The sequence below is a fragment of the Limanda limanda genome, chromosome 15 (assembly GCF_963576545.1).
Source record: "Limanda limanda chromosome 15, fLimLim1.1, whole genome shotgun sequence".
Lineage (NCBI taxonomy): Eukaryota > Metazoa > Chordata > Actinopteri > Pleuronectiformes > Pleuronectidae > Limanda > Limanda limanda.
In genome coordinates, this window is record NC_083650.1 from 12,413,760 (window position 1) to 12,483,920 (window position 70,161).

The following is a 70,161-nucleotide window of genomic DNA, read 5'->3' on the forward strand; positions in this document are numbered from 1 at the left end:
AAGACTTGGGAACATCTTCCTCCATTTCATCTCTCCTCCTTTTCTTTCTCTCTGGCTTCTTCCGTTCTTTCCTCTACTTCTTTTCATTCTTCTCTCAGTTGCCCTTCAAGGTCTTCAAGGTCTGCAAGAGTTCCTGAAAAGAAAGAGACAACTTAAGTGTCAGCATTTTCTTTATAAAAGTCTAAACATTAAACAAACCTACAATCCATATTATTCAAACTCAAATTTCTCAAATTTCCTTCTACTTTACTTTCGTCATCATTTTCGAATCTTCGAGCTCCCTCTCCATCTGTCAACAAATACACGTGATTTCCACTGCAAAATGTACATGTAATTTCCTGCATGCTCTACCCAGGTCCCCCCCCCCCCCCTCCCCTGAATGCTCCAATAATTTTCCTGATGTCGTGAGCATGTCTGACTCTGACAATCTCCTGCTGTGGTTTTCATAAAGACAAACTTGTTTCAAGTTTTCAGACATGAACTCAGAAAAATGTCTGGAATTTATGTCTGAAAGTGACTTTTAAGTCAGGGTACATCCACACTATTAAGTTTTAGTTACAAAATACACTTCCAGCAGAGAGAAAGACATAATTAAACATTTGTGTAACTGCTTCAATAAATGTTTGTTTAAATACATCATTTAAAAACATATTAGGATGAATGTAGCCTTTGTCAGACTTAAGTGTTTAGCTAGCTGAGTTTAACATGTAACATGTGTTGCTTACACAAAGCAACACGCCTGACGACACACATAAGGATCAGTGTTGTGTTCATATAGGCAGGTGTTGGCAAACACTGTGATGTAGTGCAGCAGAAAACCATTCAACTTTCAACGAGAGCTCATTTGTTTCTGTCGCTGCAGGAATAGCTGCAGGATTAAGTGCACACTTTGAGGAGCCACACCACTCTTGAATGAAAGCAATGAATGGTGAGTGGTGGTGAAATAAGATCAGTTCATCCTGTGCTTCAGAGGGACAGAGTGACACATGAAAAATAGTCAGATTTTCACTTGTGACTCGCCAAACCCACAGTGGAGCCTTTCCAACAGCTCGAGCGTCTTTTATGTTTCACTCTCTCTCGTTGCCAAAGCACAGTGATGGATTTTTTTTCATGGGGGCAAGAAACAAGACCAGCATATGGAGGCTTTGGCACCTCATTTACTTTGGCTTCTATCTACAACTCTCTTGACAAAAATTCTCATCTTTAAAACAGCTTGATGAGGACCATGTGAGTATGAAGCTTATAATTGTTTGTTCTAATATATGTCAGAGTAATTATTTGTGTTTAGAGTTAAGGTTTAAATTAAAAGTTGCTTCAGACCAAGCAATATATTAATATGAAAAACAATTCCACATTGGCCCCAAGAGTCTCAATATGCTGTTACAAAAGTTACCATTAGCTTTGAGGTGCATATGTACAATTTAATTAATCAGAACAGAGCTTTTCCCAGGCTGAGTTTGTATCTGTTCATGTTTGTCAAATCCAGCCAAATGTGGTCTTCACCATTTGTTAGTGGCAGTGCTTCATTGCAACATTTTCCAACCACAAATGAACTAAAAGAAGAGGAGGAATACATAGACACCATCATTTTTCACAACATCTGACAGGGCTGAGAAACCTTCACCGCATTACTGGCCCAGAATTCAACAGTTTAAGGGACAAGCATTTTTGTGGGGCAAAGCTGAGCTTGGGGAGTCCATTTAACATTTATACATTAGAGTTAATTGGAACACAATAATGTTTCAATGAGACCCATTTTTGCTGGAGTATTTGTGTCAGTGTGTGTGTGAGAAGGAACGGAGGCTCCCGGTGGCCTTACCTCTGGACGCTAACAGGACTCCCTTAACCCCAGACTCCTCGGACAAAAGCAGCTTTGTGTCTGAGAGCTGTTTGCGCAGTGAAAAGGTTTCGGGAGGTGAATGTGAAATAAGGTCCTCCCTTTTCTTCTTTTGCAACCATGTCTTTCACTTCCTCGCTTTACAAATGTATGGAGGCCATTAAGAGAGAATCAAGACCATTCAAAAGGTGTATAATGGTCAAGAAGCTGCGATAATCCGCTGTTCAGATGTTGGCTGGCCGTTGAAATCTGAGCTGGAAGTGTATGTCAGTCTGTCTGTGTGGCAGCTTTTCAGATAGTGGTTTCCCAGAGAGCACAGAGAATAATACAGAGACCAATCATTGTTTTTCCTCCACCTCTCCCTTTTTCAGACAACTCACCCTCTTTGTCTTTGGTCATAACGTCCGACACCAGCCAAACAGGCAACAACCATTTCGGCATTTACTATGTGTAGAGAAATGGAGGGCAGCATATATTCTGGATTTACACATGATTCACACACACTCAGGTACAGGATGTCAGGCGCTGAGCTATATGGACATGATGCTAATAAGGGTTTTTGTGCAAAGCTTAACTGGGCTGTTAAAAGTGTAGGTTGGTGATGATGATGAGGGTTTACTGCAACGGACCCCATCATGAAAACTTTCTGGCTTCCAGACCTCTACAGTAATCACAGCAGGCCTCCTTATGTCTCATTCAATGTGGTTGAAGAATAAGAGCACCATTTTTTCTTGCACTGGAAGGGATCTTGTAGAAAGTCTGTATTTGCATCAAGACACTTTAACACCGACCTTCTTTGGTTTGGACATCTGGTGCTTTCGGTCGTTTTTTAGCAAGATCCGCATCGACGGACAGACCAACATTTAATCCGACCAAAAGAGGTTTTGGTTTGGATCAAACTGGAACCACGGTTCGGACTATTTGCAGTGTGAAAACTGTTTTTGGGATTGTTCAATTGCAGGAAGTTGAGGTGGATAGAAACATTAAAAGTGGCTCACAGGATTGCTTGTAATCAATGACGAGGACGTTCATGTTGCTGGTAGAAAAACCAAAGTGATGTTATAGTGGCAACGAAATTAAAGAAGTGAAGCGGTTCTTTCATTTTCTCCATTCAAACACAAGGACTAGTTTATTTTCTATGCACTTGATTAAAAAAAGTCAGAGAACATAACAGTTGAACTGATAACACGTCCATGACAGAGGCAAGATGTCTACAAACCAATCAATGTAAATTTTAGGTACACGCAGCCCATGTAGGTGATGATGATAGGATGTACGTAATACAGTCTTTAGTCCGCTCTCTAAATTGCGATTTGAAACCGTTACTAGCCAGATCAAATGTTTAACAGTGTAACAAACACATGAATCTTGGTTTGTACCACAGTTCGATCTCTGCAGTGTGAAATCTCTTCCCAGATAAAGCCGTCTGTGTTAATCTCCCTCTTTGATGTAACTCTTCCTTTCCATATTTTACTGTAGCCTTCAAACTCCTTTTTATAGTCCCTTCCTCTTCCTCTGCTCGTTGGGTATCCCTGTTATCAGGTGAGGCTGGTTAGCAGGTCTGTGTCACGCTGCAGGTTTGATAAGAGACGTCTTGTTCCCAGGCCTGCGTACAGGCAGGGCCAGGTGACCCTGTGTTGGCTGCCTGCTGTCAATTTGCCTGACCAGACCTTGGGGACCTACAGGGGGCTTTTGGGAAGCGTCTGGGCTTTAATGCACTATCTCAAAGCTTATAAAGCCTGATAACGGGGGGGAAAGGGCAGAGGAAGAGGGGGCAAGAAAAGCACTTTCATTCTGTCACATTTTAACACATATAGTGGCTATAAAAGGGTTAAGAGGAGATAAGGGGAATTGATTTCAGGGTTGACGGAGTGACCTTCTGTGTGACTGGTAATGAGGGGATACAGAGGACCCATGGCTGTATGGCTGAACGGTCTGGTGGCTTTACTAACTGCTGTGGCTTGTTGGAACAGACAGGATGTGGATCTCTGCTGTTTGCAAGTCTGTCATTGTTATATTTGTTAAGAAGACCTGAGTAACATTTGTTTCAGGGGTTAAAGTTACAAAATAAAAAAAAATGTATTTGAGAAAAATGCTTATTCTCATTCTTTGAGATGGACTGCTTTCAAACCTGCTCTAACCTCGGGTTAACGCCCTAATATTTCCTGCTGCATTCTTCTTATGTGAAAGACAAAGTTCATGTCTGAAAATGGCTAGAGAAGTTTCATACCACCCTAATACATGCATCACGAAGCTCTGCCCAAAGGTTAAATGAACATCTAGCACACAACAAAAAACTAAGTGTAAGGTGTGACCCTATTTGTTCTCTTAAAAGCAACTGGTAGCTTTTTTCATATGTTGTGGGGGTGTTCCCCTGTGTTCGGAATCTGGAAGACGGTCGCCTCGAACCTCCCCAATCTGTTAGGAATCAAGCTGCCTTGTTTACCCATTAAACCCATTCAGAATTAATTTTATTCTGAAAAAAACGAACAGTATTATTTGGGCTTACAGCAGGAAAAACAATTGGTTGCTCTGCCTTTGGAGGACTCTGAACTCCCTCTCTTGTCGTGCGTGGGCTGTGACGAATTGGACATTATGTACTTGGAGTTGTCAAATACTCAAAGTTTTGGTATTCACTTCTAATGAACGTCAAGGACCTTTTGCAGTTCCATCGGTTTTTATTTGTATTCTTTTCTATTAAAGTGTATTATTATGATTGTGATTAGTAGTAGTATAAGTAATAGTTGTATTAATACTGTATGTGTAATTGTTGAAATGTTTGTGTTTCTTTGGATACGTTTTAAAAAATTAAAAAATAGGGTTAATATGACCATTTGATCTTTTACATCATGCGCCAGACCATGATACTTTTTTAGGGTCTTTATATTAATTCATCCGCAAGCACGTGGCTTTGTTTCTGACAGAAATCGATGTGAACTATATCAATCATCTCTTCTAACTCCCTGGAAAATATGAACTTATTCCTTTAAGGATTTTCAATGAAGCATCAAAAAGTGACATATTGTCATCATATCTTTCATTTCCGTAAATACGATTCAAAATCTTGAAGAAATAAAAGTCTCACCACCATCTTTACTTTTCACTTATCTCCCTCCAAAAAAAGTGAAAAAGTAAATCTTATGTGTATATGGAATAAATTACAAAGATTCCCTCCCCCTGGTTCCATATCTGTGGTTGGCAGTTTCTATTGTCCTGATAAATTGGGTGTCCCCTCCACGTATTTTATTTCTAAGGTCTGAACTCTAGCTGCATTGGCTTGTCTGTCACTGGGCTCTTGTATAAAAGGAAAGTTATACTCCCTGTGGGTAAATCATTTATATTTGCACAGCTGGCCAAGGCTGCGTGGAAAGACTCAGAAGTATTTTGACAACTAAGCAATGTTAATTTGAAACCTATTAACATTCTGCTTTGGTTCAGGTTGAGGAAGATATCCAAGCACAGAGAGCAGCGTTCCTTTTCTGTTGCCTTAGATTGTCATCCATGAAATCCCAATCACCCTTCTGGATCCTGCTGCATGGTTTTCGAGAAGTGATGTGGAATGAAAAACAGTTATTGAACTGCAGTACGTTCTCTTGTGCTACTCATAAATATTTGTCCACATTTCAAGCTGTGACTGGTAAGGCGTCTGAGTGAGTCTTGAGTCTTTTTGCTGCGTTATGTTATTGTGGCAGAGATAATTATTTTTTCCTTTAATTGAATCTGTCTGTGGCTTAATGGTCTGATCCAGATGGATTAGCTGGTTTCCTGCCACCCCCCAAAACGCACACACTGGTGAGCGCTCCACTCAAGCAGTTATGACTTGTAAAGACAGCTGGAGGCCACTTTATCCAGCCCTAATCCAACTTGTCCTGTAGGACAAACACCATCAGGAGCAGCTTTCACACACGTGCAGCAGTGCGGAGCTTCTGGGAACACACTCCGGCCTCACGTCCACAGCTCCAGGCTGGAGGAAGATTAAATGGGCTTTTTTTCCAGCGAGGCTGAAGCTCTGTCTCCTCACAAATGATTTATGATGATCCTCCTGAAAGAAACTGACGATCCTCCTCATGTAACTATACTGTCTGTGTTAGTTTATACGACCGTGTCACCTTGATCCTTTGGAGGCAGCGCTTCTGGAAGTGAAACCAGGAAATACAGTTAAATTATCCAAACAGTCTGAAAATGCAGATAAACAAATGTAAACTGTTTGTATAGAGAGAAAAAGTAGGACTTAAAAAAAACTTGGAGATTTTATGATACTATTATCATCAGTTTTATTTGTTATTTGTTTATTTATTATGCACATACATTTCGGGGCAGCTGTGGCACAGGAGATAGAGCGGGTTGTCCACTAAACAGAGGGTCAGATGTTTGATCCTGGGTGTTCCAGTTTACATGGGCTGCTTTGGGAAAGACATAGAACTTCCAAATTATGCCTGATGGCTCTATTGGCAGGATAAGAATGACTGTGTGAATGTTAAGCACTTTGTGTTCAATAAAAATAGAAAAACACATACGTAACCTGCTTAATAGATAATTTAAAACAAATGGAATATTGTCAAAAGTTTAATAGGTGAAGCTAAAGTTAGTGTTGTGAAGGACAGAAGTAGGATTTAATGACTCTTCACAGGGAAATTTAAGAATCTTATAAAACTTTGTAACTTTCTAAAAATAAAAATGTGATCATATTTGATTTATTATAGAAAGCTAATTCTTCTTCTAAATAAGTGTTCCCTTTGATTTGTATTAATTCCCTATATATCTGTTCATGTTGTGTGCGCTTGTCTTCATGTGTGTGCTTGTGTATATATGTGTGTTTGTGTGTGTGTGTGTGTGTCTTCGTGCCAGTGTGAGATGTTCACTGCGGGTTCACTGTATCTGTCTGGCATTTGTTTAGACTGTGGTCCGGCTTGTTTCATGTCATCCTCTGGAAACATCTCAAGCACAGATTCAATTTGTGGAGCAGATCTGAACTTTCTTCGCCTCTGTGGGCGTGTGATGTTTGTCGAGCTTGGGTGAAGGTCCACGTGAAGCATGCAGCCTTATAAAGACAAGATGGGGGCAGACAGTTGCATGAATCAACGAAGACTTGTATTAAATGTAGATCACTATCAGTCAACAATTACCTTCCAATGGACCAGTTACCCTTGTGCCAGCTGCAATGAGAGACTCAACTGTGACGTATATTCGTGAGAAAACAAACATCCACTTTGCCAAAACCAGTTACACCAATTATAACTCGTTTTGTAATCACTCATACAGTAGCATGAACAAAGCAAACCACTGATTTAAAACACTGAGCCTGCTTTCTGTCGAGCTTGCATCATTTGTTTGTGTTGCGATGCAGATAACCCAAGAGTTTGAGTCAGAAACATTAACCTAAACATAAAACCCTCATTCACAAACATTTCTTTTTCCTCATGTGTGACGAATGGAACGACCAGTCAGCGTGCGTGTGTTTTCACAAGCGAAACCATCAGTTAGCGCAGGCCAAGCACATGTCGGCGTGCGTGAGCATGTAGATGTTAGAAAAAATATATAATAAAAATGAGTAAAACCTGTTTTGTTTTACTCTGTTTGCTTTCTTTCCCCCCCTCCTCCAATTATGATGAAGTGTAATGTCGGTGTTACTGTGCTTACGTGACTGTGCACACATATTGTGATGTTTGTGTTGTATCGGGTATGGCACAGAATCTATTACCTTGAATCAAAGTCAGACCTCCTGCCGTGACACGCTGAGGAGTGACAGTGGTGAGTCAAGACGTGAAGGCTCAGGGCTGTCGACGGCGAACCTCCCGCAGTAATCCCCCCCATCATGTTCGGATCAGCCATTCACAGAATGTGTGCGGCTGCCGGAGGCCACGGAGTCAAAGGTCAGAACTGTAAGGATATATCATAGCGCGACCTCCATCAAATAAAGTGGCCGTGAAATTTGGACAAGGTGCAGTGTCAGGCATCGCTGGCAAGCTAATTGACAAATTTCTTTGTTTCTCAGAATGTGGTATGTGGGGATTTGAATGAAGTGTGCTGGATTTCCCTGAGGTTATGGGAAGGATCTTGTGAGCACAGCGAGGGAATGTTTGTTCTAAGTCAAGAGTTACATCATATTTATGCTGCAAACCCAAGAGCATGATTTGATTATGTTTATGTAGTTTGCAGGATGAAATGCCAGTTCATGTTTTTGTCACATCCTGAAAGCAGCTGTATGCAGCGCTCAAGGAGATGATTAACCAAAGTTAAAGTAGCAATCAACACCATTAAAATACTCCATCATGTTTTAAGTAAAGGTATGTAAGCATTAGCAACAACATTCACTGAAGTAGCAAAAGTAGAACTATCCATTGTAAAGAAAAATCTTAGAAGTACTTGAATGTTACCTCTGCCAAGGAGCTTATGATTTCACTCTTTGTTGATTAGATCATTTGCAGGATTTCACAAAAACCGCAGAACCAATTTCATTGAAACTTTGGGGGAAGGATGTGATATAAATCTGACAAGAACCCAACAAATTCTGATGGGCTTTCTTCTGGATCAAGTTGTTTACCCAGGATTTTTCGTTTCTCTTTCCTTAACATTGCGAAATAAGGCATATTTCAACATTTTGTTTGATTTCTCAGAGGCTGATTCACTGATCTTGAAAAAAGTCTGGCATGTTTGAGGGGAGTGTGTGGGATTTGGTGCAGCTTGATTAAATTTAAGTGGACTGCTGGGCCTTAGCTCTACCGAGGGCCATTCTGGTTATTAGTAAGGATTGTCTTAAAACTTTATTTGTTTCTTTTGCACAGCTCTTGACAGAATGTGTAAGGGTCAGACCTATGTGTAGCTCAATGGAGAGAAACTTATTCCAAAGTCAGTCTGTTAAGTTCCTTCACTGCACAGTAACAATAAAGTAAAATCTAAATGGTGGTGGTAATCTGAAGGTCGGAGGTTAAATCCTCAGTCTTCCCCATCTTCATGCCCGAAGTATCCATTGGCAAGATACTGAACCCCTAAAATGGCCACTCAGATGTTGAGTGCACAAATTCTAAGTTGCTTTGTATAAAAGTGTCTGCCAAATATCATGTAATGTGATGTTTTTTTGCTTGAGGTGGTAAGATTACGAGCTACCTTTGTTCATGAGGGAATGCTGAGACACAGTAAAGGATTTTCTATGTTTCAGTTCAGCTCTGGGGGAGCCTCAGGGCACATGTCTCCTGGAGGCGGCTGAAATATGGGCCTGTAGGCGTGTTTATTTCTCTTGGCTCATAGTCTGGTTCTAATGTACTGGAGCAGTTCAAGTGACAACAGTTCTGCTGCTCATCCCAAGGTCCGGATGAGCATGATGGGAGGAGGACAAAGGATAATGACATCAGGTGTTGATTCTGCTCGAAATCTGTCTTTTGTTTCAGAGTGATTTCTTTTTTAATCAGAGGTGGATTCCAGAGGTGGTGACATCTGTAATTGCAGCAATGCTTTGCAAAAGTGAAGAAAAAAGTTTCTGGATCCAACCCAGAGCTGCTCGAATCACTAACTAACATGTTGGACCTGAAGATATTGGGGGAATTGGAGTTATGGTTCATATTATAGCAGAACGATAATTATAATTTGACTTTTCCCTCCAGCTGAAACCACTTTAGCTTTAAGGTAAGGTCATCGGCCCCCACTGAATAACACCTAGAACGTTTCAGTTCCAATAAAGATAAACTAGACCAATTATAGTCGTTACTTCCAATGTTTTTACTGTAGAAGAGTATATTTATGTAACCACTTGTATGGAGGGTATGTTACATTTCCCTTTTTTGTTCCTGTGTTTTGTACATGCCTGAGTTATTACTGTGCAAAGTTCCTCCGTTTGAACAAATGACCCTGACGGAAAAGGGGCTCGAGGAAACTCACACCTCAGAGTCACCACTTCCCCTTGATCTGAGAAATAAGAGCTTTGCATTTTCACACTTTGCAACCACTCTGCTTTTTGAAATGCTTCTGACCTCACCTTTACCCTTCCACCAATCACTAAAATTGATCCTTTCCTCTTCCACTTTTCCATCTTCGATTTTTTAGTTTCCCATCACGTCGTTTGCATTTTTTGTTCCCAATATTTTAATTTACTGACTGTTTAAATCATCGCCCCAACCCCACAACCATGAACTCGTAATGCCAATACTCAAGATGAAGGGGTCACAGGGAGACCGCTGAGTCTTACAAGGACGAGCGTAAGGGGTTAAAGTGCGGCCATGACCCTGCTGATGGAAAGCTTCTGTGTGGTCAAACAGGGTCGCGGGTTCACGGAGGAGCAGCGAAGGGTCAGGTGGGAGTGACAGGAAACTAACGCAACACAATCCAAACCGAGAGCAAAACACGTCATGCTCACGGTGATCGAACCTTCCTTCATTTCACGAAACACAAAAACATTTCTGCATTTTCATTTGGTCTTTTGATATCAAAAAACATTAATTTATTTTAACTATTATTTCCTTTTCTTCTCTGTTATTTAGACCAGAAATCATAATGTTTCTTTACTGTCACAGTCCGTCTGTTGTCACTCAGAGCTCGTCAGTGTGTGCAGCTATGGACGTGCTCATTAGAGAGCGTTCTTCCTGTGTGTCCTCTCTTTAGTTTGATGTGATTTATGTGCTTGACAGGTGCTCCAACAAATATACACATGCTACAGCCATTATTACCACAGAGTCCAAGTTGTATTCTGACCAGGGAGAACCTTTGCTCCGCTCTCATTAGACCAACGAGTACGTGGAGGCCAAAATAAACTGTTTCTGAATTTCACTCATCAGATCTGTCTATTCCCATTACACTGCAAATAACACATTTTCAAATCATTTATATTCACGTTTTGGGAATTAAAATATTGGCGGACATTCAGGGCGCCCTGAGAGAATTTAGTTCAACTGCAGCTCCTTAGCTCCATGATGTATATATATAGTTTTTATTTGAGCTATTACTCAATTACCGATAAAGTTAAAACCACCATTTTATGATGTTTGACTCCACTCTTCCTGCCTCAGAAATTGAATATAAACTTTTATTTTGCTTGCTGGACACTAATGACCTTCTTGAAATAACCCAACCTGCAGTGTTCTCCCAACATTTACACCCATGTGCGCCTGTATATGCATCCATTTGCACGTACCCATGAGGCACGTGAAGGCAACCTTGCAAGTACGCCGGAGCAATCTTCTTCTTTGGCTGGCCGTCCTTGATCGAGGCCTCCCCTCATTTGGGCAAACAACTGCGGTTAGCATGGAAACATTTAACCATGCTGAAGGAAGGCCCTCAGCCGGACCAAAACAACCACACACTCATAAAACACAGCCATATGTGAGGGATCGCCGGGATGTTGACTCCTCTTTTGAAATTTAGTACGAGGGCAGTAAGTATTACTAATGACGTGGTATTTATAATGTGGCAGATAATAAGACATGATTCCACTCTCTTAACCGGGATCGTGAACTCAATCATCCAATTTATTAGCCTTCTTTGCACAGACACAGGATTAGAGATTGTGTTTTTGGAGGGGATTGTACACAGGCTCTTGGGTTGTGCGTTTCACCTGCCTGAAGGACAAAGACTACAACTAGACAGGAGTTCAATTTCCACCAATCACACTCATTTTTTATTTTCTGGAATCCCTCACCTTCATTCGTCCATGCCTCAGTCAAACAGGAGCTGCGCTTTCTCTTGTCTGGTTTCCAGTGGCCCAGAAATGTAGAAACACAAAACTGATCACATCTGCTTTGGCGTCTGAGGCTGTTGAGTTCACTCCTGGTTCGGGGCCTTGATACACACTCGTTGGGAAGACAAACCAACATAAATATTTCATTATGAAGTATCAGTGAGTATTTGAGGCCAGCTGGAGGTAGTTGTACTGTATAATGAATGTCTGTTGTTTCCCAGTTGCTTGAGTTGAAGTAATGATTCTCTCCTGCGCAAATGGTTGTTGACATGATTTCCAAGACTTTCTTGACATTTTACATTTGTTTTTAGTCTGCCATCCTTTTATCTTATTCTATATATTTAAAATTTTCCATCAAGTATCTATACTGCTTACTTGTCTTTATTTTACTTTACTTTACTTTTTGAGCAGTGCAACTATTGTCTTTATGTTGCACCCAGAAGATGATAGATCTAAGAAATATTATAGAGAGAATTTCTGAATAAATCAGTGGAGCACAGTAATAAATTGCAACCTGATGAGACCAATAATTTGTTATTTGCAAATGTGATTTAGTTTTTCTAAACGTCCAGTAACAAATTCAATCCCTACACCTCAAAAATCCCTATTTTTATGTCCAACATTTACTATAAATCTTGAAGCATCTGAACTCAAAACAGACCTTTTAGAAAGGAGAAAGGAAAGCGTTGTGTGTGTCTGTGTGTGTGTGTGTGTGTGTGTGTGTGTGTCTGTGTGTGTAGTATTTCACTGTCATGCATATACAGTTACATGTAAGATATTCAAGATGTTTTTTATAGTGCGTCTATGTAACCTTTGCCTCTAAATTTACCTTATTCGGTAACGATATATAGTATGTGACCCATTACTGTATTTTACCGCTCCCATAAGGACAATACAGTAACAAGATTTTTCACTTAATTCCAAACAGACCCTCGGTGCACCGTGTTACAGGAGAACATCCAGAGCCGGCAGGTGAGCTCTGTCCGCTACCTTAGATACAAACATTAACAGCATTTCCTCATACCCGCTGTCATGCTCTTACTAGTGTATTTGACTTATTGTCTTCAGACTCAACGTTATTTAAAGTCGGACTTGTGTCTCAGAGGACCTCCTCAGAAAATCTTTACAGCCGGGCCTTATACCCTGCAAGCTCCTTCTCTACTTCTGAGTTGAAAGAGGGAAGAAATGAAGAGCACATTTTTATGATGAAGGGTTTGATGTTATTAAAAGAATGCTGAGCTATGTTATGAAGCAGTCTGTCCGTTTACAATGAACCATCGCAGATATTAGCATGGGGAGACGATGCTGCACAGCCAAGGTTGTATGCTTTGAGGGAAGAATACTGCGGGTTGGGTTGAATCTTTTATTCATATTTATAAATCATTTTAGATCCACTTCCTACTTTCACATTGGAATCGCTGCAGAAGGCATGTGTAGCAAAGCCAAACAAGCCACCCAGGCCAAATGGGAGGCCGCCATCTCTCCGGAGGCCTGGGTTTGTGCTGCAAACTCTTAGTGGCAGGGCAGATATTCCGTCTTTGAGAACTTTGCACTCTAACCACAGCTGTTTCATTTCATACAGAAATAAAAATTGAGGAAGAAATATTATAACCTACGCCAAGCTCTGATTGCTTGCAGTTCTCTCCTCTGTTCGCTATCAGTGTGTGTGAGTGTTTGGAAGAGTCATTGGCCTTTCACTTTGTGCCGCATTCCTTCACCGTGCCAAATGTTGACATACCATAAAAACGTGTTCAGCTAAAATAAACAAACAATAAACAACAAAAAGTATAAATAAAATATAGATTTTTTTATATAGCCAATTGGACAGGTAAAATTAAATACAATTGAGAATGTAGATTAAATACAATTATGTCTATGAAGCCCTGCTGGCTAAAGAGAGGGGTTTTAATCTTGTGTTTAAATATTCTGGCTTCTCTCTTGACCCAAAGTGAACCGAGTGCTAGTTCTTGTTCAGAGCTGGTTCAACATAAATATGTTAAGAGCCAGTTTGCTAAAGTGGCCTTTAAGCCATTTCATCTGTCTATGTCTCTGATTTTCAAGAAACACCTACACCGACTCCATCACAACATCAACAATGACAGACTACAGCATCTTCAGGTAGTGGTAGAGTGTTCCAGTGGCTTGGAGCATAAAAGCTAAAGGAAGCCTCACCAGAGGTTTTTATTTTGCACAGGAGCTAAGTTGTGTCTGTTCATCGTGTCTGTTGGCTGTAGAGAAGACAAGGAGGAAAGACTGCAAAGCTAAAGAGGAGATAGGCAAAATGAGGGGAAACGATGTCTCAACGCTGTCGTTCAAAGTGAAATGACAGAGAGCGATCTGCGAGCACAATCACCACTAAAGCGTTGGGTGACCTCAGGGCTGATATCATATTGTCTTATTGCAGAAGATGTAAACTTCCTGTCACAGCTGAAATCAAAACCTCAAACTGAAAAGATTTGATAGTTCAACATTAGTTCTGGAAGAGAAACTGGGCATGATTATTTATTTGTCTGTACATTAGTTAAGCTGGCCTCAGGAGCACACACAGTAGAGTACATGCACACACACACATCAGACTCTGGCTTTGACGGATACATCCTGGACATTTCCATGTTGTCCTAAGCCAACTCATTTGCATCTTGTGTGAACGAGAATCAAGACTTCTCACAGCTCGTCAAAATTGGGATATACTGTATGAGCACATGGTAAAACTGTTGTCCTTCTCTTTATAATTTGGAAAACCAGTACATTCGTATTGTTTAGAGTTACACCGTTTACATTATCCAAAATATTTCCAACAATTTTCACACCCACGGAAATCCACAACGTTATCGAACTTAACAGGACGTTTCATTTTGGTCACCTAGGGAAACAACGTATGACAAAGGAAAAAGCCTTTCAATGTTGTATCCAGATCCATGTCAAAACAGGTTCTTTCTTGGCCCGTTTTATCCCTTCACCAAGTTTTGTTGAAATCAGTTCAGTAGTTTTTACCGAATCCTGCAAACCAACAAACGAACAGACAGACAAGGGTGAGAATATAAAGATCCCACATATCTTAAGATGCTGAACAGACAACAAAAGTTAGCAACTACACCGAATTAAACATAATGCAGCAGACAAAGAGACATATGTTTTAGTAATGATATATTTAATCTGCACTGACAGTTCGACACTAAACAGGCGGACATTACACATTGTCTCTGTCATCCCAAATCCCATCTCCATGATTCATATCTATTTCACAACCGCATATTTTTCCTGCTCCTTCTGATGTCTGTGTTTCATCTCTGAGGATAATGCCCCTGACATTATTCTCATAAATGGCAGCAGAGCAACGAAACAAAAAAAACCAAACACGACACTTAGCTTCTGGTCAGTGTCAACATGTAAGCATCTCATTCGATTCTTAAATCAAGTAATTTAGGACTATGATGTTGCCTACTATTTCAATGTTGCCTGTGTTTTACCAATTGTTCACAACTAATTGATCATGTTTCAAGAATGTTGCTGTCTTTTACTATTGAATTTCCACAACAAATGTCAAATCATTTTAAAATTAAGGCAAAAGAGTAAATACATTTTTAGCACCCTCAACTGATTTGGGTACGTTTAAGACCTGAATAGTAATGTGAAGTTAGACCAACTTAAGATAGCACTTTGGTCGAAATTACTTTTGACTTTAGGGTGACACAACATGTAAGCCCTAAAATTGAGTAGCTCCTAAAAGCCTTGCAGCTGGTCGCTTTACTTTTTCAAGTACTCAACCTTTCATTCATTTTTTACAGTGAACTGTGCTGAAATGTACGAGCACCTCTCAACCACCAGGTTGTACTCTAGCAATTAAGCCTCGCCATGATGTGAGATCAGGTGACAAAGACTGTACATAATCTACTGTACAAGTGCTAAATAAGCCTTTTATCAACTTACATACATATCAATGCATTCTGTTGAAAATAGTGAAGATTGTTGGGTATCTTTAATAGGCCTCCTTCTGCTTTTAGATAAAATAGCCTGTAGAAGGTGATCAGCAGGGATCATCTGAATAAAGCGATGGAGCAGGGTAATAAAGCTGCTGCTGTGATTACAATAAGAGCTGTATTTACTGGTTCTGACAGGCACCAGACACCCACCGCGGACTGGGGGGTTAAACGGTCGAGGAAGGGAGGGAGAAAGTTGGAGAGAGAGCGAGAGAGAAGGGGAGGAGGCATCACTAATCTCTGGTCCACAGCCCACGGGCACAGTGGGGTGAAAGAAGGAGGGTGTGTGAGCGAATGGTGTGAAGCCGCGAGGATGAGAAAGGTGAGGAGGCATAAACGAGCAGCGCCGATAACAAGGCGAGAGAACGTGGGAGCCGGCATGTGAACGTTTTGGGAGGAAGGAGCGAGGTCAGGTGGTCAGGCCTGGTGAAGCTGAGGCACCGAGAGGAGACGTGGACGTGTGCTGGGATACACGTCATGTGTAGCTGCCACAGACTGAAGGAAAACATGAGGCTGTATTTATACTGTAACATTAGATTTACAGTCTCACTGGATGGCAATCAGTTACAATTATTTAAACCCCTCCACCCTCTGGCACACGCTGACAATCGCCATCAAGCTCAAAAACTCAGCGAATGTCAGCACTTATCCCCTCGCAACAAACAGTGGCTTATTAGCATGTATTATGTTCTTAATGTGGCTTATTTTCATGTCATCATAGGGGTTAAGAATGTCAAATATACATGTAGACGCAGCCCCCTGTGGCCACGGGGGTATAGTTCAGTCAGCATGCACACAACTCATTCCTAGCACATGCATGTATGGTTCCTGTGTAACAATGCGCTGCAGTGTAAACAAGCATTTAATTAAGATTTATTTTATCAATCAAATCACACAGTGGGTGGTCAAGTAGTTTGTTAATGTTGTTTTTTTACAGCATGTTACTCTGACATACAGCAGCAGCCCAGTCTCATCTCAAAATGTAGTAACATGTAGTGACAGAGCTCTCAAATTGTAAGCATCTCATAATTAGTTTGATCCCAAACTGCTGACATTGACATACGTACCAGAGTGTACAGTTAGTGAGTGAAAATCCGTCCAACTGTTATCTATACCACTTATCCTTTGAGGGTCACGAAGGGACGCTCTGGACACATATATTTCTTTGAGGCAACATTGCTAACTATTGTTATTCAGAGCTATGGCTGCTAGTTTACCACCTCTCAGTAAGGCCTTTTCACATGAAAGTGTAACAAACACAATTATATTGTTAAAAAAATGTTTTTATAATTTGACCATTTGTATGATTTCATTATAATGATTGCAACAATAATTTAAACTGACCTCAAATGAAAAGGGGTTATAACTGTCAACAGCAGCTGGTTCCATGAATATATTTCAGGTAGGGTCCCGTAAATGTATCCTGCTTTGAGCCCCCAGATGTACACGGGCCACACTGTAAAACACTTAGGATTAAACCACTATTCAAATGCGGTCGGTTTGATGAAATAAGTGTTTAAAATAACTGATCCAGCAAATAAATAAACAACCATGTCTGCGTTGGTAAACTATCATCTGAAGCCTGTGCTTCTCATTTCTAGAAGGCATGTGGTCAATGGAAATGTTTTCTCATTGAATCATAGAGTTAGATGATGAGACAAAGCATTGCAGAGGACAGAGGACAAAGCATTGTTTATTAAGTTAAGCAAATAGTTACAACTTACAGATGCTTCAAAAAGAATGCATTATTAACAAGAATACATGTGTGCAAATCTGGGCCATTCCTATAAATGTAGTAGTGTCATGTGTCCTCACACATCTGGTATCAGTGGATATTCCAGCACCGTGTGTTCACGCTCACGTACATTCTCTATACCATAAATACTTCAAATAATCTGGAATCTAAGCCGGAAACAAGTGGAACCAGTTCAAAAATACAAAAGTGTCTTTGTTAGGGATTTAAGGAGATTTGTTTGGCTTACTTTGGCCCCTACCAGGAGTCAGTGTGTGTGTGTTTTTGTGTGTGTGTGTGGGTGTGTGTGGGTGTGTGTGTGTGTGTGTGTGTGTGTGTGTGTGTGTGTGTGTGTGTGTGTGTGTGTGTGTGTGTGTGTGTGTGTGTCTGGCTGTTTGTTCCTTTTGGCTTCTGCTCTGCCCGAACAAGATTACACGTCAGCCAAACCTGTGTCAACCTATTATGTGGGTTTGCATCTACGCATGTGTAACAATGTCAATGAGTCTCTGTCTGCTCTTGTGGCATTGTATCCCGCCGCATTGTTTCACCGATCACAGCACACACAGAGACTCAGTGTTACATTAAAGTTAACTGCATACTAGGGTGGAAACTTTTTAAGCATAAAAACATTGCCTTTTGTTTACTAATGCAAAAAGCTGAAGCTCATTTTGTCGGCGCTTACTTTTCCTGAATCAGTCTTTCAGTTAAATTATGTCAAACTGGAAGCAACACGTGTGACTATGACCTTAAAATGTTTCTGACACAATTTTATTACACTGCATCACCAAAACCCACACAACAAAGAGAAATTACACAGAGGAAAACAAGAGCCGGGAGAAAAGGGTTGGTTTCGGCAGCAAGGTGAATGATCTCAGTTAAAGCGTTCAAGGCTGCATTCAAATTACCACTAATTCTAAAAACGTACACATGCGTGTGTGTTTATGAGTTAGTTTTATGGATAATTTTTAACCAGCGTGAATGACTAATGTCATATGATGCAAGAGTGACCCTGAGCTGAGTAATTTCACCTTGACATGCCCAGTGGAATGCTAAAGAGGCTGAAAGTCGTATTGTGCGCGTGCGTGCATGTGTGTGTGTGAGGCTAATTAGCAGTTTATTGGAGCAACAGGGGCATTGAGTCACAAACCTTTCTGAGGTAAACGCGTCCAGTGCATCAGGCTGCGCACTATGGCACTCAAGGATAACCTGACTTTATTGCCACCAACCAACCAGACAGTCAACTATGTGTCTAGAATGCTACTTTAGTGGCTACTAGGTCGCAGCTATTTCAAAAGTGTTAAGTGTTGAATTCTTAAACACTGAGGAGGGAAAGTGTTTTCGAGGTCATGGGGAACTCGGAGAGCGTGTGGTGGATTGTAGTGGAGATCGCCTGCAGGATCCTCGGTGTTTCAACTGCAACAGGTAAGAAAAAAAAAAAAACAATCACAGGAATTATAACAAGACTAAACTTAATTACTGTTTCTGCATGGGAATCCTCTAATTCTCACACTGGCAGATGCACCATAGATTCAAAGTGGGCTCTACAATGAGGTGATCGCACAGAGATTTTGTAAAAATATAAAATAGGTCTTAAAATCCAATTAAGATGTGATATCTTAGCTGCTGTATCCGCTATTAGTGTTGCCACATGTTGTTGAAAACCTGATATCTGACTCACTAAAGTAGTTTTTCCCCTCAGCCTCCAACTTGTCCCCTTTTTCAGGGACATTTCTAAGCTCTCCTGTGGGGGGGGGGTGCTTGTGTTACATGGACCTAAAAGAAATGTTTCTGACCTCCAAGACCCCCCCACCCCCCCTCCCCCACCTCCCCAACCCATCTCGGAACATATAAAAGCACTCACAACCTTATTGCGATTATTGCCCGTCCTCCGCTGCCTTCCTCGTGCACACTGGGACAGATTGCACGCCAATTCTTAGCCACATTAAATTATCATGGGGGGGAATAGCTCTCTGGTTAGCTTCCCCCTTCACCTAAATTCAAACAGCTGCAGACATCGAATATTGGCAGAGAGACCTGTGCCTCACATCTTACCAAAAATCAAGCTGGGTTATATGTTCACAAGCTGTTATACATTCACACATACGTGGGCATTCTGTATATGAGCATGTATGTTTATGGCATGTCTGCCCGTCTGCCTCTGTGTGTGTTCTAAACACGCATAGGGAGCACATATATGTTCATATCAAGGCGCTGTATAGGCAGCTAATTATGCCGTTAATATATGCAGCTAATTCCTCTCACACTCTATAAACTACCAGAAGCCATTCAGCCACATTCCCTTGATTTCCCTCTGGTGCAGATTCTATCTCTGAGTTTCTGGTAAGCGGACCAGAGAAATTGCTTCCATGTGTTTTAGTGGCGATCACCACTTAAACCACGCTCACCTCTTTTAAATCTCACAGGGAAAAGACTGGTTAATAAAAGAGAGTCTTCTTTGTAGTTTCTAAAGCTTTGTTTTTTTTAAGTCTCATTTTCTATCATTCCATTTATGTTATACTGTCAACGCTCCGGATTTTAACATTAAAGATTGGAATAATATTTTGAGTTTCTTGCTGGAGAGCGTTGTTAGCACTTGCATATCTGTCTGCTGAAGCAACATCTGTATCTGGTTATCTTAGCTTAGCATTAAGACTGGAAACAGTTCGCCTGGATCTCTCCAAAGGTGACTGAGTTAGTAGGTTACTGAGATATAGTCAAATAAACACCTGTAATAATAAAAAGTCGCTGTCCAGATATAAGATGTAAATGACTGAGTTTTAGAGCTGCTGGTTGGGATTAGGTAACTTTTGAACAGAGCCAGGCCGGTGGTTTGTCTTCTTTATACTAAGCTATGTTAACTGGGTGGTGGTGGTGGTTTTATATTTCCCACACACACATAAGTGAGCATATTTCCCACGCTGGCATGTATGTCGCCGCTTCTGAATCGGAAAAAACGTTGCTTTCCTAACTTTATAAAGCCGCATAGGTTTGTTGAATAGCACCAAATAAAACCAAATTATTATTATTATTATCATTATTATTACTATTATTATGATTATTATAATTGTCATTATTATTATTTATCGTATTATTGTTGTTGTTGTTTTGTTGTTGTTGTTATCATTTTCTTTAAAATACTAATCATGTGGCAGCAGAAGAAGTACAGATAGATTCAATTAAACCTATTACTTTATCCCTCCATAGAAATTCAACTTAGTTTCCCCAACAGCAGTCTGTCCCAAGTTAAAGACATTAAATCTGCTTTCAGACGTGCGCGGAACTCCAGACATTTTCCTGATATTAACCAGGGTGGTTGTATGTGAGAAAGTAAATGTCCGAGTTGGTTGCTCTGGAAATTTTGTGGAATCTTTCCTGACAGCTGCTTGGTAAAATGCCTGAAAATGTCCAAGTGAACACACGAGAAAATACAGCGGGAAAATGTCTGGAATATTCACAGCGGGTAATTTGCCGTTATTGATGTCCAAGAAGTCTGCTTAGAGAGACAATGAGATTCCCGAGCTGTTGACGATAATGGCAGATGCTGTTGTTGTGATGGGTTGTAAAGAAAAACATGTGATTTCAGCTGGATTTATTCATCCTGTCCTGCTTCCTGCATGTTGAACACAAGCCCCAACACTCCACTGAATGTCCGGATATTTTTCTATTCTACTGCTGCGTTCTTCATGATGACAGCAATTTAAATTCAAAAAATGTCCCAACCCAATTTTTGAGTGTCAAAGTTTATCTTGGTGCAGCTGAACACCCCTTTTTGTGTTCACTTACCTACAATGAATTTAGGTAGGAGAATAAAAGGAATGCTTCTCTGTATCATTGTTCATCACCCCAATATATCTGGCGGGAGGTTATCAACACACTGTGACATCCAGTGACCACTTCACAAACAAGTGGTTTGTGGTTTTTTACATCACGTTGAGATTCTGGTTCGGTGGCGGAAAATCTGTGATGTGTAATGTGTCCACTCAAAGAAAGGTTCCTCTCCTGCATGCAGAGATATCATAATTGCAAGCATGAGTGAGCTATTAGCTGAAAATTCTGTGACCATGACAGAAACGATTGTAGCAATTTACGAGAGAAACGTGGTTTATCTTAAAGCTACACTTTAAGTTAGGTCACATCAGGTCAACTCAAGTCTCAATTGCTCGGTGAGGGGTAACCCAGGCCTTTGAAATACTCACTCTCAATTATTGCCTCAAACATAACAGCAACAATATGGTTGCAAGAATACAATAGAGACTACTATGACAAAGACACCTAAACCAAATTAGAAACAATAAAAGCAACACAGAGTTGCATCACAGGGGGAAATGTTAACAGTATTCCCAAAAGTTTGGGGTTACATCAACCCTGCATGTCGCTGAGGAGGAAATCATGAAGTAAGTCTGACATCTGCTGGACATAATCTGTTCTCCACGTCACTGTCAGGAAAAAGGAAAATCATACTTGTTTCTTTTTCAGTGTTGTGTGCTGTGGGAGTGGAGACTCTACATCAAGGAGAATTCAATAGCCTCGGCATATACCTACTGTAAGTGCTCACAACAATGTAGTTGTAATATACTACACAAGTTTAAACCTAACAAAGCATTCCTGGGTCTGACCCACTTGAGACTAAAAACTGGTTGAACAAACAGGCCGTCTGGGTCTTAATATGGAAAAGAATGCGTAGCTCAAGGGCTTTTGGAAAACAGCTACAACACTGTATTTGCCTTCATAATCACTCATACAGTACAGTGGGTTGCGAGGAGATGCTGGTAAGGAGTCAGAGGGATGGAGCAAGGTGCAGAGTGCAGAGAGGAGAGCGCTCCGTCACTGCTGCTTCTTATTATCTCTGTGGCTCCAAGCCAGACTCCCACAGAGCCCCAGGAAAGCAAATCCCATGAGGAGAGACAGGAATGCCCAACTGTTTGTTCTTCCAGTGCATATGCAGATAGATGCTGCACACACACACACACACCCACACACACACCCACACACACACACACACACACACAGAAACACGACAACTCAGCGAGGGCATGATAATGGGTAGTTTGGGGGCATTTTTCTGGTTCACTGGATTAGATGGTTATCCGATTATTTCAACATGAAACAGAGAAGGAGTCATGTATTTTTAGAAAGAAAAAAACAAAGACACAACTAAATGCTTAGTCTTCTGCGTCATATAAATATTATATCTCCTCGTGTTTTTCATCGGGTATTTGCAACAAACAGTTTGCCCCTTTTGTAAATCAATTAAATGGAATCTTCACCCACAGCCCTATGATAACATACACAGAATACATATTGAGATGTTGTTTACATAGTTCAGAGACAGTTTACTGATTTTTATCACAGAGACTGAATCAGTATTATCTCTTATTTCTCCTCCCAGAGTGTCATCGGTGGCCATCATGGTTTTTGAGATGGCCTATTTCCTGGATGCGCTCCTGATCATGTGCCTGCCGTGAGTACACGACACTCGCCTGCAATGTCTGTGTTTTGCATGGATACTGTAGCATTTAAATACACTGAGGGAAAAACACATGTGGACAGGTGTGGCTCAGGAGATGGAGCGGGTCGTCCACTGACCAGAAGGTCAACGGTTCGATCCCAGTCTCTCCAAATACACATGCCCATGTGTCCTTGGGCAAGATACTGAACCCCAAATTTGGTCCTTGAGGGTTGTGCCGACTGTGTGAGTGATCCGTGATGGAGAATAGGTTAAACTGTTCTCTAAAGCACTTTGAGTGTCCATGAAAACTAGAAAAGAGCGATATAAATACAGGCTATTTACATATAATTATAAATGTAATTTATATGTGCAAACCAGGATTTAGATATCTAATTCTAATCATGGATTATGTATTCTTCTTCATGCTTTTCTTTTGTTCTGAAAAAAAACACCAAGATTTTTGTCTTGACATGCAGATATTTTTGCTGTGTGCATGACCAACAGTCTGTCTGCTTCCTCCTCTTCTTCCTCTTTATCTCTGTATAGCTGTCCTCCAGACTGGCAGCTGTTTGTGTTGTGGGGGAAGATGGCGCGCATAGGAGGTTTCCATAAGTTCCTCTATTACTCCATTATGTCAGTGGTCTGCTTCTTGCACCCTGTGTTGGTGTGGCACGCAATCATTCCAGGTAAAATGGAAACACTGTTATTATTATATTATGCTTATCACTAAGAGCCTTTCAGTCATTCAGATTAGAAAAAAATATATAATGGTCACGATCTCAAATGCATGATACTAGGACCCTGTAACTGAAACAGAGAAATGGAATTCATTGAGCATTCATTTTCTTATTTTCAACTGTGCTTTTACTCTGACATACCTTAATTAAGAGTCAACAGAAATATTGAGTCAACAAAAAATAGAAAGATATCTTCTGATTCCAGGGACCATGCTTCTGGTGACAGCTTTTTTCAACTTCATACTCAGCAAGAAAACAAAAACCAAGTCCTACAAAAGGCCACAAGACCAGGGCCTGACCTCTGTCTGCGCCAGTGAGAGAGCAGGCTCGGACAGCACCGTCTCTTTCTTCCAAGTAGTGACAGGAAGGAGAGGTGGGGGGCTGGCCATCGCAAGCAGGGACCACGGCCTCGGCGTGGAGGAGAGAGGAGAGAGCGTGCACGCCATGCTGGAGCCGGAGCAGACGGCAGCGACCGGAGACCCAGACAGGGAGAGGAGGAGGAGGAAGGAGAGGAGGCTGATAAGCTTCAGGGGCAGGGAGGAGCCTGTGGAGAGGGAGATGGAGGAGATGGACGGCGGCTGTGAGCCAGAGCCAGACACCACCTCAGACACTGCACCTATGATTACTGACTGAACGTCCCTCTGTGCTCACAATAAGATCCTTACTGATATCACATGATGGGAAGCCTGTGCATTGGGCCCATTCTGACTGGTGCTACACTATGGCCGACTTTTATGTAGCTGAAAGTATATTAATAAATAGTGTGATCAGCCAAAATAAGACATTTGAGCATTTAAATGTATCAAAATATGAAGATAAGATTAGAGGTTTTTGCCAAAAAATCTTCTTATATGTATGTTTTTTACTAAACAAAACATCTCTTTGTACAAAATAAAATTTGTATGTGTTTCAGATTCAAATGTATAAAATGAAAAGAAATTAAACAATTTGTACCTACGTGTGCTCGCGGGTGGCTTGGAGTCGGACGATCTGTTGTGCAAATCCAGCATTGATTTAACAGCGAGACATTTACGGCCGGCAATCCAATCCAGTTAGTGCAGCATCCATTATTCATGAGGCAATAAATTAGATCAACTGTTTCATTTCATTCATTCGGGCATCAGAGAAAATCTGTGCAAATGTGACTGAGGCATTGGTGCTCGTGCAGGTGCAAGTGTCAGTCACGTTCAAGTCTCCTCATTGTGTGTTTTTGTCATGTGTGAGTGGTGACCATGGAGACGGAGCTCTGGGGAGGAGCGCCGGCGTGATTATGGTGATGAGAGAGGCGCATCAGATCACCCACGGGAGCTCTAACCATGGGCCACCAAAACACATGTAATGTGCCAGCACACCAGTATCATTCGAGCATTAATAACCGAGTGCATTGATGATATTAATCGGGTGAGTGAGTCAGACACAAGCTCCGTATATCACACAAAGGTGAGTAGGATGGTAAATATGTTTTTCTTTTGTTCTATCACAATCCTCCTTTGTACAGGTCACAAATCAATAGTTATGTGATGTCATAACACACACACAGACACACACACACACACACACATCCACACACTCTGTATTCCTGTGTCCTTTGTTTTGCAGACCTGTAAGTACACTACATAACTGTTCGCTGTATCTCTGCAGAATCAAAGCTAAAGAAAGAATCAATAACTGCAGAGAGCCTCATTCTTAACAAAGCACCTCACTGAGAGCTGAGAGCTGGGGCCCAGACACCAGACTTGTGAAACACACAAACAGCCTGTGGGTGAAACAACTGGGTTCATATTCATGTTCATACACATATACACATCCCCAGCAGCTACATGGTGTCCTTCATTCTTTCAAACTCTTGTTTTCATATAAAAAGCCATGACATGTGAGCGCGGTCAGGAGGCCAAGAGACGTTCTGGTGTTTGATGGAGAGAACAGAGAGTCTTTGAGTTTGCAGAGGCCGCTCACTGGGCGGAAATCAGGGCGGCTTTGTCCTCCCAACAAGAATATCTGGTCAATTAGTAGAATGGCCCAGTAATAAACCAGAAGAGAGGGAGAACAACGTCAGTATTTCCACTTCACCCATATCCTTCAGAATGAGCTGTTCTCCATGAGGGAAGTTGTTCAGCTGGTGGAGCAACTTCCTCTGTACGTGTTGAATCATAAATCCTATTCAAGACCGACTGAGTGAGAGAGAGAGAGAGAGAGAGAGAGAGAGAGAGAGAGAGAGAGAGAGAGAGAGAGAGAGAGAGAGAGAGAGAGAGAGAGAGAGAGAGAGAGAGAGAGAGAGAGAGAGAGGGACTTCCTACAGTTTGTGCTTCCACCATACAATAGTTTCCTAGATGGCACATCCAGGCCGAAAAACAGGATGGGAGAAATAAATCTTCACAGGACACAGGGACTTTTCCTTCACTGCTAAGGTGGGAAAGATAAACTGACTGTTGCTCCTTTCTTGGTGGCTGTGCTGGAAGAATTCAACTTCATTAATCCGGCATTTGTGAACATAAATTGTTGGGGTCAAAAATATATATCCAGTCACAAAAAACAGGGGGGTAAACACTAAGATTTAAGTCTAATTCAACCACGTATATTATTGATCCAAAATCTAACAAAATTATGTTAACATAACAAATGAATTTTAAAAAATAGGGTAAATTCGGATCATCTGCGTGGGACATTAGGAAATGTGGGACGCTGAAGCTCCATCTGTTTTTTGTGAACATGACTTTTACGAAAGGTTTCATGATGGACATCATGTGACTGATATCACATGTCTTTGTGGGGGTGATGTCACAGAAAGGGGTTTGGTTTCCATTGGTTTCAGGAAACATGTAGAGAAGACAACGATGGTGACGGGTCTCTCACCTGCAAGGACTGCTGGTTCCCTGAATTGCCACAATAGAATGTCCAATTACCGAATTAATAATCTGTTATTGAGGCTGATTGAAATTTAATAAGATTTTTGAAAAATGGGATACACCTTTAAAATGCTGTTTTAAATTAATATATATTGTTATTTAAGATAAGGTTCTTTATAAAATATGTCATATTAAGCATGGCATGCATAATGTGATTTTTTTTCCCAGATTACAAAGAAGCCTGTCCCAGATTATCAATCTTTTTCGGCACAAAGAAAACTAAAAGCTGTGCCATGTCTCCTCTGATAGCTCCACTATTTCTTCTGGTGTGGTTAGAACAGATCTAAAGCATTACAGAAGTGTAATATGTTGATCTAATGTGTAAAACAGATATCAGAAGAAGTAGCAGCAGTCAAAATTCACGAGTTCAACCTATGAATTTTGGGAACTTTCATTGTAGACGAATTTAACTCATTGCTGTGACTGATGACACTGAAGCAAAGCTCTCACAAACCTTGATCTGGAGGAGAGAGAGGTATGCGACCCTGACTCTGCCGTCCCACTCTCACTGCTGATTGGTTTAGGCGTGCCACTGCGCGTTTTCTATTGGATCACCCATCTGTCGGTCGTGTCCTCCCGGCTCCGAATACCGCTCAGCCAGGGAGCCATGAAGATTACAAGCGATAAACGGGATACATCGCTGGAATAAGGAAGAGGACGGAGGACGCACAGTGTTATGGTAAGAACTGATTTCAGATTTATTGCAGAATCATTTTGCTGAAGGATAAATCAGGAGGGAGGGAAGGTAACATATAAACAGCCATGTGGTGGCAAGAGGAGCGCTGAAGTTGGATACAAACGGCCACAGTTGTTTGGGATTTTGGATTATTAATACTAAAATGCCTGGTGTTAAATATCCTTTTACTCAGCTTTCGTTTGTTTACATTCATTGCAGTAATAGCTGCAATATAAATAGTTCATTCTTCCACCGAGTGCATTTGGCGAAAGATGGGTATTGTGTGCGTTATTTGGAGCTTTTTACGCATTTTTACGCACTGGCATCGATCGTCTACGGGCGCAGCTGCCGGTGAAAGGTGCGATAATTGGGTATGAATCTCGCGAGGATCAAACCAATTAGAAGACTTGCAATCAAGGTTTCTTTGTCCACCGGGGGAGCGGACACACAAGAGAAGAGAAGAGAAAGGAAGAGAAGAGAAGAGAAGAGAAGAGAAGAGAAGAGAAGAGAAGAGAAGAGAAGAGAAGAGAAGAGAAGAGAAGAGAAGAGAGGAGAAGACATTATTTAAATCCACCAAAATCTCAGCATCACCCAAAAAAACAGTGACCCCTGTTTTCTTGCATTTGTGCTCATGCATTTGATCCAACTCTCCATCTCCTGTGCAGTCATGTGCAATGGCTGAATAATTCATAATAATGGTCACAGACTGGAATCTTTTAAGATATGGAATATTTATCCACCCGTTATCATGTATAAATATGTATGAGCAACAGACTGACCATCCCATCATGCACCTACTCTGTCAGCAGTTTCCTCGGATGAGAGCGGAGGGGGTCAGAGGTCATCACAGAGAGGGTGGAGGGCTGATGGGTCCAGATACTGACTCAGTAATTAACATGATGATGAACAATCCTATTAGTTGAGTTTTGATTCAGGAGGTATGGAGCATTATAGCAGACGGGTGTGGGCCACTTCAGGCAAAGATGTGGCCCTTCTGGGCTTCTTGTGACCCGAACAAAAGTTGCCCACTTATAAAATATCAAATGTGGCCCTTTTTAGGCAAACATGCGGTGCTTAAGGCAGAGGGTAATCTGGATGTGAACCTAAAGTAGCCCATGTGGTAAATGGTGAATAAGGGTCAGATAGTACCAAACAAATGTTGGCAATCTTTGGTTCTCATGCAGTGTTGCTATGGTTTACTTGTGGCCCAGATCTGGCAAAGAGGAGCAGGCCACCAAAATGCCATCATTCCACACAGTATGAGGGCCAGATGACAGTGTGGGCCAAATCTGTGTGTAAAATATGTGAGGGAGCAAAGGATTTGAAGGAACCTAAGAGGCTATCATCTCCTTTTTTTGTGCTTAGTGTTTATTTTTTTAGCTGAATTTATGCCTCAGTTCCCAGTGATCACTTCCCAGTCAAACAGTTGTGTGGTCAGTCTTGTTTCCTGGTTTTTGTGGTGACTACCTCTGCTCATGCAAGCGATTTTATTCTTCCGTTCTTCTGTTTTCCTTTGTTCTATATGTGCAAGTGTAAAGGACTCACCTCCTTTATCATGTTACCAAATGATTCAGTGCAATTCTGTGGATCACGTTAGAAAATATAAAAGTCCCAGATTTATAAGGTGAATTCAAAACAAGATGGAAAAGGTGGAACTTTCAATTCATCGATTTGCAGTGAAGACGGCATTAAAGCTGTTCACTATCCTGCAGGCTGTGTTTCTATGAGCTGTTCACTAGTGAGTTAATAGAAGTTAATAAGAAGAAGTCAATTCAGCTACACAGGAACAAGATTGAGGAAGTTTGGTGAACATCGTACTTTAGACACTAGAGGACGCCATTGTGTCATGTGGCTGAAGTGATTACTATTTGAGAGGCTGAGTGTTTAAACAAAGCTTCTTAATGTTTGTTCAGAGTGTAGGCTCATAGGGTGTATAATGATAAAGCTTACTCAAATACATGGGTCATTGACTTGATGCCTATATTTTCTGTACGACTGCTTTTTCTTCTGTTAAAAAAGGTTTAAATACATAAAGAAATACCATATATATGACGTACCTGTCCCGTATACGTACAGACTTTAAATTTCCAAAAACCATTAGTAAATTAAATGTTTCTGTATTTTAAAGTGTCAAAATATCATGTGGTGCAACCGTCCGGCCATGACTGCTTTTGTGAAAACGTCTTTGAAATTACTCAAAATTGATTCAAATTAGTTTTCTGCCATATTTGGCATGATTTCAAAAGTCTTTTGTAATACTGTATGAAATGACAAAGCTTTTGCATTTATATTTCCATCATAGTATACAAACAAACTTTGTCCGATGATGTCCATTTTTATGAAATATCATGTGGTGCGACCATCAAGAAATTACAAATTTTGGACTTCGATGATGAAATCCATTCAAAGACAGGAAGTAGCATCATAAACCATTTTGCTAAGGACCCATGGAAGCAGTAACAGGTTTGTAACTCTCGTTTGGAAAAAAATAACCTTTTTCACAGCTGGTATGTAGTTGCCACATTTGGATATCATGTGGTATGACCTCAAAAAAACTATGAATTCTAAGTTATGTCAAAATATACATATTTTGATTCTAAATGTAATAGAGACCTTTTGTGCTGACCTAGTTTGTTTTCTTTATGAGGCCAATTCTGTGGCCTTAATTTTTGACTAAGCTAGAAAAATATCATGTGGTTCGACCAAATGTGGTGCGACCATTGCAGAATGTTTAACATGATAGATATATGTCCTAGATTGGGAGTTTTGGGGTGTTTTTTAATTCGATTAATGATTTATACACATAAAGTACTTTAGAGTATTATTTTTTTCTAATATTTCAGAAACAACGGCTTATGTTAAATTTTTGTACAAAATCATGAATACATACCACCCAAAAATGTAACATGTAATTTATCTCGGTTATTATGAATTTATTAGAAATGTATTATTTATTTATGTTTTTTTTTATTTATAACAGTTTAAAATTATTTGACCAGATGCCACTTCCATGCAAAATATGCAGCGTGTTAATTTTGACCCTGTAGCGAGAGCAGAGAACCTTGCTAAGAGAAGAGAAAGTATGTTAAAACATTTTTTTTTAATGAAAAATACAAATAAAGCATCATGAAGTACATATTGCTCTTATGTGTTTTTCATTACTGGACCAAATGCACATTTGCATTAAAATGTTCATCTATCATTAGTCCAAAATATATTTTTGATTTATGACATTACATATCTTTTTAAGCTACAAGAGAAATAAACAGCATGGAGAGATTCCATATGCCTAGTCAAGTGAATTGACAGAGAGAGAGAAAAAAATAATCTGAGAGAGAACTGAAAGGCTGCATCCAGAGCTCACAGAGAAAGTAAAAATATGGCAAACGCTGTATTAGACTTTACGTCGCCATCTATGGAGAACATTCCACCAGTTCTGGTTGATGTAGATGTAGTACAAGAGCAGCCAGTTTAATGAAATGTAAAATGTAAATTTAATGAAAAAATGTTTAGGCAATGTTTGTGTTCATGAAAATTCTATGAAATGTTAATAAAATCTGGTTTAAGTAAAATTTTTGTATGGAATATATTGTTTGTTGATCTTTTTAAACGATAGGAGGTTTTCAAATTATTTGGAGCGACCACTCATGTGGTGCGACCAATAATACCAAGACCTGTATTGAATTTAAAGTAAAATACAAAATTTTAGTGGCTTAAATATAAATCACTGATACAGTATGCTTAAATGAATGGTATTTTTTTTTGTATCAATTTTATGCACTTTACCGGAAAAATAAGTCTGTTAACTAAATTTAAAAAGGGGACGGTGACATTATAGAGCAAAAATATGAGATCATTATTTACAAAAACTCTAAAGAAATGCGACTACTTTGTTACTAATGACTTTATATTATTGAGAAATTGTAAAGAAAATGTAAGCATATTAAGGAAATTAATTCATTTTAAGATAAATTACAGTCGCACCACATGACATTTTTTAAGGTCACGGCCAATTCATCAAGATGAAAAAACATTTTTAAAAAATTGACCCACATATAGATTAGATTATACAGTTTTTTTATGTAGTTACATATATAAATGGAAGAGAGGATGTCGTTGAATTTGACAAGATGTTTATTTTTTCTTATTCCTATCATTTTAGGAGTTCTATATATTTAAAAAAACATACTTATATTATAAAAAGTAAGATTCACTACAGAAAATAAATACATTTTTAATTAAATTAAATATGACCTTACATACATTCAAAGTTTTACATCAGACAACACCATTACACGTCAATGCACACTGCCTAAAGTTAATGCATCAGGTGATGGTGTGTGTATTTAGATATGAATTGAAGGGGGTTTTGTTTGTTGAACATGATCCAGCATCAACACTGTAGTTCAACTCAGTTACAATCCGCTCTCACTCCATTGAACACATGAGCAATCTTGCCTTGAACTACACCCACATACTTTCACTGTGTTCATCAATAACAAAGTGGATGTGGAAAAACCCCTCATATTACCTGGCCAGGGTCAAAAGGACGGAGGTGATCAGTTTACTTTCACTTGCGTGTGCTATTGAGTGTTGCGCAATCATCATGCAGCTTTTACAGCAGGTGGAAAAAGACACAGGTTGCAACATGTCTTGTTATTCACTTTCAATTCCCCAGAATGATTTGTTAGCGTGAGATAAGAAGGCAAAAGTATAAGATACGGTTTGTGTGTATGTGTGGTAGAGAAATTACTCATGCTGTGTGGACCTAAACCTGTTTACGCAGTCATATAATGGGGGCTTGTCTTCCTTATGAGAACAAAAAGCAAGTCCTCATATCGTAAATGATGAATTTTAAGGCAAAGAAATGTTTTATGGTTAAGGTTAGGGTAAGGGTTAGGTTTAACAATTGGCCACTAAGGTTGAGGCAAGAGTAAGTCTCCAGGACGTTAATGTAATGGCCTTTGAAGTCATGGAGACACAGGAAATGAATGCAACCGTACGGTTTATGTAAGGTGTGTGTGTGTGTGTGTGTGTGTGTGTGTGTGTGTGTGTGTGTGTGTGTGTGTGTGTGTGTGTGTGTGTGTGTGTGTGTGTGTGTGTGTGTGTGTGTGTGTGTGTGTGTGTGTGTGTGTGTTTCTCTCTTGTAACACCATTTGCACTTTTCCTGTTGTATCATTCACATAAGGTGAAGCAGGATCTCGAGTTGCCACAAACACCCAATCTCACAACAGTCCACACCCCGATCACCAGGATGTCTCTGGGTCTTGCTGTGCAACACCAGATAACAATCACTGTCGGTAATACACATAACAACCAGTGATATGTTCAATAAATGACCTTGCGTGTGCCAAAAACGCCCCCAGCGATTGTGTGGTCGCCTTTACAGATGTTGAGATTGTTGTACCTTCTCATTATGATAAAACACAAAGTCATTTTCTATTTTAGTTTGGAGAGATATGTTTGCTTTGTGCCTGCCGCCTACTCACATCCTGTCGTTTATTAACCCAAGTGGAGACTGCGGGTGAAGTGACCTCTCATCTCCTGCCAAGGAAGCGTTCATCGTTCCCATCATTCACTTCCAGCAGTAAATACCACACAAGGCCAATCTATTGTTCAGATATTTTTATTTAAAAAAACATGTTCATACAAAAATAAATAACCAGCAACATGTTCAGTTATATTTTTTCCAGCTGCCTACACAGAACTACACATATACAATATATTTGATAGGGTTAAAAAGCTAGAATTTTTACCTGTGACAAGCCACCAGGGCCTGTATATCTTTCAACATTATATCAGTGAGTTGCACAAATAAAACCCTCCTGCTGCTGGCCTAGAAAACTTTGGTTTACTGCTCAGGCGGAAACTCAGAGAAGCTTGATGTCTGAGCTGTGGGACAGAAAAAGCAATGTGGCACTGCCGCTGGTGGCCTTGAGTTAAGCGCCCACAGGTTGGCGACAGTCCGTATGCACACACTCCGTGCTGTAGCTTTGTTGACCGCTATGGCCGGCTGACAATTAGGAGCTTGAAGATGATGCTCTGGAGTTGTGGCCCTGGCTCCTCTGTCGAGAGCGCAGGGACTTCCTTCCTTTGCCTTTGCCTCTCCTCCTCTTTAGGCAGGGCGTCACATCACGGCCCAATTTGTGAGATCTAGAAAACATAAATTCAAAGTTGAACTTGGGGCATTGAGCTAAGATGTTCCTGTGGATCAAACATCTGTACAGGTTAGATGTGATAATGCATTCAGTGTGTATGTGGTGGTTATTACAGCTTATATAGGAGAACACTAAGAAGGAAAAACACAAAAAAGGCTAAACTCGTTGCGAAAGTCAAGGTTTGAATTTTTTTTTGAGCAGTGGGTCCGTGAAAGGTTTCCACATTCATCTATTTAAATTAATTTGATTTATTTCATTATTCTGTGTTGACATGATGACAATATTTTTAAAACCTTTCCGATATCTTTCTATTACATTTCTGTTGTGTTGTTCTTTCACATAACTAAGTAAAAGTGTCCCTGGAATATTTCCTATTTCACTGTTAGGCGTCAAACTGTTAGAACAAACTCTGTGCTTTGTTATCAGAGCTCGGGCTTTGGGAACTGGCTTGGCAACAAATGAGATCATTTGCAGTAAATATGAAGATGGGTGGGACCTCTCTGCAAACAAATAGGACCTACATATTCTGTGATCTGTTGGGTAACACAACAAGATCATTTCATGTCTTAGGTGTTATTATTTGACCTAAATAGAAGGATTACTTTCTTACAAACATCTTGGAAATGCACGCTGCCAGTTCAGTGCAGTGTAGCTCTTTGCTGTCTCACCTGTTCCAGCAGCGGATAAGGCGAATGCCCAGCGGTGCCTCTGGATTCACACAGACGGGTTCATCATTTCTATTTGTCACTCTGAAAAACACAAAAGCACGCAGTGTTAGTCATACTCATCTGTGTGTGTGCGCGTGTGTGTACTCATCTTTTTGAGAGGATCATTTTGACTACATGTGGCCTTATAGAGGGAGGACATTTTGGGCAAGTGAGGACATATTTTACCTGGTCCACACATTCCCAAATGACTGTTCAAGTTCTAAGACTAGCTTTTAGGGTTAGGGTTAAAATAAGGTTTAGTTAAGGATTAAGCTTTTAGTTGTGACGGATAAGGTTAGAGGAAGGGGCGTAGGAATCCATTATGCCAATGATTGTCTTCACTAAGATAAAAGTGCAAGTTTTTGTGTGTGTACTCACATGACTGTGACCGTGTTGCAGGTGGGGCTCTTGGGGTGGACTTTGAGCCCTTTCAGTGGCCATCTGGTTCTTGACACCGTCTCATGACACAAGCATCGTCCTGGGACGAACGTGCCGTCTGACTCCTTCACTGCACAGACAGCAAACAGGATTACAGCCTAATTCCACAGGGTGCAACACGAGCAGCTGCTGCAACTTCCTATGTTCAGTCAGTTTGGCCCAAATAAAGCAACAAATCTACACTTGTCTTTTACCAAATCGAGTATTTATCAAAGAAAAATAGACAAGATGAGTGGTGAGAGTCTTACCTGTGATCAGCACACAGCAGAGACCCAGGAGGGCGAGCTGACACACTGCCTGGAGGTGAAGCTGCATGTTGGAGGCAAGCTGAGCATTGACACTGAGCTGCTGCGCCACATGTTGCTGTTTTATACTGGGGCTCCTCCCCCGCTCGCTCAGAGCTGTGCTTTCCAAACCAGGAAATTCCCCCACAGCACTATCCCCCTAAAATACCAAGACCCAGGAGTCAGGATGCAAGGATCAGGGACACATTCCTATGGGACTGTTTGACAAAAATGGACACATTGCAGGACATTTTCCTGTTTGTTTATTTGTTTTTCTCTCTTTTTTTTTACCATTAATCTATTAGACAAAAATGTTGAGCCCTGATTGTTTCCTGCAGAAACTCTACCGTGGATCTCACTGTTTGTTTCTCATCATCATTACGTGTTTGCTAATATACACAGTAACAGGAGTTATCCTTGAACGTGACACACAGACACAGTGTTATTTTCCAGGGCCATTTGTTTAAGCGTCTCACCTGCCACACTGTTGGCTCAATGTCAAAAACACCATATTTCTGATTGATTTCTCCTAACTCTCTGTGTCTGCTTTGAAAACCGGAGCCATTAGTTTGACGCTGCCCTCAAGTTGAATCAAGTTGAAACTGAACAGAACATTAATGTGCATCTATGTGGTCCTCTCATGTGGAAATTTGAAATAATAGAGGTTGTTTGTGCATGTACATCATCATTAAATATAATCATCAATCAGTTATATCTGACAAGAAGTTTTTCACCCCTGTCTGTTTGTTGGATTGATTGTAAACCGGATTACATCATTTCAACTTCTGGATGGATTTACAGAAAAAACTCGCAAGGATATGGTATGGGTCAGGGAAGAACCCATACAATTTTGGTGATGATCAAGGAATTTTGTAATTACCTTCTTGAAAACCACAAGGTGGAACGTTTCATAACATTTTCCCATTAGGGGATGATTCAGGGAGCAAGGTAGATTTAGGAGACTGATATCAAGGAGTGTTGGTGACGGTTGATTGGAAATAAGAGGACTTTTGGGAACACGCTCTAGAGTACCATTCTTAGTTAGGACTGTCTTCAACCTTTAATAAACTTGATGTCATCTTTTAAAGTTTTTTTTGCTCATTTCTTTTCCACAGCTGCACTCTCGACAGAATGGGTGAGCATCAGACCTGCGTGAAGCTCAGTGAAGAGAAACTTATTCCAAAGTAAGTCCTTTTGTAGGCTGCCTCGCTGCCTCGCTGCACAGTAACCACATACAATGCTAAATTGAAATCACAATGGTGGTGGGTTATATAAAATGTCCTCTGTGCTTGTGGTTCACACTCAGGTCTGACATCTTGTCACTGCTGAGGACCTACAACTGTTACCACGAAGGAAAAAACTTCCAGCTGAGGACTCGTGAGGTAAAAAAACACTGACAGATGGCCGGAATGAAAAAAAGGGGAGATACAACCTTGGTGGTGGTGGTGGTGTGTGTGTGTTTGTGTGTGTTTGTGTTTGTTGAACACATACCAAAGTGAAACCAGTTTGATTCTAATTCTGACACTGAAGATTAAAAATACCTGCAATTTAGGGTTAAGTTCAGATCTGCAACTGCTGGTTTTTTTTCCAACGTACCATACAGCTGGTAAACCACAAAAAGCCCCTGTTCCCCCGTAAAGAAAATGGAATGGGGGGAGGGGTGTCACACATTTTAGTCTGATACACTCATTGCTGAGTGATGCACTTCCACAGTAAATGATGTGGTTTGTTTTCAAAGCTGTTTGTAAGACTTATGGCTATTTGTTTGATAACTGCACTGATTTTTATGGTCAGGAGTTCCCCTTTTTGTACCAAGACAGGTTTCGGAGGAATGGACATTCTATATGCATATGCATATGTGTGTGTGTGTGTGTGTGTGTGTGTGTGTGTGTGTGTGTGTGTGTGTGTGTGTGTGTGTGTGTGTGTGTGTGTGTGCGTGTGCGTGTGCGTGTGGTCAGAGCAGGGTGGTCACGATCTGTCCCTCTTTTTGTGCCCCTCCAGCCGCACTCACCATGTCGTCTCATTCTAGGAAAATCCCCCACAGTCACAGACAGACCTGCTGCGGGTACATGTGAAGTACATCCACATGTATAATGCATGGGGGAGTGATATCATAATACTTTTTTTATATTAACAAAAAATAGGGACACAGCAGCTTGAACCTCTAAAAATGACATCATAATAATACTCAGCAATTTAACCATTTGATGAGAAAATATTAAACAGAGCCCGTTTGAAAATCACATTTTTGAGAAATAAAAACACATTGCATCACAAAGCTGTAGCTTCTCATTATGTTATCTGCACATTTAAAGTAGTGCTTGAAAAAAACTGAGCAAACATGTTAAACAATGGTAAGAAATAAGTAAACTACAGTGGTGGATGGTCTGTGGACTGTACTGTACAATAGGAAGTACAAGTTGTGCAAAAATGCAATAAAGAAGTTCTGTGAAATAAATATTTATAACTGTGTAGGTATGCAGACAGAGGATGAATACGTACATTGTATTGTATACGTTTCTATGTATACATCCATTCATCTTCTATACTGAGTCTCCTTTATGGGTTGAAGGGGGGCTGGAGCCAATCCCAGCTGTGATTGGCTGGCGAGAGGCGGGGTACAGCCTGTATGGGTCACCAGCGTATCACAGAAACCAGCAAACATTCCCACTCACATTCACATCAACAGTCAGTTCAGAGTCTCCAGCTCACCTACCCCCAGTGTGCATGACTCTGGGAAAAAGCCAGAGTATCTGGAGAAACTGCACATGGACAGCAAACACCACACAGAAGGGATCAAAACCAAGAACCTGCTGAGAGGTGACAGGAGAACGAATGCGCTCCGCCTCCACCCACACTAATAACCTAAATATCAATTTATTATGTTTTATAAAAAGAGACGTCAGTAGGGAAATTGATTTTACAGCATAAATTATTTCCTTGTTATTGATCAGGCTGCCGAAATTTCCACTTTGGTGAGAAGTGTAGAAAACAGACATGTCAGCCAGAACAGAATAATAACTCACGTATATCAGCTCATGTTCTATGATGCACATCATCTGTTCTTTCTGTACTCACAGCTACCTGTAATTTTTCAAAAACATTGTATTTGCTTTATTGGTAGGTGTTATGGTCATTCAGCCTTCAATATATTTAATAATAAATGTATGAAATGTTAATGTTAAGCATAAATACTGAGATATTTTTCATTATTTAAGTTTGATTGAAATGCTGCACTTACTGATAAAAAGAAAAACCATCAATCAGCCCAGTTTTATTATCTCGATGTTTTGATGAATAAAAACAAGTTTGATTTTGTTCCACAGAACAAGTGCAAACGTGCAAATGTTAACAAAAATTCCTCTGTATTACAGTGAGATGTGAAACTGTAAAAACTAGTGGACTCTGTGCTGAGACTGGTTTGTCTACAGCTCTTTCCATTGTCAATAGTGGACATCCCTAAAGTGGGGGAGATCATGTGATATGGTTGAAAAGCTTCAGAGCAGCGACCAAAGAGACTTTGTACGGTCTGTTATGTAGGACAAGGTGTTAATATCCATTTCTGCATACTCGAGACTCCGTGGGCTGGTCGAAAGATTGATGGCATCCTATGGGTTGTCAAGTGGGCGCCCTCCTTCTTTGATGTTTCGCTGGTTGACCCACGACACCTCCAGAGGGTTCAGCAGTGAGATCCGGCGTCCCGGGATCACTCCCTAGATGCCATCACTCATCCGACAGCCCAGGCAGAGTCCTTCCTCTTTATCCACAGCCACTGACTTCCTTTTTCAGCAGCCCTGGAAAGGTCTTTGACTGCCTGCCTGTGGGCCTTCCCCCGCACTCTCATCTCTCGAAGAAGCCTGGATGTTGAGGTGGCTACAAATCCTCTGCAGCCTACTTCAACTGGGCAGACCTTAGCTTTCCAGCCTCGTTGTTGTGCGTCTGCTGCAAGGTCCGCATACTTTAGCTTCTTGCGCTCGTAGGCCTCCTCCACCGCACTCTCCCAGGGCACCGTGAGCTCGACGATATAGACCTGCTTGAGTGAGGCCGACCAAAGCACAAGGTCTGGTCGCAGATTTGATGTTACTATTTCTGCTGGAAATCGGAGCTTCTGGCCTAGGTCTGCCAGCATCTTCCAGTCCCGTGCCCCACCTAGCTGTCCAGTTTCTGGTCTTGTGGTGGTGAGAGTGGCTTGGCCCCCGCCCTCCCGGACAAATGTTGTTGCCGGCCTACGAGATGGTGGAGGAAGGGCATTGACGCTCATCCGTCGACTCTCCAGCACTGCCGCAAGAAACTGTAGCACCTGGTTGTGCCGCCAGGTGTACCGGCCTTGAGTGAGGCCGGTCTTGCAGCCCACCAGGATGTGCTTTAGTGTAGCTGGAGTCGGGCAGAGGGAGCATGTCGGGTCTTCTCCGTACCACTGGCTAAGATTCTTGGGAGACGGCAGTACATCATAAGCGGCCCTGATGGTGAAGCTAGCCTTAAATGCCTCCATCTCCCACAGGATATAAAAGCCATGATATTATGTTGCCAACTATAATGTTGATTATATACACTCACTAATAAGTTACACATGCCATTATGTAGTGACATTGTTGAAGCTGTTTAACCTCATGAACCACATGGAGTGAGTCCAACTGATTAGTCAGGACTGATTAATAGATAGTAGATAGTTTGTGGAGCGGAGACATTCTGAGGTTGGAAGCTTGCCAAAACAGGAAACTCATCCATGTAAGTTTCCAGATAACACACTCACTGAATGAATGCACAGTAATTCCCAGACAGAGCTTTAAGTGATCACATGTATCTGACGTGTTTGAGTGTTGAGTATGTTTTTCTGGACTGATGCACAGACGGGTTCTGTGTGGTAGAAAGTGGGACACGTCTGTTGGAAACGGTTTGGGGATTTGATTTCAGGATTTTATCATGGTCACGCTGTGCAGGTGAAGTCAGGTGATGTGTGTTAGTCATCGTGTGGGAGGATCTGTCAACAAGCTGGCAAGGATGATCTGCCCCATTCAGGCTGTAACGGCCCAGAAAAACAAGCTCAAGCATGTGTCCCTGTACTTCCAAGTGAAGCTTCATCTGTGACACAGTAGATGATGCTGATTGCATGAGGATTATTACTTCTCTCAAAGCAGAGGAAGTAGTTATTCACTGCCTTGCTTGAGAGCACTTCAGCTCGTGTTATGTCCTGAAGGGGTTTCAAACGTACAGTCTTCGGATTAAAGGATTGTATCACTTTGTCCTCTAAACCCACATGTTACCGCAAAATGTGTTCACATTATAATGGAGTCTAGTCTTTAATCCAAGTCTGTAAACGGCAAACACAGGAGTGGCTTAAAGTATCTGCCAGGCTTGTCTGCTGCAATAACTAAATATCAATCTATGTACCTGCAGCTCCCCCTAGCGGCCAAAATCAATCACTTTTCAGTTTCAAAAGCCACCACTGCAGCTCTTTTGATCACCACTAGATGTAAGTAGACCTTTTATTGTCCATCTTGATTTGTGGTGGCAAAAGCATTAAGGTCCTTTACTTGAGCTAAAGTAACAAAAACTCAAAACTCACTAATACTATATATCCCCGTACTGTGTTTATGATCTTATATAAGTGAAAGTGTGCAAACTGGACTTGTGACTGTTTTACGGTTATACACAAGTCCAGTGGAGTCAGACCTTTAGACACCACTGTATTGATTAATGGTTTATTAGCACCAATGTTTTTATTACGAAAGAAGCATTTAACTGCAGCAGTTATATACGGCTGCTGTTGTTGTTGTTATTCCCCCTGAGGAGGTCATGTTTTCATTCCATTTGTCTGCTGCTTAATTTGTTTGTTTTTATGCAAGATTACACAAAAGGATGTGATGTGGTTGAAGGAAGAACTAATTAGTCTTTGGAGTGGATCCAGCTATGTAGGCGGATTTTTTCCCCAACTTACTTTAACATTGCAGTGTGTGAAATTTGGTGCAGTTCGATTGACTATAAGGGGGCTGTTGGGCAGAGGAATGAGCGTGACTGTGTGTTATTCCTTTTAGTGTTGCAACTTTAATAAAATAGAAAAATGTAACAAAACAGCATGAAAATATTGCACTAAAGTGAAAATGATTTAGCTTTTTGTACAACACTTTAAAGTTGCATGCTTTTAATTTCTTCATTTACTGCTTGGAAGTATACATTTTGTATTATATATTGCCAATATAACTAATCTAAATATAAAAATTCTAGAGACAAAGTATATACATACGTGGTAGCATAAAATGACAATTCTCAGTTATGGTAAAACTGTACAGAATCTGAGTAAATATACTTGGTTATAGTCCACCACTGGCCTGTATACGAAGCCTGTCACTGTGCTTTAATGCAGCTATTAATGCAACCAAACCAGTTAATCTCATCTGTATTTTTCCAGTTAATCATTAAGTCTCTAAAATATCAGAAAAACCAAAAAGATTAAGTTTATGAAATTCTCACATTTCAAAAAACCTGCCTCAAAACACATTTGAGCTATTTGTTTCTTTGCTTGATAAATGTTTATTAATGATAAATAATAGTTTACTGATAAAATGTGATGATGTTTAGCTCTTTTGTTGAGAAACTTTAGAAACAAACAAACAATGACGTGATTATTTTTTGCATTTTATTACAAACAATATTCTTTGAATCTTTACAAAATATTTAACAATGTAAACATGTAGACTTCGGTCCTCAGTGCATAAAAATAAAGACGTCTTCATGTTACTGAAGCACAATAAGGTGATTTTGTCCAGCAAACATAATAAGTCCCATCAGACATTGCTTTGTTTAAATCCTCCTGAATAGAGCAGGGTCTTCCAGCCTTGTTTGATCCGGGATTCTCCTCCAAAGTGCCCACAGGGCTTTCGACAACAACAACAACCACAATGTTCATGTCCTTATCTGACCAAACAGCCAGTCCACTGGGTCTTTGCCCCTGCAGTCTCGTTCTCTGCCCAGTCTGAGAGATTTCTCCTCTGTGCTGCTCAGACTCACACTGGAAGGTCTGGAAGTCCTTAGTGTGCGGGGAGATCCGCGAGGAAGTGAGGCTGAAAGCTTCATCTGAGCTTTTGAGAACTGCCGCAGCCTGGGGGTCCTCTGGAGCCTGACAGGGCCGCAGCTCGGGGCCTCAGCAGGGCAGGCGAGGGCTTGGATGCTGCTCATGTAGTCGTCTAGAGACTGGGAGCCCTGAGTGGTTTGGGAGGATGAGGGATGGGCAGGAGAGTCCTCCAGCGTCTCAGTGATGGTGGGTAAGAGAGGTAGGGAGAGCAATAATCGCCTGCTCTTCATTCTGCAGAGGGAGAGGAAAAATTAAACAGTTAGGCTGTGGCTCTTTGTCTACAAACGCCATTGACATAAAATACAAAAAAAACATTTTCATGAAAAAATCTAGAGAGTGATTTTCAGTTTTCATTTTTTTTATTTATTTCTGTCAGTTGTTCAAAAATGTACATAATGCTTGTTTATCTGCATTTACCATTTGGCCTGCAGAATATTAGACTTTAATTATTCTGATACACAAATTAACTGATAAAGGTGAACATCATTCTTTCCTATTTGATAGAATTACACGGAAGATACAGTGTTGAGATTATTAAATTAATTGAATCGTTTTTATTGTAATAGAGAATTGCAAATGATAGAGATAAATAATGAAGAAGCAGTCTCACCTTGGATGCTGTATTTGAGCGTCAGTTGAACGGAGCAAAGCAGAGTGAAGTTGTCTCGTTTTCTAAGTTGAGTCTGACTGGACCAGAGCGTATCCAGGCTTTATAAAGGCTCAATGCAGCCGAGCGATTAATCGCTCCTCCCAAAAATAGCCCTGCTGACCTTACATGTGCATGTGCATGTGTGTGTGTGTGTGTGTGTGTGTGTTTGTGTGTGTGTGTGTATGTGGGGGTGTGGGTGAGTGTGAGAGGGTGTGTTCATGCCTGTTCAGGAAGCTCAGGAGTGGCGGATTAGCAAAGTTCAATGGTGCAGCTGCTCTGAATGTTTATATTCCAGAAACAATGAAGCCCTGGGAATGAGCTGACACACCTCCGAAAAACCCACTTTCTGCTTCTTCTCTTCCTCTCCTCTGGCATTTACATTTACCGACACATTAAAATGACTGTTGTTCATCTAAAAATGGCACAAAAACCCACTGTTCATCATAAATTGTATTATTTGTTCAGCAATTTGTACATTTCTCCGCGCTTCCTTTTGAACCCACGGATGCACACATATAACCATAACACACACAAGAAACCACAAGTTATTGTAGCCATTAAAAAATAACCTATTAACCTTGTAAAAATGAAATCAATACAGTATGTGGCTGAGACACTAGAAAGCGTGAATAATTTACTCAATATAATATAATATATATATATATAATATAACCAACTTTCAGACTGTGTTTGAGTATCCTCAGTGGAAATACACAATTCTAACTAAATCATATATATTTCAGTTTCACCTGAAGCCAGATTTGAGTCTTGCTCAACTTATAGAACCCTTGTGATTATCAAAGAGAGGAGAAAGAGAAGAAGAGGAGAAAAAAGGATTGCACTCCTCCTTTTGTGTAGTTTCTGCACTTTTAAACTCTTCATGCTCATCTTTTTGAGAACCACGCTTTGTTTTTTTATTATCAGATAAATAGTTAATCATTTATCAAAGCAGAGTGAGGTCAAATGTATAAAGTGCTTCATAACTAACAAATGCGCACATTTCACCCCCTGACACATGTTTTGAAGTATTCATGTGTTTACACTTAAATGACAATAAACCATAATTTGGCGTTGAACCAAATTTGCTTTGGGGCTAACCACGGACTTTCAGCTGATCAGCTGATCTCTGACTTCTGAGAACCTTACATTGTCCTTCTCTGACTCTTAGAGTAATTTCTGTGACAAATCTATTCATACTCTTGTTATCAGCGGCTTGGAAGATCTGGATATGATTATCTAATTAGATATAGTGATAATATCACATGAGTTATGGAGACAAAGGAGCTGACAAAGTTTCCATAGATACTGTGATAATCAGTGATCACAGCAGTAATTCATCTGATTTATTACTAATAATATTTCACTAAGTTGTGGTTATATGCACATAAAACTTAATAGACTGTCTGACCTTATGGAAGTGATGTTTTGTTCTTGGTTTTACATCTAAAAGCTAATAATATTCAACAGGGTAAGGCTATGTTCTTTTCTTTATTCTCAGAGCACATAAACTGCAATGCAATGTGAGGATTTTCTTCTAATTTTAGAGTTTCAGTTGTATGACATCAAAACACGTCCCCCTGTGTGTACGTGACCCATAGCCGCCTCGGCGCTGCTTTCGTTATTACGCCTCAGACGTGACTTCACCCCTGTGCTGGGCAAAAAAAGGGTGGGCCGAGCATTACGAGTTTTCTCCAAGATGGGGGTTGGGGGGGTCCTGCACGTACACCTGATACTGAGCCTCTATGGTAGACGGCCAGCAGGATATCCTCCTCCATGGCCAGCAGATAATAATTGTCACGTGTGTGTGTGTGTGTGTTTCTGTTTGTAGGAAGAAGGAGAGTTTATCCTCGAGGGATTGTTGAACATCTACTGGGGTCTTCGTCGACCAATCAGACTTCAGATGTACGATGACAATGAAAGACTCCGTCTGAACCGGTACGGCAGCCACATCCAGTCTGACACACTGATGCCTTCATGTGCTGAACAAACAGATGAGAGCCAGTCATATTAACAGAGACCTATCACACAATACCCCCCCCCCCCCTCCCCCCCTGTATAATGAGGAAGCTGAGGATGTCGCTGCACTATACTGCTGATGTGGTGAATTTTTAGTCTAAGGCCAATATCTATGTTATTAGGATAAGATAACATAAAAGACAGCTTTATTGATCTCCAAAGGGGGAAATAACAGTATACACTGTAAAGAGGTAGAGAACATTTTTAATAATAGTAATTCGAAAATAATGAACAGAATGAAAAATGTATAATCAATTTATGATAGCAGCAACAATTCAAATAATACAAATAAAAAAGTAATAATATTAATCATTTTTGTTGCCTGAATCCTGCATCCTAAAGCCTGAGACAATGATTGGAAAATTAAGCAATAGTGATAATAATTGTTACTTGCAACCCAAGTGGAGACCAAATGGAGACATTAATGTTGTGGAAGTAGATTTTGTTTTGTCACCTGCTGCTTTGCATCTCACATGAAATCCATTGAAAGTTACAGAAAAAAAGCATACCTTGAGTTAAGATCTACTAAACTGCAGAGTACCTGGATGCTATACACTATACTTTATTTTACTTTATATATTTTATATTTTAATATTAGAAATGTCAACAAACAGTGAACATATTTTTTCCTCCATCTTCCCACAGAAACGATAGATCTGCTGTGGCATCGGCAGAGTCCAACAATAATTCACTTGTCAGTGAAACTGGACCAGAGAGTGAGTAACACGCTGCAGACATGCAGTCACTGTGACACACTCCTGACGGATTCGATTAGTAGTTTACACACACACACTGAAGTGGATTAGAGCTCCACAAGTGCTTCATTCAGCGTTTCCAGTGGAAAGAGCGGCTCACATGCTGAGCTCCGATGAGATGTCGTCCAGATCAGCAGCGTGTAGACCAGGATTACACCAAACAGTCGGGGCTCTGACGTTGGCCTTTTTAAGCAGTTTCTGCTGACGTCTCACAGAGGTTTTCTTTCTCTGATGGGGAAATGTGTATTTTCCTTGCACTAATTCTCTTTACTTCTGTTTGCTTATCCAAAACCTTGTTCTCGGTTTCATTACCACATTTCTGTCATGCAATGATCTTAACATTGTCTGACAGGATTTGAAATTTGGACGGAAACAGAACCTAAAGTCTTTCACAATAACTCTTTCACTGATATGTGTCATCATAACAACTTTTATTCACTTATTTCAATAAACGACCCTAAATTACTGCCTGGATTAAATACATAGTGCATGGTATGGGCTTGACCCTTATTTAATATGAAGTGACGTAAGTGATAATCTCATAATTAATTAATAACAATTCTGTTGATTATAATATGTGGAAACCCATGCAATGGAGAAAAGCATGTAATTTTGTGGGATACAGACACATAAATAGGGTTAAATATGAACATGAATTATTGGCCAATGTGTCAAATATTGGTCTAAATTCTTAGAGAGTAAAGGAAATTATTCCTTTTTTGACTTAAATTATGCATCACAAATTCAGGCCAGGTGAAGAAGTGAAAAGAAAACTAGAACAACCTCCGCCAAGGCCCAACTCAATCCAGATTTATTATTTAGATCCTCAACAAATTGCACAAACTCTTAAATATCAGTCCCCTAAAGAGAAAGAAAATCCTAGATCTGACCCTGATCTGAATTTAAAGGGTTCTTCCCTGACCCACCAGTTGCATGGTAATCTGTACATTGGTTTTCATGTAATCCTGCTGACTCATAGACAAACAATGAAAACATAACCTCGAGGTCAGAGGTAAAACTTGAGCAGGTGGAACGCCACACGATGATCCATGTTTGTGTTAATCTATAACCCTGATGCATGTGTTAAGAGGAGCGTGTTTTTGTTTCACGCGGCTCAATGAGGTGATGACATGGGTGTTCAGGAGGAGGAAGACTCTCCTCAGCTGCTGAGGACCAGGAGCGACGCTTCCTTCATGCGGGTTCAGAGGAGGCCAAAGACGCACACCGCCAGAGACCTGCAGCGCCTGCGTGCACACAGGTTCTCAATCAACGGACACTTCTACAACCACAAGGTACAACAAGAAGACAACACACACACACACAGATGTTAATGTATCCCTTTGTTAACACATCTCCAGATGCAGAGGCGTAGTGTTTTCCTGTGTGGGTGTGCCTGCACTTCGACTTAGTTTCACAATAGCCTGCTGTGGGCTGATTTCATTTGTGTGCCACAGAATACAAGGTTACACCGAGTACTTTCATTAATTTCTCCTGAGTACACAGTGTGAGTGTGCGTGTGTGTTGTTATTGAACCGAATCCAGCTGCCGGGATTTCCTCTCTGATTCAGATTTCCGGTTCAGGTTGTTCATGTTCCAGCAATCCCTGATCAAATTAAGAATCAAATACAAAATGTCCTCGCTGTTAAAGATGTGACATGTTTGTTTCTGTTGCCCTCAGACGTCTGTATTTACTCCATCTTATGGTTCGGTCACTAACGTACGAGTAAACAGCTCCATGACGACAGCACAAGTCCTCAACCTGCTGCTCCACAAGTTTAGGGTAAGCAGTGAGGAAACTAGTGGTGTTTTAACCTAAAGAACGAGAAATGTATTTGTGTATTTGTGTCTTTTAAGGTGGAGAATACATCTGAAGAGTTTGTCCTGTATGTGGTGCACGAGTCTGGGGGTAAGTTGTATATGTTGTTGTGGGTCTGTCATTATAAATGTTGTGTGTTTGTGTGTCTGTAGCTGTTTTCTTGTTCTGTGGCCTTGCAGAGCGGACCCGCCTGAGGGATGGTGAATACCCTCTGGTGGCTCGCGTGCTTTTTGGCCCCTGTGAGGAAATCTCCAAGATCTTCCTAATGGAAGCCGACCTGGGGGAGGAAGTCACATACGATGTGAGTCCAGGTCTCCTGCCACCTCTCTCTGTTCTCTCATCTCATTCATGATGACTGACCCCTTTTTCTTTATATTTAGTCCTCAACAAAGACACACAGGGATACAATGGGCCAATAAAAGAGCTGGGTTAAATTTAGTAAGCTAAGAAAAGATATCCTGTTTTGGGGCTGATGTAACAATAGGCTGAGATGACCGACAGTACCCTGCGAATAAGTCCTATAAATAAAACTAGACTGTTGATAGAGGTTTTCTGGGTTATTGAAAACTCTAACAAAATAAATCTGACTTATTCCAGTGGTGTCTAGTAATAATTTAGATTTTATTTGTCCAGGATTAGTTTTATCCACCTATACATACTAGCATTTTGTTTTTGTTGCTGTAAGTATTAAAATGTAACATTTAATCTTACATTACTTTATTTGGGGGGCTCTCTAGCTCACATGGCAGCGTGAGCACCCCCACAAACTGAGGCCTGTGTCCCCCTGCAGCATCTGTGCACTCTCTACTCATTTCACACTTACTGTCCTGGAGGAGAAATTCAACAGTTCATCTTCTCTGGTGCTGTCGTCTTTGTTTATGCCTTTTGAAGAGAGGTTCTTCAGGAACAAACAATCACATTATTATCTTGATAGTTTTGTCCTGAAAAGTATTTGCTTTTAATGCAGAAATTGTGGATTCTTTATTATTTATCAATTTAGAATATTTATTAAACGTTACTTTATTTTGTCTATGTAGGAACAAAATTATGATGAACCTTAAAGATTGATGGATACAGTTTATTGAAGATAAATAAATGATATCAATATTATAAAAAAGAATATCAACACTTTATTTATTTATTCGATATATAAATATTATTTGATAAACTAATTAGCTTGTTGTTATGTATTTGTATGTTGTATGTATGTATATGTGTATCAAATTTATATAAATGGAACATGGATCTTGTTGGTTGTAATTATGATGATGTCAGCAGTAAGACAGAGATTATGTTACAGTCTGTTACATCAACTTTAATGTTCATCATCATTTTATTCTCACTGTTTGGATTTATCAAATAACCAATGAGGTGTGTAGCTGATAACTTTGAACCTTTTCTCCCCAGGTTGCCCAGTACATAAAGTTCGAGGTCCCTGTTTTAGACAGCTTCGTGGAGAAACTCAAAGAGGAAGAGGAACGGGAGATAAACAAACTGACCAAAAAGTAAGTCAAGAGTTGTTCGGATTTGCAAAAGTCTCTTCAGTCCAGACAGAGTGACTTCTCTAATGGCACATCTGTTTCATAATGTGAGGCCAATATGTGTGTCTCCCAGCGGCATGACACAATCAAAACAAGGCCGCTGCTCTTCAATGAGGACAGTGTTTGATGGAATCATTCATCACTAACTGTTTACACCATTGTGTAATCCTTGAAATCATATGACTGAGATATCAGTGTGTGTGTGTGTGTCTGTGTGTGACTGTGTCAGCTTGTAGCATGTGGCCTCAAAACCTATGATTCTTTCATTCACACATAGGCATATTTTGTAATCTTTGATGTCCACAAATTTTTCTGTTGTTAAGAAATCCCCTGAAAAGATTGTTTGTGAACTTTAAATTCATCTTTACCAGTGACCTCTACTGACAAAAACTAGCATGTTTGTGTAACAGCCCTCATGTATGAGCACTGTAGTTTATTTAATTGAAACTACCATGAATACTAATTTAGTATTTACGACCCATAGACATCCTTTCACCAGGTTTTGTGATAATTTGTCATGGATCTTTTTGCATAAAAACAAACAAAATGACAGGGTTGTAAACATAACCTCCTTAGCGGAGTTAAAATAAAACGGAAACTACTGTATTTGTTAGTAGTTTTATAAAATAAACTATTTTAAGTAGTAATTAAATATGTAAATCCTAAAATAAAATCAGTCACAGACATGATAAAGCCAGACATGTAACACAATGTTGGTCTTTTAAATGGATTGTATGACAATGTTAAAAACAAATAGCAACTCAAGCTTTTAAAGAATATACAATTTTATATATAATTGTAAATAAATGTGTGTATGTTTGTATTTGTGTTTGAGTGCCAGTATGTGAGTATTGTCTTAAATTGTGTGTTTTCCCATCTCTGCAGGTACGGTGCTCTGAGGTCTAAGATTCTACATCAGCTGGAAGGCCCAGTGCACGACACTGACAGAGTATAGCGTGTGTGTGTGTGTGTGTGTGTGTGTGTGAGTGTGAGTGCAACACTAATGATTGTTGATTTATTGTGGGAACAGATACTGTAGTGAATGTAGAGGTAAAAGGGTGAAAGTAAAGACCCAATAGAACCATATCAAACACCAATGTGCTTCTGCTTTTAGAATTACATATCTCAACTATTTCTAGGATGTCTTTTGTCAATGTAATTACTAAAAATGTATCCCTGTATTGATAACTCTGCTATTATTGTGTTCACTTTTTGTATAAAAACTCCAATTGCAAATATTTATACGAGCTGTAACTTGTCATGTTTTCTCTGACTTGGATCTTTTTATAATGTAATAAATCAGCTTTAGTTTGGCCTTTATAATAACTGCTGTTGGATCTGTGCTCCCACGAAACATAAAACCCAGCTCAGTGTTCCCACAAAGAAAAACAGCCATGTTTATTATTTCCTGTACTTCCACTGTGACTGGAGCTCAGATTAGCATTGTTCTTGTGACCCCCCGTGCCAGCTGGTTCTCATGAGGTGTGTGTGTGTGTGTGTGTGTGTGTGTGTGTGTGTGTGTGTGTGTGTGTGTGTGTGTGTGTGTGTGTGGACCCTGGCAGTGATCTGAACTGTATTTTACTTGCCCTCATGTAACCCTCTTAAATCAGCTACTAGACTGTAAACAAGGTATATGGGGGGGGGGGGGTTAATTACATCTGCAATAACAATATGTGCTAAAGGCTAAAGTAAATGTAAAACCACAAATACTGAAACGTACTTCTTTTTGTGACTTGATATCGTCTCCCTTATACAGATTAAATAGGAATATAATAGACCTTCATTACATTTACATTTTATTTGATTTAAGTCAAAAGTTTATTTATATAGATACATATATATATATGTTCCTCTCGAGGAATACAAACTCCAGGAATGTAAACCTGAGAATGCTTCACACATGTGAGAGATGAGGAGACAGAGTGGATGTAAAGTTGACATTTGTTGTTCCAATACGTGGCCTAACCCTTCCCAACCAGTGTCAAAGATGGATGGATATTTAACAACCTTTCACAGTTTCTACAACAAATATCTGTCTAAATCCTGCTGCCATCTGACAACATTCTCAACACAATGCATGTTGTTTTTTGTCTGATCTTTAATTGACAAAATCACTGCAACCACATACACACAAATATACATGTAGTGTATTCCTTACCTCTTTACAGAGATCCTACAGTTATTTAGTAGCTTCCAGTGAAATGCATTGTGGTTGACATTTTTGAAAGGTAAGAGAAGAAAAAAGGCTTTTGAAAAGCTGACAGTGAATGATAGACTTATTCTGAAGGATTTTGAAATATTTCAACATACAAATATAATAATTATTGAGTTATAAAATGCGGCTTGTTTATTGTGTGACATAACAGGGCAATGTCACTTTTAATTGAAAAGTCAAACATTGAAGGTGGGGGTAGAAGTTAATGTTTTAAACTGTAAGTCCGTGCACAACATTCAAGTGCAACATTATTATTTCAACAAATTTTTTTCTTGAAATAAACAGGTCAACCATGTTGGCTGGTGCAATGGTTTGACTAATTAAAGTGGTGTTATTTCCATTCATTCCAGGAACCAAGCTTGTGGTTTACTTGAGGTTTTCGATTTTATCTGCAGAGCATACTCACATGATATCCATTGGAAATTAAACAGAATGCTTCATTAAGCTACTTTCCATCAGATAAAAAACAACAACTTATGAACCTAGTGGAGATACACTTTGCATTTTCTATAACTTAAAGTTTTTCTTTCAGGGTTGCCCCCTGAAAACCCAACATTCAAATCATCAGTTTGTACCATCGTCTGAGATTCTTCTGGTCGACCATTAAACAATTTTTTCTCTCAGTCAGTGTGCAATGTCCTTTTAAGTCGTGTGTGTGTGTGTGTGTGTGTGTGTGTGTGTGTGTGTGTGTGTGTGTGTGTGTGTGTGTGTGTGTGTGTGTGTGTGTGTGTGTGTTTTGTGTGTGTGTGTGTGTGTTTGCGCGCACGTCTGTGTGAACTTATCAGCATTACACAATGGAGGTATCCTGAGAGAAGGGCTTTTCCTTTTTCCCACAGTTTCACAAACAGTGAGAATGTTGTAGTATTCTGTGGACGGACCTTGACCTTAAACACTAACCTATGTCACTGGACCAATTCGTAATTTGATTAGTAAGATAATAATGATACCCCACACACACACACACACACACACACACACACACACCCTCAACACAATCAGCTGAGTAAATGCCAAATGTAAAAACTGTAAAGTTGTTGAGTGCATGTCAGAGAGTTGTTGTTTCATTGAATCTGGAAATCATGCAGTGAGAAAATTACAGTAAAGGTTTGAATTGCTGGTGCATGTATTGTCACAGAGACTGAAAATGTAATTGTAATGTAATTGCAATTTACCGAATTCACTTCTTACAATTTTATCAGCCAGTGCATATTTCTGTGTTCTGATGGTGGCAGTCTGTCATACCAAAAACACGTCGGGGCAACAACATCCTTCAATTCACAACATACGATTCTCTGCTGCTAGGGCTCTCCTAATCAAAACAATAACAAAAGATGGAGTTTCATAATATTGTAAAGTAATGTTGCATCATGGGAATTGTTGACATCACTGCAGTGAGCTTTTCCTGTTTGGGATTCTTCCGGTGTTCATCACTCAGAAGGTTATAGGAGCCAAATTATAAACAGAGATTGTGACAACCTTGATTTCATCCCCACAGGATACAAGCTCTGTAACATACCTTTTCACATACATTTCCATCCCAGTTTGTGCCATAATGCAGATTCCTGCCATTTACTGCTTGATGAGAGCAGGAGTAACATACAGTGAGGTAATTTAAATCACTGAGAAACTGTTTAGACTTATTTTCTTGCTGCTTGATGTCCTGCAGTCGATTACAGCTTTTTTCCTGCTAAATGTGTGTGTAGATTCTTTCAATTTCCACTATATAAATACACTAAGGCTGCAGATGGATAGAGTAGGGCTGTTTCCAACTCAGGGCGGATTAAGATGAATCAACCTCAAAGAGCCCGCAGCAACCAACTGCCCATCCTGCAGAAAAAGATGGTGAAATTCCACATCAGTCATGTAAGTGCAACATAAAATAGCAGTTTAAAGAACTCATCTCATGTTAGCTACGAGATGAGCTTTACACTCTTGGGTGTGAGATATACATATTTTAGCTCGCTGGAGGGGATAATTCAGCCAAGGACAGGCTAACATTCGCCATTAACACTGACAGGCACTGACAGACAGTGAGGCCCTATTGAAATTGTAAGGATTATTATTATTATTAGGGCTGGGCAAGTTAACTCGTTTTAATCGAGTTAACTCATCACTTATTTAACTCAGTCAATTATTTTATCTCGCATTAACTCAGGTTTGATTATTTATTGTTTTATTGTGAAAGTCAGGCTTTTATTTTGTGAAAGTCTGTTGCTGACTGCTGCGGAACCGGAAAAAAGAAAATAATTGGCGGATAAACAACCATGGATAAGGGTACGGAGCTTTTACATGGCCATTTTCATTTTAAAGTTCTTTCAGACGGCGGAGTCTACAGAACCAAAGTTATTTATTTGTAGCCACTGCCAAGGTGAATTTTCTTATCACCGGAGTACTTCCAGTCTAAAATATCACCTAAATGCCAAACACACAGTTGATATCAGCAAATCATTCAACGAAAACAGCGAGCGGAGCGAGGCTTCGGCAGACTAGGTTAGACACAGGGAGGAGTATACATTTTTCATAACGAAGAGGATAACATTAATGCCCTGGCAGTGGCATTGAGCTTCAATTTTGTATTTGCTTTGAAAACATTGTTAAGTTGAGATTTACACTGAATATTTTATTTAACTGCTACTGTATTAAATGCTGATGTTAAAAGTGTTTGCACAACAAATGTTATGGCACTTTCGTTTATATGGCAGAACATTGAAAATAAAATTGCGCTATACACTACTTTTTAATTCATTATTGGATTTTGCGTATACAAATGCGATTAATCGTGATTAATCAGGGAAATCATGCGATTAATCGCGATTAAAACTTAATCGTTGCCCAGCCCTAATTATTATATATTATAAATTATTCTTACCAACATGTAAGGGAACATGTTCAAATTGACCGATCTTCACAAAAATCGATACACATGTGTATCATGACCAGACAAACAAAAAAGGTGCTATTTGAAAAACGCCACAGGAAGCCTGTTTTTTTGCATTTGGTGGCCTTTTTGGCCATATTCCACATTTTTACTTTGAGGTACTTGTACCAGGGCTTACATCAGATCAACTTCAAATTGAGATGAGTGTCATGAGTAAGATGCTGCATAGTTTCTGCGGACTGTCTCCGTCTGGCCCCCCCGAGTATAATGTCCGTAGAAATCCAGGAGAAGTCGATGTGAGAACACAGCAGGGGATCCCCCGCTGGATTCACACGCGACAGATGCAAAAATGAAAAAGCGGCGTCATACATGTTGAAATCTCCAACAAAGATGTCAAGAGAGGATGTGGTAATAAGAGCTGACACCACTGTCTGTTTGTTGTCAAGAAAATCACTTGATCAGAGTTAATGCATCACAGAATGTGTCTGTGCAGAGAACCTCCCGCTATGTTGCGCAAGTGTGAAATGCAAATTCTGGGTAACCACTGCAGCCAATTCTCTGGAATTTACCTGTGGGTCATGTCTCTAGAGCCCTGTCACTTCTAAATTCCTGAGCATGGAGCATGAGAATATGTTAAGAAACAGGTGGAGTGGAGTGAGTCATGGGACCCTTACCACTTCTCCTCCCTCTCGCAGCCTCGTCGTTCCTCTCTTTGTCTTTTTTGCCTCAGTTTGCATTTCTTCATTTCCCTGTTTGATTTTGGGCGAGAATGGCTGACAACAGAGAACCAAAGACTGTAATAATAGGATGCGGGATATCAGGAATATCTGCGGCACACAGGCTCTTTCAAGCTGGATTTCACAACGTGCGGATCCTGGAGGCAACTGCGAGGAGCGGAGGAAGAATAAAAACTGCCAAACTGGGTAAGGAAACATGTTCAAGGTGTGTTCTTTCAGTCTGGTTTAACATAAACATACACTCCTCCTTTCCTCCTAAACACAGGCAGATCTGTTTTCCCTCTATAGGTAATACCATTACAGAGATAGGTGCGTCTTATATCCACGGCCCATCTGAGGAGAACCCAGTGTTTTGTTTGTCCCGGGACTATGACCTCCTGGATCCAGAGGCCCTCACTGAAGAGAACCAGGCCAATGCTGTTGATGAAAGACCTCCCTTTGTACCCAACTGGTTCAGCAGTTCAGGTCACCTGATGTAGAAGCAGTTTCAACAAACTATTTTTCCCATTTTCACTCTCGTAATTAATGTTTCATATTCTGTGGGGTAACGTGCAGGTCAGAGGCTGATCGCTGAACACATGATTCCTGCTGTAGAGATGCATGTTGATCTGATGGAAGATCTTGAATGGATTAAGAACGGAGAAGAAACACCGTGGGCCAGCGTTGGGGATTTCATACGATCTGAGGTACACGCTGACTGTCAGTGACCGACACTCAATAACTGACGCAAATATTTCAGAAGCTCTCGATGATGAACCGAAGAACGTCTGTTTGCATTCGTCTTTGTGTGCTCTTGACAGTTTGGTATTTGTGCAGTTGCCACAACGAGCAGAAGAGAGATGGAAAGATAAGGATGAAACCACCAGGGAGCTGCTGATGTGTGCCATCAGTACCCTGACGAAGATGGAGTGCTGTGACAATGCCGCTCACAGCATGGATGACTTGGACCTGGTGGGGTTTACTATGTACAAGAATCTAGCTGGACTGGACTGCACCATTCCAAGGTCTGCATAGCATCTCATATATCAAGTAATGGGTAATAACATAAATGAGGATAAATGTTATGGTTTTCTTGAGGGAGGCTTCTCACCATCCAGTTAGTCGATTAATGGATTATTAAGTTGACATAGATGAGGTTCATTTAGTACAAAGTTTCACTTGAACTCTTGGTTGACCTTTTCAACTTGAGCTGCCTTTAGTCCTGCACTGAACTGTAGTTATTCTCTTAAAAAATTATATGGAGGGTCTGTATGTGAGAACACAAATGTCTGAGTCAGCTGCTCGGGACATTCTCCGGAGCTTAGAGAAAATAGAGAATGTTCGAGTGGGCCCATAAGCGAACACAGCAGGAAAATGTTACTGGGAGTAAGTGGCCATGTTGATGACATTTCTAACACAGTACAGCCACGAAACTGAAAAAAAAGAATACAGATATCTCATTCATATTCAGACGAAGATGTCTATACCTTTTACTGTAATTTTCTTTTCTACAAAATGTATTCACTTATCTTTTTTTCCATCCTACTTTGGCCTCCTTTTCAATGTTTGTAAAGCATTATGGCTCCTGCTGTTTTTAATGTGCCATATATATAGATCTGACCTTACTTGACTTGTTGCAGCGGCATGGAATCCCTGATCGAGAGCTTGATGTCAGAGCTCCCTTGGGATTTAGTGTCCTACAATCATCCTGTGCGGTGCGTCCACTGGAACAACGCGGGGGGCGGAGAACACGTGGTGACGGTTGAGTGTGAGGACGGCGAGATGATCGCTGCTGATCATGTTATTGTCACAATACCTCTAGGTACCTCTCTGTTTCTATAGTTGTTCGTAGGTCAATATTTTCAGGATTTCTTATTATATCACAACACAGTAACCTATTGTAACCAGAAATAGAAGAGGGATGACGTGATATAGTATGTTCGTGTAATTTTTCTCTTTCCAGGATACCTTAAGAAGCACCACTCAACCCTGTTCTGTCCACCTCTACCAGTGCACAAGCTTCACTCCCTCCAGAAACTAGGATTTGGAACATGCGACAAAATATTTATGGAGTTCGATTCACCGTGGTGGGATCCTGACTGTGAGATCATCTATCTGCTGTGGACAGGCAAGGTCTGGAGTGGGACTGTTAACCACGATTAAAAAAACATGCTCAGAACAAGTATTTGAATTTTATTTAGCATGACAGAATATTGCCCAGTGTCCTGTGATAGTTTGCAACTGGACACTGTTAAATATCAGGTCTCAAATTAAATGGATTTCGTCACTTTTAAATTTAAAATAAAATAACATACCAGTATGTGATACTTATAAACTTAACTTACTACGACTGCTCTGCTCTGCTGGGAAAAGGTTACATATTGATGAACATCATTTTTGAAATTTTTATTTTACACCCTGTGTCTCTTCAGGACGACCCCTCAGAGCAGGTGTCCGATATGAGAAAGTCCTGGATGCGCAAGATTGTTGGCTTCACTGTGCACCAACCTTCTGAAAGGTAAGTACAATAGTAAACACCCAAACTGTCGCTGTATAGCTACTTTTCCCCTCTATAACGTTTCCATGTAAGTTCATAGATCCAGAGAGTAATAAAATCATCCCTGAAACTCACAGGAACAGCCATGTTCTCTGTGGCTGGATTGCTGGGCATGAAGCAGAGTATATGGAGACGCTCAGTGAGGAGGAAGTCAGATGCGGGGTCACGGAGCTCGTCCGTTTATTCACACGTAAGTCAGGGTGAAGTTGCGTCTTGCAATAAGAAAAAGGTTATGATTTAAAAGATCAGAAACTAGTGTCACTGATATTCATTACTCATTATATTGTTATCCTCTTTATAATTACTAACTTAAAATCTTTCCATCTCCGTTGTATTTTTTACAACAATCCAAGATTTGTGTTATAATCCAATAAACAGTATTGATTCATTAATCTATTCACTGTTTTGACAGTTGATCCAAAACATTTTTGAAGTGATCATTTGTCATTTGAGGACGGTCCCTGGCATCGTAACTGTGTGTGTTATCTGCGTATAGGAAACCCCACCATCACTCCAAGGAGAATCGTGCGCACACAGTGGTTTCACGACCCCTGGACATGTGGATCATACAGTCACCCAGCAGTAGGATGTACAGCACAGGACTTGGAGGACATGATGGAGCCGCTGCCTACGAAGGGACCACAGGTACACAAACAAACCGGTTTCATTTACACACAAACGCACATTTCAAATATAGACAACCTACGGGTTGGAGATGTCAACAATTTTTTTCTTTTTTTTATCCCAGATGTTTTTTGTAGAGCACATTGAATATAGCTTTTCCAAAATTCGATTTTTGGTCCTTAAGACCTTACAACATATCATAAAAAAGTTATAATAACACAAATAATAACAATAATGAGACGTTAAAGCAAAAGGTTTATGCCATTGAACCCGAATAAATGAGTAAAGTGTAATGAAAACTGTTTCCACAGCCCCTGCAGGTGTTGTTCGCTGGAGAGGCTACTCATCCCTGCTACTACTCCACCGTCCACGGAGCTCTTCTCACTGGGTGGAGAGAAGCTGATCGGCTCATCTCTCACTACTCCTCCGTTTAAACCACCAGATTAAACACATCCATATTGTTATCCCTTCGTGACATGTGGAATGTTATGTTTTTGGGTCGTCTTTTCCTGTTGCATTGTGGTAGGCACCAGATTATGATGAAGAAGAAAAAGTAATAAAATAATATGTATTTAGTTCTCGTGCATTAATCCTAATGTCTTGTTTTTTGTTTGTTTAAACCGTCCACCAACAAGTTTGACATTGTTATAAAAGCCATAGATTGACCCAAATGACTAACCTTTTAAAACAATAATCATCTAAATAATCTATAGTAATAATGCAGTAACCTGACATTGTTAAATTATTTTTTCAGTGGTGGAAGAATCATAATGTACGGTGACAAGAATAAAACAATTGAACAATGGAATATACATTGTGTGTCTGTGTGTGTGTGAGTGTGTGTGTGTGTGTGTGTGTGAATATATCTATGTTTGCAAGTATGTATGTAGCCTATGTATGTGTTTTGTGTTCAGGCGGTTCAGTTTCATGTTTGGCGATAAATAATTTGTTTTAAGGTAACACAGTTAGAAGATATATTTAACATAGTTCAGCCACATGGGAATACCTTAGTATTTCAACCCTTTTTTTCCCTGCTCCCTAAAAGAGTATTTTATTTTGAAATCCATGAGCGGAAGTCAATATCTGATTTGATACTTGTAGAGGAAGAAGACTGAAAGGAGCACCTACGGCTCCGTATAGAGTGGAACGCAATGGAGGCAATGAGCGCTAACACCAAAATAGTTATAATAGGATGCGGTATATCCGGAATATCTGCGGCTCACGGGCTCTTTACAGCTGGATTTCACAATGTGCGGATACTGGAGGCGACAGCGAGGAGCGGAGGAAGAATCAAAACTGGAGCTTTAGGTGAGTATGGAAAGTCCAAAAGACCAAAAAGGCAAGAGCGCGCACCCTCACAAGCACTTTGTTTACAAACTGTTCAGGAGAAATAAACTATTTACGGTTTTTACAGTGAAAACGTTGTTTTCGTCTTTGTATTTGCGATAATCGAAATAAGGTTAAAGTGATTCTTTCATAGCAACTAAATCACATACTAGTAATGTTATTAACTGTATTATCGATTTATTACTCTATTATTTTGGGGATTAATAAACCAGATTCTTTTTTAAATCAAGTGCCATGAATTATTCTCTGATAAATTGGGGGAAATGTTCTTGGCCCATGTCCTTCCTCCAAGTTTTCGTGGATATCCGTTCAGTACCTTTAACGTAATCTTGCTGACAAACAAACAAACAGACAGGGGTAAAAAAATACATACAGTTACCTCCTTGTTGGAGGTAATAACACAGTTTTACAATAACCATCTTCTTTTCTTAAACCTCTAATGTATATTTGTCATCTATAGGTGATAGGATAGTTGAAATTGGGGCAAACTGGATCCACGGACCATGCAAGGAGAACCCAGTGTTTTGTTTGGCCCAGCAGTACGGACTCCTGGACCCAGAGGCCCTCACCCCCGAAAACCAGGCCATGGACGTCGGAGGACACCCCCCCTGGGTACCCAACTTCTTCAGCAGTTCAGGTGAAGAATCATGGCCTACAGTAGGACTGGTATATGAATCCAACATTCCAACACATAACATCAACACTACAAACCTTATACCATTCAGTAAGCTGTATAGTGGGTGCTGGTGGGATAGTATGGTGTATGATATGATGCGTCTTTTTTTGGTTTAGACCATAGTTTGGTTCTGCCTTTTTCTGCTAAGGTCCTTATTATATCAAAGTAAACAAAAGAAAACACTTGGCTTGTACTTTGATGAACTGCCATCTTGTGCCAGCCTGGTGAATGGCTGCAGGTGCAGGGTGCAGTGATGTATCCTGCAGTAGATAGTCACGTTATTGTGTCCTTCCCTTTTAGACACAGAGCTTTATTGATTTCAGATAAGACCGGTTTTACAACAGTCTGCTGTGGCACAGAAAGCTAGTTAAACATTGAAGGTTCATCATGAGACTCTGACTCTTGAATTTATGAGGAATATTTTAGTTGAGTACTTTGAAGTATCCTCAGTCGTTCAGGAACTGGAATGGATCATAAAAAGCATCATATTTGAGCTGATTTGACCCAAGCTGCAGCTATTTTTGCAATTGTTTCCATTATTGTGCTTAATGACATTTAGCTAGTGTCTGGTTGTTACTTCCTACTGTTGTGTGGGTGAGGTACGAGTTGGTAAACCTAATGATATTTTCCCTAATCTGTGTTGTGTGGGCTATGTGATGTGTGCAGGTCGGAAGCTCAATGCTGCGGACGTCTTTCCTGCTCTGGAGATGTTTGCTGAGTTGCTGAATGAAGGTTCAGAATTTCAAAATCAAGGAGGAGAACCCTTCTCCAATATGGGAGACTTCATCCGGTCAGAGGTACTTTGTCATTTTGATTATTTTTCTGTGACTAACATATTAACACTGGAAATTGGCTTGTCGGAAATGGCTGGAGCTTCTGTGGATTTGTTTAGGTGCAACAACGATCAGAAGAGAAATGGAAAGATATCGACGCAGACACCAGATCTCTGCAGCTGTGTACGATCAGCAACATGCTGAAGGTGGAGTGCAGCGTTAACGGGGCCCACAGTTTGGATGAGGTGGGCCTGGGGGCCTATGGCCTTTATAAGACTCTTCCTGGACTGGACTGTACATTCCCAGGGTTCGTACATGAAATGCATAGAGTGCAGCAACTAATTTTATTGCAATACTAAATCATTATTTCAACATATTGATAATCTAAGTAAAATGGATGTCTTGCAGTTGCTCATTTGGTCAGTGAACTAAAGATTGCATTTATATTTTAGACTTGTTATAAAAATAAATAAGCAAATTTTAGTTTTAGAAAGTTAGCTCAGGGGTTAGGGGAGTCGAAAGTAGATTATTACAGATACAGGTGACAGGTGACTTCAGTGAGAGCCCTGGTCAATCTAACAAACCTAACAACCCAGAGTATTAATAATAAACTACGTTATTCTGTTTGTCAGTTAACTGATTGCTATTTCTAACATGTATTTCCCTCCTCATGCAGCGGCTTTGAAGGTATCGTCAAAAACTTGTTATCGGAGCTTCCCGGGGGTTTGGTGTCGTACAGTCGGCCAGTGCGCCGTGTCCACTGGAGCAACTCGGAGAAGAGGGAAAACCCTGTGGAAGTTGAGTGTGATGATGGGGAGAAGATCACTGCCGACCATGTTATTGTCACAGTACCTCTAGGTAAACTCATATGCCTACAAACACTAAATTACTATCGTCTATCGTCTAACCATCCCATTCATGTGAACATGGTATCTCAAGAATGCCATTATTTGGCACAAACGTCAACTTGGACTCAAGGATGATCGGATTATAATTTGTTGGCCAAAGGTCTAATGTCAAGGTCACGGTGTCCTCATGAAACTATCACTGTGATCTCATATTATTTCGAAAGCAATATCAGGATCACCTGGAGAGAGTTTAAATGTACTGGTTGGTTAGAGTGGTCACTCTGGTTAGGATCGTTGATAACCAGTCAGTGTTGTCAAAAGCATGATTCATTTATCATTGTATGTTATGTTCTTATAAAAGTGCTTTTAAAAACCAAATTAACATTGTATTTTCTATTTCTAAAAAGAAACCTTTTATTGACTGCTGTTTTGTTTGATTCTTCAGCAACATGAACTGAGGCTGTTCAGCAATGATCATAGCATGACTTGTCCCGGTTTGTCGTGTTTTCCCAGGATACCTGAAGAAGCACCATTCAACCCTGTTTGATCCTCCTCTCCCGCTGCACAAGCTGCACTCCGTCCAGAGACTGGGTTTCGGAACAAACAATAAAATATTTGTGGAGTTCGATTCCCCGTGGTGGGACGCTGACTGTGAGGTCATCCACCTTATATGGGAAGATGAGGTGAGATGTTAAGTCACTGGATGAAGGGAAAAAAACACTTTGTGCTCCAGCTATGCTTGAATACTTTTGTTTTATTAACATTCCACTTGTCATACATCTGACTCAGATATTTGACATGTTTTCCAGTAGTTGGCAAAAAAACATCTTAACACATAAAAACGTTTGAACTGTGATTTTTCTAATGCTCTTCTCCAGGATGCTGTTGTGGACATGGTGCCAGACGTTCAGGGATCCTGGATAAAGAAGCTGTTTGGCTTCACTGTGCTGAAACCCACTGAAAGGTCAACATCCATGATGCTTGTCTAACTTGTGTTTTGAAAAAAAAATGTGTCTCACTGATAATCAACACGCATTTGCTCTTTCTCTCTCCTTCACACACACAGAGACCTGTCTGTCACACTCAGGAAAAATGTAGTCCGTTAAAAAACGCCTCAAAACAAGTTTTTAGCATCTTAGGCAAACAGACATGGTTATAACTTGCCGCTTCAGCTGTGAGCGTTCACACGGCCACGATGGCCAGGCCCACTCGTTCCTCAGCAGACTGCTTTTCCACTGGTTTTTATTCCGAAATAGCAACATGTCCACATGCTGTGGAGTCACTCTGGGGACAGGCTGGTAACTGTGATACCCACGTCAAAGAATACCTGCTAAGATGGTACCGATGTCCAAGTGAAGCGATAGTATAAATAGTCAAAATTCTTATTGTCGGTTCACAGTTAAATGGTCAATGATGAACATCCCTAATAGTTAGTTCATAATTAATTGCATTGATTGATGGTGCATTGTCCTGCTTGTGGTTAAACCCTCAGGTATGGACATGTGCTCTGTGGCTGGATAGCTGGACATGAGTCAGAGCACATGGAGACACTGACTGAGCAAGAGGTCACACATGCTGTCACACAACTCATCCGTAGGTTTACAGGTGAGTCTTATTATTTCACAATGCCCCTCCACTGAAGGCTCATCCGTTACTCTTTATATTGTCAAAAAAAATATCTCTGACCCTTGGTTATTTTTAAATAATCTGTCAGCATCTTTAGAACAACTGGTGTACGTGTGTCTGCATGTGTGTGTGTTTAGGGAACCCGACCGTCAGCCCGAGGAGAGTCCTGCGCTCCCAGTGGTTCCATGACCCCTGGACATGCGGCTCCTACAGTTACCCTGGAAAAGGCTGTTCGGAGCAGGACCTGGAGAACATGAGGGAGCCCCTACCTGTGAAGGGATCCCAGTCAAAAGTACTTACATGTTCAAAACCCCAAATATGTGCATACTAGCTCGCACATAATCAAAATCCTGTTTCTGAATATTCTGTGTGTCTCAGCCCCTGCAGGTGCTGTTCGCTGGAGAGGCTACTCATCCCTGCTTCTACTCCACCGTCCATGGAGCTCTTCTCAGTGGGAGGAGAGAAGCGGATCGGCTCATCTCTCACTACTCCTCCGTCAGTGAGCCGCTCAAGTCCAAGCTTTAAAAGAAAAATGCTGCATTGACAAGAAGAGTTGATTGTGTAGAAGCTGCTGTTTATATATGTTTGTCACTTAAAAAATCGGAAAGTTCCCGAGAGTGAAGCACTGTATAGTTTGATTTCAATACTGAATTTGATAAAGTTTTCAGATTATCAATTGATTTTAACTTAGAAGTTCATCTAGTCAATGAATTGATTAATTAACACATTTCTTTTTCATTTGTACTGCTTTTGATTCATTTTGAATTATAATGTGAAATGTAAGTGGTTCTAGAAAAGTGTTGAAGAACATAAAGGAATTTGTGTTTATATTAATGTGTCATTAAAAATGACAAGCCAAAGCGGTCAAGTGAAAAACTTAAAGACGCAAACATCACAAAAAATATCATGTAATAAGAAGAAGTTGGCAAAGTCAGAATAACATGTGTATGTGGATTTCATAAAGTCAAACCTACTGTGAAATGTATTGACGGTGTAAGCATCCAGCTGAGATCAGCAACATGGATGCTGAGAAATGACAGACTAAAGAAGATTGTGGCCTTATCTTATATTATACATTAGTATTATTACCATACCAAGAGTATTCCGCAGGAAGAAAAACACTCAGGGTGAACTCAGAAGGTTTAGATGAGAAGATATTAGTCTGAAGATTCTATAATCCGTCAGGGTCAGAGAAGCTTGATGACACTTGATTTTCTCTCTGTTCTGTTTTGAGTGTGAATGTGGTCTGTGACTCATTTTGTGATTCTGACGTTGAGCGCTGCCTTTGTCTATGAAAACAAGAAGTCATTAAAACAAAATAAATGTTTGTCAGATCTCTGGGTACAATATTTCTATAAAATGTAATTTTAAATTTAAACCATTCATATGGAAGAAATAATTGTGAAGATAAATGAAAGGATATAGTGGAGTAATGGTGCCATGTCAGTGTGGGTGCTTTTTAGTTCCCGTTGTGCAACTGTGTAACCCTCCACATGTTTATGAAGCTAGACAGAGTCCAGTACAGTGTTCATATTACAGTGACCTCACAGACTTTCCTCCACCAAAGAAAATATATTTGTCCACTGAGAGGACTCTGATCAAAGTCCCTCTCACAATGGACAAAACTCTGAACATCCTCGTAAGCAGTGGTCACTGTATTTATCCACTTGGATCTGCAGCGATGTAAACACGACACCCACATTTTGTGTTGTCCTTCTGAGCACACACTGTTAACACACCTGCAACGCTGTTTACCTTTAACTCCAAAAGTGTTTTGTGGACTCATACACTTCCCCCACCCCTCCATCAGAATAGTGAGAAGTAGATAATGAGTGCCTTTTTAATTTTTGGGTGACTATCCCTTTCATTCACAACCTTCAAATATTTCTGGCCAACATTCTACAGTCTGTGTTCCAGATCGTAATGAGAGTAATTCACGTTTTACCCTGTGGAGGGCAGACGTGCGCCCATTAACCCATAACTGAAGGGGGACAAAACAAGAAGAAGAAGTATAAGAGCGGAACAATAGTTTGACGGTGGATTCAAGTCGGCGTGTAAACAGTGTAGCACACCAGTATGTCCAGTGCTTTCGCAGCTTGGAGGTTATTTAGATGTAGAATATTTAATGAAGACATTTCTGAAAGTGAGGTGTAGTTTTCTCCAGGAGCCATGAAACTGTTCCACTGCCTCCGTCATGTCGACAAGTTCAGATCCGTGTTTGACTTCGGCGGCCGGGAGGTGGCTCACTGGTTCCCCGGACACATGGCTAAAGGTGACAGCTTCTTCTAACAGGTCATCTCCACGATGCGACACATGTATCATAAATGCTAACACTAGTTTTTTCATCTCACTGTTTGTAGGACTGAAGCAGATGCGAGCCAGTCTGAAGAAAGTGGACTGTATCATAGAGATACATGATGCCAGAATATCCTTTTTTAAAAACATTTTATTCCTTAATAAGTTTATTTTGATAGAACCTCTCAAAATTAAACAACTGTTGCATTTGTGCACAACAGAAGTGAAGAATGAAAAAGATGAATATACAAAATCAGAATCAAAACCAGAGCATTACAGTATTTAAAGCAGGAAGAAATGATGATGTGAACTCAGAGACGTCCCTGAGCCAATAAAACACTCTTATGCACTGGTTGAATTTATTCATTGATGCTAAGACTGCAGGCCAAGATGACACCCACAATTTATTTCAAGTGTAGTTTAAGGCTTGGATACCAGTGGTTCAACACTAAAATAAAACATAGTATTCCAATCTTGAATCATTCTTTGATTAATACTATTTTTTGCTTATATGTTGCATACTGTGTTAAATAAAATCATCCATCTGCTAATTATCGCCAGGATTTATTGTAGCAAATAAAAGTCAGAGACATTGCACAGAGTCTCTAGTAGGAACTGCATAAGTCCGACCCTGCTGATGTTTACTGAAGATGTTAAATGCAAAGCTTTCTCTTTAACGTCAAGCACATCCCATTCTCTGGAAGGAACCCTTTGTTTCAGGAGACTCTCGACGTTAGGCCACATGTTCTCATTCTCAACAAGATGGACCTAGCGGATATGACAAACAAGCAGGTAGAAATCCTTGCTGCTTTTTAATGTGACTAATGTCAAATGTCATTAGCATAAAATTCAACACAAAAAAACGCCGTACCTTTACCCTGCAGAGGATCCTGAAGAAGCTAGAAAAAGATGGGGTGCAGAACGTTCTGTTCACAGACTGTTTGAAGCAGAGAGATGACAGCATCAAAAAGGTTGAGGTCATCATCGACCAAACATTTGCAGAAGTTTGTCTTCAGTTAATATGAATTTAAATTCTGACCATGAATGTGTTATTCCGTTTTTTTCCCTTCTTCTCTATGTAGTTGGTGCCGATGGTGCTGGAAATTATAGGGTTGGGACCACGTTTTAACAGAGACGAGGTATTTAATCAAATGTTTTAGTTCATTTCAACTTTGAATAAAATCATCTAAAGGCTAGTAGACAATTACACAGCCAGTGCAGAAAAACCTTTAAGATTATTATTGTGTCTTATTGTGCAACATGTACAACATTACCAACGTATCTGCAATAAGATGAATAAGATATATGACGTATCTGTAAAAATAGCAAGCCTCATCCTTTTTCTCAGTAGAGCTGATTTAACAAAGAATAATTTATTTCCAACTTTGTATTTGTTAAATATTTCTCAGTATTTAAATGTTAAAGATAAACATAGAATCATCTATTCTAACTTTTTATTTTTGTCATGAAAACTTTCAGAACCCAAATTACTGCCTGATGGTGATTGGAGTGCCCAATGTGGGGAAGTCATCTCTTATTAACTCATTAAGGAGAACAAACTTGAAAAAAGGTTTGTATCCTAAAATAGTTGAGAGTTGTTGGATATTGATTTGGTATCATACTTATAAATATTGTAATTCTACACCAATTCCAGGTCGTGCATCTCGAGTGGGTGGAGAGCCTGGTATAACTAAAGCGGTTCTGACTAGAATTCAGGTAAGCGTCGAAGCCATGTTTGAGGATCTGTGTTCATGGCTTTATTTAAATGTGCATATGTACAGCGTTTGTTTCAACCTTTGTGCTCAGGTGTGCGAGCGACCCATAATGCACCTGTTGGACACGCCAGGAGTCCTGCCTCCAAAGATCGAGAGTGTTGAGACAGGCATGAAGCTGGCTTTATGTGGTGAGATTCAGGAAACAGCTTTATGGAAACTTTGCGTTCAGTGGAATATCCGTCCCATTTGTTTTCATTTGCCAAACAAAACTGAAGATATACTTTTCTGTCCTTTTCCAGGAACTATACTGGACCATTTAGTTGGTGAAGATGTGATTGCTGACTACTTACTCTACTCTCTGAACAGGCAGGAGAAGTTCAGGTGTGAATCTTTTCTCTAAATTGTGACAGTCTGATGTTTCATGTGATCAGTGTGTTAACTTAAACTCATCAACTGTGATTGCTCCCTGTTTGTGTGTGTTCATGTGCAGTTACGTGGAAAAATACAGCCTCCCAGAGCCCAGTGATGACATCCAGCACGTTCTCAAACGCATCGCTGTAAAACTCAGAAAGACACAACGGGTCAAAGCCATTACTGGAGTTGGTAAGAAAATACGAATCCTACAGACTCTCCTGCTGCTTATGGAATTAGTCTCTGCTTTCTCTCAGTTCAATTGTGAATATAAAGTTACAGCCATCACCTGCAGCTGTCTGTGCAAATAACACTCACAGAGTAATCGGACTGACTTTTACAAAGGACCATATCTAGCACTGGAAAGACAACAAGTCAAGTCTATAGAAATGTATGCACTTTCTCTTCAGTTTGACTGTATAACCAGCTTCGTATCTATGTATTTAAAATGTTTTCCCCAGGCAACATCACAGTGACCATCCCGAACTACACAGCAGCAGCTTACGATTTCATCCGAGCTTTCAGGAAAGGAGAGCTGGGACGAGTCATATTGGACTGAGCTGAGCCGTTTAAAAACCAGACGACCAGAGACTGTTGCAGGATTTTGTCCTCAACCGGAAAGGATTCCTATTTAACCACAAAGGTGTCCTCCAGAAATATATTGTCCCTCTCCGTCCTCATTTCTTTGACATTTTGAGGACATGATAAATTCTCTTTTGTTCATCGATGATTTAAAAATTCAACAAATGTGTCCTCTGCACAAAAACTTGGTGTAAACTGGATATTTAATAGCATAAAGACAGTGATAACAAATTCTTTTTTACTATGAACATAAGTACAGTAGCATATAATACAGTGCATTTATAGATACGGAACAGTCTGTTACTCCTGAGTTTGTACTGCAGGTAAAAAGCTCTTCCTGGATGATGGCCAGGTTCTGAAAAACGTTCAGAGACGTAACAGTGAGAGCAGCAGTTTGTTCTCGAGTGTTTCTCAGACCATGACGTGATTCCCACACAGGTCTGAGGAATGATTTCAGTGATACAGTATAAAAGGGTGTGAATCTCACAATGATTTGAGGTGATTGAAGCCAAATGCTGTTTAGCTTTCCCTGTATACAGTACTCTATATTATTGTGGAGAACGGTCTTTACAGCCGTGTTAGTGACCACCACTGCAAATCATTCTGATTGCTCAGAGAGATTTTGCAGAAGAGATGCAGTCAAAAAACGTTTTGCTGTCTGAATTTACAAATTAAGAAATATACAAAAAATTCACTCTAAGGACCAAAGTTTGAGGATTTACTAAATAACATGTACTTTAGTGTTTTACACAAACTGCTGCACGTCCTATTTTTCTACCCAAATCTGCTAATACATGAAAATAATTTACCTCAGTTGTACAAAGTAGTGATCGTGGTAACTCACTCTGCATTTTTTTAATTTAGTTTAAGAAAATACAGATTTAATTTAGATATATTTGAGTTTGGCAGTACAGTTTAAACTGGTGACCAGTAGTCTAGTAAACAACTCTTCTTTAATTCGATACAGAGATCAAGATTTATAGATAATTATTTTTAGGTTTGGTCCTAATCTCACTCAAAGACTCAATACATTTGACCAAAGTGCACTGTTTGACTGGTGAAATGTCACAATGAATGATACCGTGCTGGTTATGTACATCTGTCATTGGTATAGAGAATCATATGTGTAGAAACATACAGTACAATATGATGTCCTTTTCTTTTTTGGGGGGATCATGTTGTCCTTTCATCCCTGGGTTACGACTCTCACTGGTCTTCCCAGCGCAGGTTCCAGTCAGTCCTGCACATTATAGTCAAATCCAGAACAGAGGCTCAGTCCTACACCTAATCAGGAAGTTATCTTTAAAAAAATCATGTGAAAATCTACAGTATACTGTCCAGTAACAGCCCATATTTGGGGGAAAACGTTGCTATAATGATAGAAACCAGCTGAGAGAGTGAAGATCCATTTTGAGTGGATCCTGACATTTGGGCATAAAAGTTATTGGTCCTGTTGAAGAAATCCAGGTCATCATCTGAGATGTCGGTGTTGCTGCGGCGGTAGGCAGAGGCGTACCATTTGTCTGCACTCAACGCCACGGCCACGGCCGCCCCTGCTGCTGCCGCACTTGCCACCCTCACAGGAGAGGTTCGCCCCCCCGTCCTGAAGCGAGAGCGGTTCCCACCGTAGCCTGCTCCTGCCCGGTGATTCCTCGCTTTGGAGCTGTGGGAGTGGGAGCCCCGGGAGGAGCCCCTGGACCCCCCACGACCGCCCTTGGACAGAGCGGGCTCACACAGGAACGCAGCCAGCAGAAGAAACGTCCAGAATGTAGCAACCACCTGGTTCATTCCTGACATCTGTGCAGAGAGAAGAAGACTTAATGAAGCAGAGAAAGCACATTTGATACTTAACTTTGTTGGTGATGCTGAACCTTTAAGAGGGAAGTAAAAAAAATGAGGCATTTATCTTTATCCTTGAAGAGTTCCCTGAACAGCTGATGCCAAATTGTGTCTATTCGCTGATCAATTATGTCTAAGAATTTTGGAATATGACCGTCTGTGTAAGATTATATGTCCTCAACAGCACAGAGGAACCCAGATTTCTGCTGCTCAGTAAATGAGAGACATCCTCATGGTGTTCAGTGTTATTGTTTGGATCATCATTTCTTCTATGTAAATATCCCTTCGCTGTTTAAGTAGGTCAGTTTATAAAAAGGGAATATGCTCAGCAAAGAAACCAGCCTTCATCCAGTACACATGAAATAACATTTTATATGGCTGATTATGAATTAAAGGCACAGGGTGCTATATTTCCCAGTGGTTACAGGCCAGTAGAAATGCCTTGTTGAGGTCCAGCAGGTAACTGAGATATGTTCATATTTTCAGGTATATATGCTTTAAATCCAATTTTTTTATGAATGCACGGACAAGGCAAATGCATGATGCTCGTCTGACTGCATCCTCATAAATGAGCCTGTGCGCTGTCGAGCTGTAGCCAGGAGGAATCCCACCATTTTAAAAGACATGCATATTTCCTAC

At 40.3% G+C, this 70,161-nt stretch overlaps 7 protein-coding genes across 7 annotated transcripts in view; 5 read left to right on the forward strand and 2 right to left on the reverse strand.

Moving 5' to 3' along the window:
- The first annotated feature begins 18,562 nt into the window (after positions 1-18,562).
- Positions 18,563-24,035, forward strand: tmem72 (transmembrane protein 72). Its single transcript, XM_061086763.1, has 5 exons — positions 18,563-18,638; positions 21,693-21,759; positions 22,606-22,677; positions 23,212-23,351; positions 23,608-24,035. Exons 1-5 carry the CDS (start codon positions 18,563-18,565, stop codon positions 24,033-24,035), a joined length of 783 nt encoding a protein of 260 aa, XP_060942746.1.
- Positions 24,036-26,942: 2,907 nt separating this feature from the next.
- rassf4a (Ras association domain family member 4a) lies at positions 26,943-49,660 on the forward strand. Its single transcript, XM_061086752.1, has 11 exons — positions 26,943-26,987; positions 35,687-35,755; positions 35,878-35,953; positions 44,121-44,227; positions 44,954-45,024; positions 46,186-46,355; positions 46,742-46,843; positions 46,918-46,969; positions 47,059-47,180; positions 48,287-48,384; positions 49,306-49,660. The coding sequence occupies exons 2-11, from the start codon at positions 35,703-35,705 to the stop codon at positions 49,373-49,375; spliced, it is 921 nt and encodes a 306-aa protein (XP_060942735.1). The 5' UTR covers positions 26,943-26,987; positions 35,687-35,702; the 3' UTR covers positions 49,376-49,660.
- On the reverse strand, positions 32,595-34,641 carry LOC133020274 (growth-regulated alpha protein-like). The gene is made up of 4 exons (XM_061086770.1): positions 34,536-34,641; positions 34,228-34,357; positions 33,811-33,891; positions 32,595-33,137 (listed from the first exon to the last, which is right to left on the reverse strand). The coding sequence occupies exons 1-4, from the start codon at positions 34,600-34,602 to the stop codon at positions 33,005-33,007; spliced, it is 411 nt and encodes a 136-aa protein (XP_060942753.1). The 5' UTR covers positions 34,603-34,641; the 3' UTR covers positions 32,595-33,004.
- Positions 49,661-54,217: 4,557 nt separating the features above from the next.
- LOC133020245 (peroxisomal N(1)-acetyl-spermine/spermidine oxidase-like) lies at positions 54,218-58,183 on the forward strand. The gene is made up of 10 exons (XM_061086738.1): positions 54,218-54,436; positions 54,539-54,715; positions 54,806-54,936; positions 55,067-55,254; positions 55,870-56,051; positions 56,193-56,362; positions 56,662-56,747; positions 56,864-56,976; positions 57,283-57,431; positions 57,722-58,183. Exons 1-10 carry the CDS (start codon positions 54,283-54,285, stop codon positions 57,842-57,844), a joined length of 1,473 nt encoding a protein of 490 aa, XP_060942721.1. The 5' UTR covers positions 54,218-54,282; the 3' UTR covers positions 57,845-58,183.
- A 328-nt stretch (positions 58,184-58,511) lies between these two features.
- On the forward strand, positions 58,512-64,007 carry LOC133020243 (peroxisomal N(1)-acetyl-spermine/spermidine oxidase-like). The gene is made up of 10 exons (XM_061086736.1): positions 58,512-58,718; positions 59,218-59,394; positions 60,100-60,230; positions 60,326-60,513; positions 60,883-61,064; positions 61,568-61,737; positions 61,933-62,018; positions 62,547-62,659; positions 62,818-62,972; positions 63,059-64,007. Exons 1-10 carry the CDS (start codon positions 58,562-58,564, stop codon positions 63,203-63,205), a joined length of 1,506 nt encoding a protein of 501 aa, XP_060942719.1. The 5' UTR covers positions 58,512-58,561; the 3' UTR covers positions 63,206-64,007.
- Positions 64,008-64,721: 714 nt separating this feature from the next.
- mtg1 (mitochondrial ribosome-associated GTPase 1) lies at positions 64,722-68,172 on the forward strand. The gene is made up of 11 exons (XM_061086751.1): positions 64,722-64,952; positions 65,041-65,105; positions 65,663-65,767; positions 65,860-65,946; positions 66,058-66,114; positions 66,455-66,545; positions 66,630-66,691; positions 66,782-66,878; positions 66,990-67,071; positions 67,181-67,293; positions 67,563-68,172. Exons 1-11 carry the CDS (start codon positions 64,850-64,852, stop codon positions 67,658-67,660), a joined length of 960 nt encoding a protein of 319 aa, XP_060942734.1. The 5' UTR covers positions 64,722-64,849; the 3' UTR covers positions 67,661-68,172.
- An 834-nt stretch (positions 68,173-69,006) lies between these two features.
- The window catches only part of sprn (shadow of prion protein), a 1,382-nt gene continuing 227 nt past the window's right edge, over positions 69,007-70,161 (reverse strand). Inside the window, 1 exon segment of the mRNA XM_061087779.1 lies at positions 69,007-69,480. Within this exon segment, the coding sequence (XP_060943762.1) occupies positions 69,007-69,480 (474 nt within the window).

Coding starts and splice junctions, on each gene's coding strand:
- tmem72 (XM_061086763.1), top strand. CDS start 18,563: ATGGGGAACTCGGAGAGCGTGTGGTGGATTGTAGTGGAGATCGCCTGC. Junction 18,639..21,692: donor CGGTGTTTCAACTGCAACAG/GTAAGAAAAAAA, acceptor TTTCTTTTTCAG/TGTTGTGTGCTGTGGGAGTG. Junction 21,760..22,605: donor AGCCTCGGCATATACCTACT/GTAAGTGCTCAC, acceptor TTCTCCTCCCAG/AGTGTCATCGGTGGCCATCA.
- LOC133020274 (XM_061086770.1), bottom strand. CDS start 34,602: ATGCAGCTTCACCTCCAGGCAGTGTGTCAGCTCGCCCTCCTGGGTCTC. Junction 34,358..34,535: donor CTGCTGTGTGCTGATCACAG/GTAAGACTCTCA, acceptor CTGTCTGTGCAG/TGAAGGAGTCAGACGGCACG. Junction 33,138..33,810: donor CTTATCCGCTGCTGGAACAG/GTGAGACAGCAA, acceptor TATGTTTTCTAG/ATCTCACAAATTGGGCCGTG.
- rassf4a (XM_061086752.1), top strand. CDS start 35,703: ATGGGTGAGCATCAGACCTGCGTGAAGCTCAGTGAAGAGAAACTTATT. Junction 35,756..35,877: donor GAAGAGAAACTTATTCCAAA/GTAAGTCCTTTT, acceptor GTTCACACTCAG/GTCTGACATCTTGTCACTGC. Junction 44,228..44,953: donor GAAAGACTCCGTCTGAACCG/GTACGGCAGCCA, acceptor ATCTTCCCACAG/AAACGATAGATCTGCTGTGG.
- LOC133020245 (XM_061086738.1), top strand. CDS start 54,283: ATGGCTGACAACAGAGAACCAAAGACTGTAATAATAGGATGCGGGATA. Junction 54,716..54,805: donor CAACTGGTTCAGCAGTTCAG/GTCACCTGATGT, acceptor GGTAACGTGCAG/GTCAGAGGCTGATCGCTGAA. Junction 56,363..56,661: donor ATCTGCTGTGGACAGGCAAG/GTCTGGAGTGGG, acceptor GTGTCTCTTCAG/GACGACCCCTCAGAGCAGGT.
- LOC133020243 (XM_061086736.1), top strand. CDS start 58,562: ATGGAGGCAATGAGCGCTAACACCAAAATAGTTATAATAGGATGCGGT. Junction 59,395..60,099: donor CAACTTCTTCAGCAGTTCAG/GTGAAGAATCAT, acceptor TGATGTGTGCAG/GTCGGAAGCTCAATGCTGCG. Junction 62,660..62,817: donor ACTCATCCGTAGGTTTACAG/GTGAGTCTTATT, acceptor GTGTGTGTTTAG/GGAACCCGACCGTCAGCCCG.
- mtg1 (XM_061086751.1), top strand. CDS start 64,850: ATGAAACTGTTCCACTGCCTCCGTCATGTCGACAAGTTCAGATCCGTG. Junction 64,953..65,040: donor CCCCGGACACATGGCTAAAG/GTGACAGCTTCT, acceptor CACTGTTTGTAG/GACTGAAGCAGATGCGAGCC. Junction 67,072..67,180: donor AACAGGCAGGAGAAGTTCAG/GTGTGAATCTTT, acceptor GTTCATGTGCAG/TTACGTGGAAAAATACAGCC.